The following is a 72,089-nucleotide window of genomic DNA, read 5'->3' as shown; positions in this document are numbered from 1 at the left end:
GCGGAGCAGGCTCGAGGAGCTGAACGGCCTACTCCTGCTCCTAATTCATATGTTCCTATGTTACCACCTACTGCAAGCCCAGTCTGGCAGTTACAGCTTTCTGTTGCTGAGTTATGGGACGACCAAACCATTCTTGGCAATGGGCATTGAGGCGTTCCACCCAGAATGCATTGCAGCTTACCCGCACAGCCAATAATGCTTTCTCCAAGTCGATGTTCAACATAGAGGAAAACTGATTCATCACCTGAGGGAGAGTGATAATCAGTAAATTTCCATTCCTGTGTTTGACCTGAAACCATGAGACGTCATGGGGTCCAGAGTTAATTTTAAGGACTCCCAGGCAGTCCTCAATTGTGTACGGCTGTGCCCCAACTTCTGGGGGTCTGTCCTACTGGAGGGACAGGATGTATTCAGGCATATTCAATCCCATACCTAACCACCATGCTATTGCATCTTTTATTTAAACAAGTTGCGACAAAAAAAATCAAATAGTAAAATTTTAAAAAGTAATAAAGGATGAATAATGGTGGCTGAATATTTTTTTGAATAATTCAAAACAATTTGCTCCTTGAGTAGTCTCCAATAGTAGATATACACAGATAATCGAAGAGTTTTCTAAATGCCCCATATCAAAGCTGAAGGAGAAACATCAGTGCAACTGTATTTTTTGCACTTTAAAAATGCAATCCTTTTTGCTTGCGTGAACTGCTGTTTTACCTCCTAGTGGGTGGGAGAAACATAGCCTTTTGACATCCCTGTGGTTGCAGATAAATGCTGTTATGTATTGATTGTAAACTTCAAACTTTGAGGGAAAGGAGAGGTCTCCATGGGGGTTCCTATCTGCTCACCTTTGAACTGGGCATACTCTCTTGTTCCTGGTCCTCCTGCTCGTTGCCCCCTATAAAGATGGCCGCCCTGCTGCATATTGCCCCCTATAAGGATGGCAGCCATAAACTTCAGCTTCTGAGCAAGTTAACTGGAGGTTTCTCAAATGTAAACAAAATTCTCCAAATCATTAGTTTTTTGGTAATTCTCGCCTTCACCTACCTCTCTTTGATGTGTTGTATTTTGCTCGGGTACAGTTACTTTTTTTAAATTAGTAATGGCATTTGCTTTCTTGATGTTGTCTCATCAGTGTCACTGAGTTCTCTGCATGTGCTGGGACACAGTGGCCCTTGCCATATTCGTGACAGTGCAACATTACATTGGGCAGTCTATAGGATCAGTTTAATCATTACTAATCGCTGGTGTATTTTTTCCTGGCGATTTACTGTTATTACACAATAGACCAGTTACCTACATTTTTTTAATACCTTGTAAGCCTCGAACTGCTGGATCCAAAGGCAGCCCAGCGGCCTGTTTAAAAATGGCCCCGGCAGCCCCAGAAAGGCGGCCAGGGAAGGGCGTCTGTCTGCCGCTGCAGGGCTGGAATTGGGTGTGTCAGCAAACATCAGGCAGGAAGGCAGGTCGGGGAGGGTACTCGGCCCTCTGTTTTTCCGACGAGTGCCTCGCTGCCCTCCTGGAGGAGGCGGCTGTCAGGAGGGACACCCTTGTCCCCAGAGATGGGACGAGGAGGCCACCGCACCTCACCTAGAGGGCATGGGAGGGGATAGCAGCCCGTGGTGCAGCACACCTGGGCGCAGTGCCAGAAGCGCTTCAATGATCTGATGCGCTCAGGAAGGGTGAGTACCGTGTTGGCGTGTGTCCGTTTGTTCAATTGTTTTGGGCTGGCCGTTCCCCTATGGAGCTCAGGGGTGTTAGAGTCTGAGTGCCAGCTGTCAATCACACCGGAGCTGGCTAAGGGGCTAAGCCCTGGCTGCCTTGATTATCTTGTGTCTCGAGGGCCACGACTCAGGTCTTTCCTGCAAGATGCTCTTCAGCTGGGGTTGACCAGGCTGCAATGGCCCTGCAGGTAGAGAGTGGACTAATCAATGCTCCTGTGCCCTTTCAGGAGAAGACATCCCATAACAATATTGAGAGGTCGCGGACTGGTGGAGGACCGCCCCAGCTCCTCAATCTCTCCTGCTATGAGCCTTGGAGTTCGAGAGGCGCTGTGCACCTAGGTCAAGCGGCCGTGGTGAGGCTGGGGGGTTAGACGAGGGTAGAAGTGCAGTGCGCTGAGGTGAGAATTTCAGCTTGTGTCACCATGCTAGTGCAGTCTCTGTATTCAGGTGAGCCTCAAACCTGGAGTCTCCATCAATCATTGAAAGATGATGGCACCATGACGCAGATCTCCATTGTCTCACCAGGGTGCCTGGCATGCACAGTGACAGTGTGGTGACTTTAACTAATGACATGTCCTTCTTCTCCCTTTTAGGTTCACCAGCAGGGTCCCATCTGCATTCAGTCTCCTGACACTGAAGGGCCACCTCTGACCCTGGAGGACCACCATGATCCCCAGCACCTGCGTCACAACCGCCCTCTGAACCAGGCACCAGCATAGATACGAGATCCTTGGTGGGCATTAGTTTGGTGGTTAGTATCTCGGTGCACATTGGTGAGGGTACTTCACACTCACTTGAGGTGCAGGCGGAGACAGAGAGTGCCCAGGGCGCCGGCAGTTGGAGGACTTCTGGGGACCAGGATGATGTTCAGTTAAAGGCTGATGATGGGCCCCTGGAGTCGTCCATTAGGCAGCAGATGCTGGTCATCCAGTGGGGTGTGCGGGAAGATCTGGCAGAGATCCATGAGTGTATGTGTGCCATGGTCTCCGTTGTGGAGGAGTCCCTGTGGAACATGAGCACTGTGTTGATCCTCATGGCCGAGCGCAATTCCTCCTCTGTGGAAAGAATTAGTGACTCTCATAGAGAGGCTCCTCCATGGACAGAATCTGGGATTCCTGGGGTTGCGCTCGTACCTGCAAGCCCTCACATAGCCACTAACCTCAACTGACTAGTGTCTGTGTGTGAGATGGATGAGGAACCCAGCACCGCTGCTAGATGCCCAGCCATCAATGATGAGTAGGGAGGTCCAGAGCGACCTCACGTTGGCGCACGAGCTGCTTGTCATCTCTGCAGGCTCCTCTCAGGGCGCTCTGGATGACAGCAGCAGCTCCTCCGCCCCTCTGCCAGTGACCGTGGCATCTGATGAGGTTGCGGTGACTGGAGAGATGCCAGCTGTGGAACTGGCCTCTCCCTCCAATGTGGGGCCAGCACAGGCTCCACTGGCCAGAGGACGACCGCCAAGATCATCAAGGCCAACAAGACAGCAGAGTGAGCAGGATGTCTCCAATGCCAGTGCCAGCGAGGGGGGAACACCACGATGTAGCACTCGTAAACCTAAGTTTAAAGCACCTTAAGCACAACAGGGACCGGTCACGGGTGATCTTTTGTCCTTCCATTTTGTTTTTTTTTTAATGGTGTGACCAACAACACTGGCTTTTTTCTGTTCAAGACTATGTGAGTTCCAACATAATTATTAAATTTGCTTTTGTGCTATTGGCCTGAGTAGGCTTCATTTGTTTTGTAGCCGCAGGGAACACCAGTATGTAATACCGTATGTGGGTGGCTCTAACCTTTATTGCACAGGCACTGAGTGTAACTTGGGGGTCAAGGGAAGGGTCATTTCTCCGGTCCATTATAGAGGTGGCAGCCCTGGCATAGGTGGTAGTTCTCATTTGACAACCTAGCTGAAGGACTGTTGGGTCAAAGTGCCCCTGGAGTCCCTGCCTCCCTGGAGATTACCGAGGTCTGCCTCCACACCCTCAGTGTGCTCCTCACAGTGCTCCTCTTCCGACTCACTACTGGACTCATCATCTGTGGCCTGTGCAGCTGCGTCAACATCCTCTTCCTCCAGTGGGTGCCCCCTTGCCAGTGCCAGATTGTGGAGAGTGCAGCATGTAACCACTATCAGTGACACCCGCTCTGGGGGTATTGTAGTGCTCCCCCTGAATGGTCCAGACATCGGAAGCGCAACTTGAGAAGACCAGTGGTTCTTTCTATCACCGCCCTTGTGGAGGCATAACTCCTGTTGTAACGCTGCTCCACCTCTGTTCTTGAGTGGCGGAGAGGCCTCATGAGCCTCCTTTTCAATGGATAGCCCTTGTCACCCAGCAGCCATCCATCCAGCTGGGCTGGAGCACTGAAGAGCCCCGACACCTGGGAGTGTCTGAGGATGTAGGTGTCGTGGGAGCTGCCTGGGTACCTTGCACAGACTTGTAGAATCAGCATCCTGTGATCACACACTATCTGCACGTTCATGGAGTGGAAGCCCTTCCTGTTGACAAAGGCACCGGGCTCAACTGCTGGCACCTTGATGGCCACATGTGTACAGTCTATAGCACCCTGGACATGGGGGAAGCCAGCAATGGCCGTGAAGCCTCTGGTTCGCTCAGCCTGGCTGGCCTCATCCAAATGGAAATGAAGGAAAGTCAATATCTGCCTGAACAGACCTTCTGTCACCAGCTTGATTCGACTGTGCACAGCTGATTGGGACACTCTACAAGGATCCCCCACTGAGCCCTGGAAAGAGCCGGAGGCATAGAAGTTGAGGGCCACTGTGATTTTCTGGCATGGTGTGTCCACCCACACAGTCGGAGCTGACCTCTGGCCCGATCATCTGACAAATGGAGGTCACTGTCTCCCTTGAGAGGCAGAGCCTCCTTCAGCATTGCACCTCAGACATATTGAGGTAGCTGCATCACCGCCTGTAAACCCTGGCAGCAGGACAGTGGCATCTCCTGCAGCCCCTTCCACCTTGGACTACCTGCTGGCCCTGCGCCCCTTGTGCCTGTGCCTCTCCCTCCGCAGGTCCCTCCCCTGGAGGCTGCATTGGGACACCTGGTCTCCTGCCCTTCTGCTCCTCTCTTCCTCCTCAGAGGTGGTGTCTCCAGTGGAGACCACAATCCTCATTACCAGGGTAAGGGAAGACTGTCTGATACCTGGAAGGGCCCACACGGTCTGAATCCTCAGGGTGCTTGAAAGACACCAACGAGTCCAGAACTAAAGCCTGGAAATGTTAAGAATGAAGCCCCGATCAGAGAATAAGCTGTCAAGTCTCAATAAGCCACCAGCAGCAAGTTAGCTTCAAAACTCTTCACTACTCACATTGACAATGCTGCTGACCCTTCTTAACGCTCCCGTGGATGAGGCTTTGCAAATTGTGGCCTGCTCGCCTGCCCGTTTTGCGGGCAAAGTTAAATTGCTGTCAGTTGGGTTGTCAAGGGCCTTAACTGGCCTGTTAATTAATGGTGGGTGTGGCTGTGACTCCTGCCAAACGAAATGTCACGCCAGTGCTCAATGATGTCGGGGGCGCTCACCCGAAATCATCGCTTGTTATTTTACGCTCAAGTGGGTCAGGCGCATCCCCGCCCACTCAGTGAAACATTCTGCCCATGGTTTCAGACCTCTGCACAAGTGGAAATGCCTCTACATTTACCCTATTCAACACCCTCATTATTTTAGGGATATTATTATATCCGGTCACCTCTCAGGCTTTGGTCTTCAAGGGTGAGTGGGGATGAAACAATCGAGATTCTCAATTAATCTGCTTCAGAGGCGAAGCAAAATGTCAGCCCTTAGTTGTCTGTCGATAAAAACAGTGAGCGTTACCATTCAACCATTGACTGCTTGGCTCTGTAAGGCTCTGCATCTAGCAGCATGGCTGAGGATTGTGCAGAAGTCAAGAGGCTGAATATCAATCGTGACAGTAATTTAAAATCAAGCTCCCTAGACTTGAGCTCAGTGTTGTATGCCTGCAGCCACATCCACAGGCTGATTGCTTCTGAATTTTTAATTAGTAATGGCTTTTGCTTTCTTAATGCTGTACCTGTTCATTTCAGAGTCGTCAGCTTCTCTGCATGTGCGGAGACAGAGTAGCCCTTGTAATATTCCTGACAGTGCAGCATTACATTGGACAGTGTATAGATAGCTGACTCAGTTTAATAATTACTACTCACTTGTGTAATGTCAGTGCATTTTGTAACAGTGATTTACTATTTCTGTGCACGGGGCATTGAACTGAAGATTAAAGTTGACACGCACTTCTGTCTTTACTGGTACTGGAAAGACACAGCCAATAAACTTCAGTACGCAAACTGGGCCGTGCAGCCAGTTACAATTTCCAGAGAGAAGACAGCATTTTGAGGCATTAATTGCCAAGATCTCGCGTCCCACCCACAATTTCCCACATTGTAATTTCCCACACTGATACCATGTGTTATCACAGCTGAGACCAGAGGCAACTGTGTCATCTAAATATAGTGCGGAGGCATCAAGACACCCTCCCCCTCCTGTTCCTTGGGAGAGCTCTCACCTGGTGCCTCCATTCTCTGCGTAACACCAAATGTGGGTCTGCCTGTGGTGTATACAGCCTTGCTTTGTGCAACTCCACGGAGAGGAATTGGAGGAGAATTGTTTTCACCCAGAGGGTAGTGGGGGTCTGGAACTCATTCCCTGAAAGGGTGAAATCCTCATCAATCCTTAATAAAAAAATACTTGGGCTTGCACTGAAGTGACTGCAGGGTTATGAACCAAGAGCTGGAAAATGGGATTAGGCCGAATAGCGCTTTTTCAGCCAGCACCAACACAATGGGCCAAATGGCCTCCTTCTGCCCCATAGATTTTCGATGCGTCCACATTCCTATGGTCGTGAACATTCCCCAGGGATGGATGTAGATCCTTTATGGTACATGTTCACCTATATGGTTCTAATTCCATCACCAAGATCCATTGCACCTGAAAGGTGGAGGACAAGCGGACCTACATAAAAAAAATTGTATGAGTCAAACAAGCGCAGTATCGAATACACAATACAGCAAATCTCTTGGAATATAATCAGAAAGAAACATTAGGCTCAGCTAAAAAAATGTTCAATGCCAAAGAAAGCCCTAAAGATCAGGATGTTTCTACAATAACTGACATATCAGCCTTTACACATAAACAAACATCTCAGTGTCACCCCTGGTCTGTGCTGATCTCCATCAGTGTGGCAACAAAAGGACTTAGATTGGTTTTAGACATTTGAGATTAGGATGGAGAATAATCAGTCAGCGTTCTGACTCGTGATTTTTATCTAGTGAACCATCCACAGCACGAATTGGCATCTTTAGAAGGCATGATAGAACATTGCAGGAGAGCTAAGAGAAAACCAAAAATAAATAAGGCAGCAGCAATCAGATAGATTACAATCCTACCACCCACCCACCCCCCCAACCCCCGCTACCACTACCACCCCCAACACATACATATACACACATATCACCATAAGCTCCTGAAAGGATAATAGTATTACTTAGAATGTACAGCACAGAAACAGCCCATGTAGTCCAACTGATTTATGTTTCACCTGAGTTTCATCCCAACCTTCTACATCACGCCCTATTAACATAATCATCCATTCCTTTTGCCCCCATGTGTCTTATCGAGCCTCCCTTTAAACGCATCAATAGGATAGCATTCACTCAATGCTCCCACCCTCCCTCTGTGGGACTCCCCACTGGGAGTGTGCCATTTCAAGATTAACATTAATTTCCAAACTTCTGGCCTCCTGGAACCGGAATAGAAACAGGAACAAGACTGCTCCGTTGAAAGATGCTGTCCTGCAGGCATTGGTCCGAGACAGTGAAGAGGGATTGCTTTATTTATCTGAAGCAGTGGATCACCTTTCTATAAGGAGCAAGTATAAAATGCCTGAATTGGGGTGGCAGAGTGAGATAACCTAGTTCCAGCACATCCATAGGTCATGAGGGCAAATGTGCAGAAGAAATTCAGAACTCTGGGGAATTTCCATGGTAGGATTGACCCAATTTGCCTGTTCTAAATGCATGGCCATCAACTGCATGGCTCAGAAAGTTTACTGTCGATTCAGTGATACCTCACCGAGGCTGTGTGTAAAACATTCAAACAACACTTCAGCTCTTCCACACACATGTCCATTTTTGCTGCAAGGGAGAATTTGCTCTTGTCAATTAAATATTCTTCTTAATGTTGCATATAAAGCCCACAAATCATGGTTATCAAGCATGCTACCAAAAGGAAGAAAGTCTTGCATTTATATGGTGTCTTTCACAACCTTGGGATGTTCCAAAGCACTCTACAGCTAACGGAGTACTTTTGAAGTGTAGTGACTGTTGTAATGTAGGAAATGAAGCCATTTACCTGCTCTACATTCATGAACTCCTATTAGGTGGCATTAGGCTGAGCATTTGGGTAACGCTGGATGTTCTTCCAAAGTCCAACATCTATATATTTTATATTTACTTTCAGCAAAGGCCACACACAACTTACTATTGCTTCTCAAAAACAGAAACAGAAATACCTGGAAAAACTCAGCAGGTCTGGCAGCATCGGCAGAGGAGAGCACAGTTGACGTTTTGAGTCTTCATGACCGTTCAACAGAACTAAGTAAAAAATAGGAAAGGGGTGAAATATAAGCTGGTTTAAGGGGGTGGTGGTGTTGTTGAGACAAGCAGCCAGTAATAGGTGGAGATAACCAAAAGATGTCACAGACAAAAAAAAGAGGTCTTGAAGGTGGCGATATTATCTAAAGGAATGTGCTAAGTAAGAGTGGAAGGCAGGACAGACAAGGTAGCTCTAGTGGTGGTGGGGAAATACTAAAAGGTAGAGATAAACAATGGGTGGAAATACATTTAAAAATAATGGAAATAGATGGGAAAAGAAAAATCTATATAAATTATTGGAAAAAAACAAAAAGGAGGGGGAAGAAACAGAAAGGGGGTGGGGATGGAGGAGAGACTTCAAGATCTAAAATTGTTGAACTCAATATTCAGTCCGGAAGGCTGTAAAGTGCCTAGTCAGAAGATGAGGTGCTGTTCCTCCAGTTTGCGTTGAGCTTCACTGGAACAATGCAGCAAGCCAAGGACGGACATGTGGGCAAGAGAGCAGGGTGGAGTGTTAAAATGGCAAGCGACAGGGAGTTCTGGGTAATGCTTGCGGACAGACCGAAGGTGTTCTGCAAAGCAGTCACCCAGTCTGCGTTTGGTCTCTCCAATGTAGAGGAAACCACATTGGGAGCAACGAATGCAGTAGATTAAGTTGAGGGAAGTGCAAGTGAAATGCTGCTTCTCTTGAAAGGAATGTTTGGGCCCTTGGATGTTGAGGAGAGGGGAAGTGAAGGGGCAGGTGTTGCATCTTCTGCAGTTGCATGGGAACTGTGAAACATCAACTGTGCTCTCCTCTGCCGATGCGGCCAGACCTGCTGAGTTTTTCCAGGTATTTCTGTTTCTGTTTTTGTTTTGGATTTCCAGCATCTGCAGTTTTTTGCTTTTATTACTATTGCTTGAAAAGGTCCAATAGTTCAAAGCCACTGGCAGCTCTGTCCCTACCCCAGAGCCTCAAGAGCTTGATCAAGGGGACAACTTAATTATCTAATCCCCAGCAAAGTGTAGGCAGATTTTGTGTTGGAGTGGTTGCACCTTGTTATGATACAACAGTTGGCAAAGGCTGAGTTATTTAAAATCCCAGAGGGAAACTTTAAACAACTGTCATAATCTATATTTTCAATTGGTATGTTTGAAATGCAACTCTGAATTCAGAAATGAAACCACCAAGCCTCCAGCGGTTTTTCATATAAACTAAATTAAATATTTATTAATTTTAATAAGAAATTAAACACATACACATCTACAAATTACTACCATAACTATTAAACAAATCCCCAAATTAATCACTCCCAGGTAATCGTCCCTAAGGCAACAATAACCCTTCTGTATATACCTAGCCTTCCCTTTGAACATAAATTCTCATTGTATCACCAGGTCCTTTGAGCTCCACCTCTTCTAACAATAAAACCCTTTTCATAGTACCAATTTTATTAGTAATACGAACATATTGCTTGGTGTCTCCTAACTAGGTGCAAGATTTCACCTCCAGCCTTTGAATGGTTTATTCAACAAAATGCAAAGGTCCCCTTTATGTTACTGTTTAAATTCTCAAAACTACTATACATCAAAGCACCCAGGCTAGCTGGCTTTAATCCAATTAAGACACACACTCACACCCACTGACGCAGATCCTACTACAAGTCCACTTTAAAAGAATTTCCATTAACATTATATACATTAACACATTCATGACAGATCTTTTATAAGTAAAAATGTGTGGTTGGGTAAAGCCAGCATAAATAGTCCAGTTCAGGTGTAAATACATCGCCCTCTCATCCCTCCCTGGTTCTCTTCTTTTTACAAGGAGAATATAAAAAGCAATATTCCCAAAGGATAGCCATCTTCTGCACCAAAACTGGAAAAATGCAAATAGTAGGTCAAAGAACAAACCAGAAGCCCATTTGGTGCTTTAAATCCAGTTAAAAATGAATTGAATGATTTAATTAATGCAGTTAATCTCTTTTGTGAAGGTATTCTAATACTCATCAAAATGGCTGATGCCTCTTTCTTTCCAGTGCACCTTTTAAACGGGTGCTCACCAACTTCAGTGCAATCTTCATAAAGAATCTGGGTAACGGCTCTCTCAAGTGCCCTGCATATATCTGAATTATTTTTGGGAGGCTTTAATTAGACACTTTTCTATCACTCTGCTATTGTACACAAAATGATGCCCAAGGCATAGAATTTTGCATTCAGTGAAAAAGTATGCCTCAGGCTCACTCTGGGACTCCTTAACTCTCTTACCTAATCTGTATTACTGCTGGCAGCATGAAGGTTTTCAGCCCTCCAGGATTGGCCTGGAGTCTGCAGGAATTGATCTGTAGAACATTGTGGCAAGAAAAAATAAAATCACCGGGGCATCAAAAAAAACTGTGTTTTCTTCATTTCCTTTGAGTAGTTTAGCTTCTTGGTGATGAAGACATTGGAGGCAGAGGCTGTTTGATTGGATGAGGCAGGAGGTCATGTTGTCAAACCTGCAAGAGTCCATCCAACCACAATTAGCAATGCTAACCAGCATGCCTGTTCAGGGAAATCAGACTCGTCTGTATAGGGTGTTTACCGCACTGAACAGCAGCATGTAGATTATTTAATGAGTTTATAGACAGATAACCTCACAATACTGCGGTGAAGCTAAATCTGCCATCATCAGACTTTGTTTCTTTGATGAGGAAGATATGATTTCTGCAGTGAAAAGCAGAATAATCGTAAAGTTCAATGATGTATTGCTTGATCTGTTATGCAACAACAAAGAATGATGGAAAACTGGGCCTGAAATATACCTTTGAACTGCATGGCCTGATCCAAAAATGAGCAGTTGAAGAGCTATTAAGCAAGGTGCTCATCTGTACTAGCTAGATTTGTGCCCTTAGTTCATTTAGCAGACAGCATCTAGGACACTGATTATGCTTCACTCCATTACAACAATCCCTGTACGCTGAAACGTTTCCAATGAGCTTGGGATAGCCTCAGGGGAGAGAGGAGTTTCGTAAACAAACTGTGATGATACTAGTTTCAACAGCAAAAACACAATAACACCAACAAATAAATTGAAGGAGTCTTAGCTGGAGCTGCATAAAATATATTGGCCCAAATTTTGTGGTCAGCAGTGAAAGGACAGTGCTCACCAGTCGCCTTTGGAAAAGCTGTCCATGTAGCTTTAGCCAACTGCAGAGGGTAGACTTCCTCTTTTCTGGTATGATCTTAAATTTGGCACCTACCACAGGGGTCTGTAGTGTCTAGAAACAAGGCATCCAACAGGGAGGCTGATCCGCCAATCAGATTGCAGAATTCTTCCAGACAGCAAAGCAGGAAGCAAAAAGTAGGAAATGTTTCACAGCTTTCAATCACTGTACAGAAAACAAAATTAAGATCAGGACATACACATGAGATAAAGGGACAAATATAAATGTCAAACTTACAAAGAATATGTTTTATTTTTGAAAATCTGTAACACTTTAATTTTCTACTGAGGGAATGATACTCTACACTTGTAAAATTACTTCTTCAGGGATGGGAAAGTTGTTCTGCAGTACTTACGATTTAGTGTGCCATTTAAAATTCAGTTACTCCTGATTAAATGAGGCTTAAGTTTTTCATTTATCTCTCCAGCAAGAGTGATGTTGATTTTATTGGTGAAGATTGCAACAGAGCAGGGCTTCTCCGACAGCAATTTCCTGATTTCCACACCACATTTCATTCCGCACCTGGGGACACCAGGGGCAAAATTTTGCCCTTTGGGTTAGGATCCTGATGTCAGATTCAAATGAGGAGTCGCAACCCCATTGTGTGGGAAACAATGACCTAGCAGTGAGTTTTGCTGAGCTGGTCAGAGGGCAGGCTCGTCACCTAATGAAGTACAGTGGATGAAGCTGGAGAGTCAGCAGGAGACCATTCCACCTGGAATGAGATGGAGCCTTGCAGTTCAAGTACAAGAGAGAGAGGGCACCTCCATGTTAAGGTACCCTGTCTGCATACTTTTAATGTTTTACATTTAAAAGTGGAATCAGCAGCTGTGCCACCATTGTGGGTGGGTTGGGTGCTCTTGTCGTGGCTGCAGCTGTGGCCTAGTAGATAGGGAGGGCCTCAAAGCCTCTCTGGAGTCCTGTCCCACCCGTCGCACCACCCCCCCCCCCACCCCTCCCCCCACCCCCAGCTGCCATCCGATGTTTCCTCCAAGCGGCTGGACTAGTTCCTGATCTCCCGTGGAGTCCGGCACACTGACGGGAAAAATTCCTGTTGGCCTCCTTTATGTTCTACTGTGGGATCACTTGGCTCGCGAACTGTTTGCGCACTTAACTGTCAGCGGGCGAGTCGATAACTATATACCGCAGACACAGACCAATACGAAATGGAGCACGTGCTATTTATTCACACAGACAACGGAGCACGAACATGATGTGTGCTTCTCCAACCAGACCCTACTCTAGACTAACATTAACGTTGTAGCCCGCGCTACACAGCTATTGAGTCAGACAGTCACGTGCTCAATCTGGGTCACATTCCCTGAAAGGTGTAATACACCTCAGATTACCACAGCCTCTGAGAGTAATAGGGCTTTAACTAGCTCAGCTGTCGATGGCTGTTTCCGGTGGGTAGTCCTGCCGGCCCTCTTCCCGCCTCTGGGAAATGATCCTGGGGTTGGATGGTGCAGGCATACCGGTTGGCAATGTGAATTTGCGCACCTGTGCTCGGCCCCATATAGGGCTAAAACTCCTGCCCCAGGAATTGCTGTTAGTTTATCCAGTAATAACTGTGAGTATTGACAGCCTCGCCATGATTACTGCTGCTGCAAATTGCAGGCCGCTGGGCAGAGTTTCCTGTGCCTGCTGGCATGAGGCGTGTTTGGTGGCTTGAGCAGACAATATAGTGAGAAGGCCAAAAATCAGTTCGACAATGTCGTGAAACCGGCTGGCGTTCACCCGCTCAGCCCGTCAATGTCAGGCCGCGTTTCCCACCATTGGACATCAGGAATCTCGTTGTAATACTCCTGCGTATCATTATAAGCCCAGACCGCCGGAATCGTCCACCACGCTGGATCATCCGAGTGTCACACCGACGTGATTCCCAACAGCGTACATCGTGCGTGCACCTGGAGAGCTGTACTTCAAGGGGAACTCGGGGGTGAGTGCAGCAGTAACGTTGCGCAGCACTGACCAGGGGTCGCCTTAAGGTTGGGGTGCCGCGCATTCTGGCGAGGGCACAGGCAAGTCGGTTTTGCCCAGCTGGCTGACAGTGCAGTGCCAGGGCAAGGGCCGCCCTGCGGTTGAAGGTAGTGCACGAGCATGTGCCAGATGCTCGAGGGCTGGGGGGAGGGAAGCGGCAACGCAGTAGGGAAATCTTGTATAAATTGACCATTCCTCTGCAGCGGGGACAGTTCAAACGCAGCCACATTGACGTGTGTGGAGTCGGGACTCTAGCTTATCTGCCCACTCAAGCAACGCTGAAGCATGAAAGTGCCAGCAAGTTCTCCAGAGCTTTTCACCATTCAGGCGCAGACTGCAAACTAATGAACATGTGAGTGGACTGCAGAACAGTTGGACAACTGGGCACCTTGTACTTGCTAAAGGTGACCATGGAGCACTCACTGGTGGAGGTGCTCACAGCTCCTTGCAATATCATCATTCAGGTCTGGACCAGCCTCGCCCATGGTTCAAGCTAACAGGCCAGCCTTGCAGTGCGGGTTAGGAGAATGACTGCACCTGAGCTGAGAGCACAGCCTGCAGTCCAGTGGACAAAGCTGCCGCCAATCGGTCGGGTGGATTGGGTCAGAGGTGGGTGGGGTTTCGGGCAGCCATACAGCGCACTAATCTCTGGCCATCCAAGTGGTGGTCAGCACTCTCTGGGATGCGCTAAGGGGCCTTCAGCCTTAACCAAGAGAGGTTCTTAGTACACCCATGCTAACCCACACATCTCTCTCTTTCATTCTACAGGAGGAGTATATCTGGAGCATGGAGCCTGGTGATCTAGCTGTATGTCAGGTGGCGAACAGAGAGCAGAGACAAAGGAGAAGTGAGTGATGGAGGTTCCTGGCTGCACAGAGGGAGGAGCAGCACCCCCATGCAGAAGAGACGGCTGGGGCTCCTGTGCATACCACTGAAAAGCCACAGCGAACCAAGCTAGACCTGAGGTCCATAGATGCAGCCTTTCATTCCCGCAGATGACTGCGAATCAGTGTCGCCAAAGACTGCGCAAGTATAGGGAACCGATTGGCCACATCTGCCAGCTACTGGAGGATTTGGCACTGCGGGGACATGGAAGACATCCACTGCCAGTGGCTGTGAAAGTCACCACGGTGCTTAATTTTTATGCTAGTGGCTCTTTTCAGGGCTCCATTGGTGACTTCTGTGGGATATCACAAGCCTCCACCCCCAAGTGCATCCATGAGGTCACAGATGCCATCTTCGCAAAGGTCCACATTTCACCCGGGACCAGGACAGCCAGGCTGCAAGAACATGGGATTTGCCCAGATCTCGGGTTTCCCACAGATGCAGAGTCTCATCGTCTGCACTCACATGGCGCTCAGATCTCTGTCACAATAAGTGGCCAACAATGCCAACCAGAAGGACTTCCATTCGCTGAATGTTCAGCTGGTGGGCGACCACCACAAATGCATCCTGCAGGTCTGTGTACAGTTCCCAGACACTGTCCCTGACTCCTACATTCTGGGTTAGTCTCAGATCCCTGACATCTCTCAGGGTCCACAGAAGCTGCAGGGTTGGCTCCTCGGGGTAACAGCTACCCACAGAGGATGAGGCTGATGACACCCATGTGGCAGCTGCAGACTGCAGCACAGTGAAGGTATAACAAGGTTCATGCTGCAACTTGAATCTTGGTGGAGCAGACCATCAGGATGCTGAAAATGAGGTTCCGGTGCCTGGACTGGTCTGGTGGAGCCCTGCAAAGCCCTGCAATACAGTCCGCAGAGGGTGTCACGCATCATCGTTGTCTGCCGCACCCTTTACAACCTGGCACTGCAATGGGTAGAGGAGCTGGCTGAGGAGGAGATGGAGGAGCTGGAGGTCTCCTCTGATGAGGAGGATGTTGATGGGGATGAGGGTAAGGAGGTCCTCGAAGGCGAAGATGACAGCAATGAGGCCCTCGCGCTGGCTAGATGAGGCAGGCATGCTCGGGAGACCCTCATAGCTGCCAGATTTGTGGAGGATGATGACAACATGCAGTGAGGAGGTGCTATAGATCCTCGCATTGCATCTGTGAATGTTTGATTTCAATCTGGCTGATGGCAGTGTGCATATGCTCAGTAAGAATGGTCCTGTTATGAAGACGCAGAGGAGGCAATAATAGTCACTTGATTCCAGAAGGACGATGAGAACATGCAGTGAGGACACTCCATAGATCTTCACACAGCCTCCGTGAATATCTGACCCCTGTCTGGCCGAGGGCAGCTCACTCGTGCTTTGTGATCAGGGTCATATCATGGAGACTCAGCCATGAAACTTTAAATACACCTGATCTTTTGTCAGCCTTCAGCACCTGTCCCTTTCAGGAGCACAACGTCACTGGTCACAGATGCTGAAGAGATGGGGGCCAACCCCACCTTAAAGGTGCTGAGAGCACACAGAGAGAATGACGGAACTCTGTGATACCTGCCCACGACATTTTGGCAGTAATGACCAGCACCATCGAGGTGCAGGCATCACTAATGTATCCAGGGAATGTGAGGCTGGACCATCACTTTGGTCTGAAAGCTGCACAAAGCACAGGGAAGAGGCTGTGGACTGAGACACCTGCCTTTATCTTGTGCAGGAACCTAGGTTTCATATCCGAGTGACATGAACACTGGTCATCATAACAAGGAGCCATAGGCAGGGAGACATTCTTGGGAGTTTATTGACAATAGTAACATTAACTACAAGTGATTAACACCCATCCCCAGGCTGTGCAATTGCATTTTCTTAACCTTCCTAACCCTGCCACTACGTCTTGGTGCTCCCCAGACAGTGACGGTGGAGGTGGATGCAGACTGCTGTCTGCTATGCCCTGCCTGTGATGACCTTGGCTGGCCTCTTCTGGAGGGCTGAGACCTGGAGGACCCTGGCCTGCTTTCGGGGTCCTGCTGTGTGGCAAAGGCACCCTCCTCGCCCTGTGGAGCTAGAGCTGCTAGGATCAAAGGAAAAGGGGATTCGGATGGGCTGGACACTCCCAGAATCACCCGGGTGGATGGCCCTGGTGTGTGTGCCTGCTGACCCTTCTCTCTATGGTTGCCCGAGGGGCCCCAGGCTGACTCCTTGAAGAGAAGGGGTAACTGGAGTGAGATTGAGGTGCCCTGCACGCCTCCAGCGAACATACTGTTCGAGGCCAGCCATAACATCAGCGATGGAGTTCAGCCCACACAGCAGGGCAGGACCAATGTCCTGGACCAAGGTCTCCATGGTGATTGCCTTCCTACCAGTGTTGACCTTGGAGCGTTGGCATGCTGGCGCTATCACCTCAGATTGAAAGTGGATGGACTCCTCCATTGTGCCTTGCAATCTGAGGAGTGCAGCGGACATCCCCAGCTTGCCTTTGCCTCTGTGACATGACCGAGTCCAGAGACTCGTCATCGGACTCGGACTCAGCAAATTTCAGTCCTCCAGCAGTCCTCCGAGTGCCGGAGACCTGGGAAGTCCCTGATGTGGATCAGACAGTGCGATGTGCTCACCAGATTGTGGTCCCAAGGCTACTCTAAAGCTAGGTCCCACCAGTGTCTCTGCGCTGATGGAGGGTGTGGGTGAGCACTATGACAGGTCTTCAGTGAAGGTGCCTTTAGATTCCTCTTCAGAAGTATCTTCAGGGTTTGGGGACCCTGGTTTGTGGACTCTATCGGCTGCTTCCCAGATGTGCCTGCGAAAGTAAGGAGAGATATTTAATGCATGGCCGGGGACCATGGAACAGGAAACATCATTCACGGCATGGTTGTCTGATGGATGTTGCACTGCTGCGTCCCCACTTGGTAGAGTATGGCCGACCTCACCGTCAGCACAGGACCGGTCCAGATCCTCGCCGCCCAGCTGGATGGCTCTATTTTCAAAGTTCATGAGGATCTTGATTTCAGGCATTTCTCTACCAGTTTGCAGCCTCCCCTTGTTGTTGTGTGCCAGCTTGCCCTGCATGAATACAGATGGGTAGAGTGTAAGCAGGACGCCCTCCAGGTCAGATGATAAGTATGCCTGGCATGTATGGGTGGTGAGTGGTCCCATGGACAAGATGAGGACGATGAAAGTGTGTGTGAGAGGGTGAATGGTGATGTCCCTTGAACTGGCAGTGAATGAAATCCCTGTGTTGTGTGATGGGTTTGTGAGTGTGTGAGTTGACAGTGCTTGGAAGAGTGACTTACCCTGGTGGAACCAAGGAGGCCATTCATCCTTTTTGAGCACTGAGTGGCTGTCCTCTTTTGGAGGGAACTGACCACCGCTACCACCACCTCCCATGCTGGACTGGTGCCGTTGCTGGCCCTCCTGCAACCAGAGCGGGAGTAGAGGACATCACGGTGGGCCTCCACTGCATCCAAAAGGCACTCAAGGGACAAGTCATTAAACCAGAGGCTGCTGTCGTCTTGCCTTTCGGGGCCATGTCTTCTTTGCAGCCGTCCTGGTCTGGAAGTGCTAAGGGGTCTTTGTGCGGCTGCACTTTAATTATGGTGCCTGGTGTAATGAAGTGTGGCACGGCAGGTGAATGACAGCCTGCCCCTCATCGAAATGGCTTGTTTCCTGGGAATGAATGATTAATGAGGCAGGATTTGGAAGGTAAGGCCTGAAAAGCCGCCATCACGGCCAATCAGTAAAATATCCTTTTTCCCGCCCATTCCCGCACTCAGTGCAAATCTGGGATGATTCTGCCCATTGTCTCAATCTCTAGATTGTTAATACAAAGGGTATGCAAGCACTGCCTAATACCCTTAATTTATCATATATGTGGTTTAAGCAAAGTGTTAAGGTGTTCAAAAGGTTAATGATCATGCCTTTTCATCACAATGCCACTCTAGATATGAACGTATTATACATATTCTGGCCTTTTGTGCATCCTGGATTTTCATTGCTCCACCGTTGGCAGCCACCTTCAACAGCTGAATCCCAAATTATTCCCACAGTAAACCTTGTTGTCTCTCTACCTCTCTCTCCTCTTTTACGGCACCCCTTGAAACCTACCTACGGTTTCCTGACCTAATACCTCCTCATATTAAATCTGATATCACTCCTACAAAGTACCTAGAGAAGAAGTTGACATTTTGCTATGTTAAGGGATTGGTATGAATGCAAGTTATTGTTGTTCATTAACATGGACTGAAAAGCTCTATAAAGTTGCATCTCCTGCCTTGTTCTCCCACTCACCGTCTTTGTTATCTTTCCAAAGGTGTTAGCATACACCAGCACCCCACTCCACCACTGCCCCCCCACCCCCCACCCCCCACTGCCACCTTTATCTCTGTGCCCTACCCCAGCCCTCTTAGAGGAGCATTTCTCTAATTTGGGCCTCTTGAGCGTGTCCAATTTTAATCCTTCCACCATTGGCAGCCATGTCTTCAGCTGTCTGGGCCCTAAACTCTGAAATTCCCTAAACCTCTCCACCATCTCCCTCTCCTCCTCGTTAAAACCAAGCTTTGATTACCTGTCCTTATACTTCCTTATGTGGCACAGTGATTTGGTTTGGTGTGAAGTATCTTGAGACAGCTCCTACTATGTTAAAGGTGCTGGATAAATTGCTGTTGAATTTTCACTTGTGAGTCAGAATGTCCTATGGGCCCCCACAGCATTGGGAGCACGGCAGTTACATGTCAGTGTTCGACACCATTTTTTATTTGATTTTTTAAAAAATTGCTCATTCAGCCAGCCCATCCCTAATTGCCCTTGTTCAGAATTCAAATGTCACCATCTGCCATGGTTTGATTCAAACCCCGGTCCCCAGAGTATTACCCTGGGTCTCCGGATTACTAATCAGTGACAATACCACGATGCCACCACCTCCTCCTATTTGTCAGCATTGCTCAAGATGGAGGCACCCTCTCTCTCCCTTACCTGAACAGCTCCTGCTGGTGGGGCCTCCTCTTGACCCTCCAGCTTCGAGAGCCCGCCCAAAGCACTTATTTGGCCACTAACTGGCCAGTCCAGGCAAAGTTGTTGTTGGGTGGCTGTTCCCGCCACAGTGTGGGTTTGAGACCTGCGTTTGACCCTGACTTCAGGGTCCCGACCCACAAGGCAAAACCCTACCCATTGTCCCAGTGCTGTTTGTGGGACTTTGCTGAATGCGAATGGGCTGCTGTATTTTCTACATTGCAAAAATGAGAACATTGGCAGTAATGCATTTAAGGTTGTCCTGAAGGAATGAAAAGTGTATTAAAAATGCAAAATCTTTCCCTGTTTAATGCTTCTAACTCATCTTGATTTTGAGGTTGTCATCCTGGTTTCTAAACAATCACCATTTAAAAAAAAAATGTAAGTATGTATCTCAATTATTTGATAATGTAATGGAGCAAATATAGGACATTAATACCAGTTGGCAGCTCAAAGCTTCTGTGGAACTAAAGCTACTCCTCAAACCCAGGAAAATTAGACTATGCTTCATACTTGGAGACTTCACCATTGTTCGATTTTCCTTAAGTCCGAAGGTCTGTGCTCATCATCCTGATGATGTTTATTATCATCGCCGTCTGCCAATTGTTTTCTCCTGTCCTCTCTTCCATGTAAAATTGCAATATCATGTAGAAAATAAACCACAAATACCTAATTGTTTTTTAGACTTAGAAAGCAATGTTATTTGACCAGAGCAGGAAATAAGGCTTGAATTTGCAAATGTTAGGCATTTTGTATGCTTTATTACACACCCAATGGACGTGTATACTGCATGGCATTTTTATTTTCTGCACTGTGCTGGCTTTGGTGCAAAAGCTCATTAAGTGTAGCAACAAACATACATATCTTGAAACACCTCGAGGATCACACATCACTAATAGACATGGACAAGATCTACCAGCATCAAACTTAATGTAGGGATTGAATGCATCATCCAAGAGCCACTTTTTCTGTGGCTCAACGTCCTAATATATTCCCACAAGATCAATTTACGACACAAAATAAATGTTTTTACCACCTCCCACCCCACTGCAACTCATTTTTCTCCTTTCTCAAACCTACTGACTGGTCCATTCTTGTGTGTGAGCCTGTCACAATGGGCATATTTGATGCTCAAATATTCATGTATACACACGATTTTCAACAGGGTCATCAAATAGCAATGCACCGGAGAGCCCAAGCTTATTTTTCTCTTCTGTGTCTCTCGATGATGAGATCAATTGTACTATCTGAATGTGTATCTCTGGGATTGGCTAGCTCAGCGCAGCAACAGAATCGAACCTGAAAGCATGTGGGCTGTATGACTGTACACCAGGTACCTCGACTACAGCTCCTCACATCCCGCTTCCTGTAAGGACTCCATCCCATTCTCTCAGTTCCTTCGTCTCCGTTGCATCTGTTCTGATGATGCTACCTTCAAAAACAGTTCCTCTGACATGTCCTCCTTCTTCCTTAACTAAGGTTTCCACCCACGGTCGTTGACAGGGCCCTCAACCGTGTCCGGCCCATCTCCCGCGCATCCGCCCTCACGCCTTCTCCTCCCTCCCAGAGACATGATAGGGTCCCCCTTGTCCTCACTTATCACCCCACCAGCCTCCGCGTTCAAAGGATCATCCTCCGCCATTTCCGCCAACTCCAGCATGATGCCACCGCCAAACACATCTTCCCTTCACCCCCCCCAGCAGCATTCCGTAGAGATCGTTCCCTCCAGGACACCCTGGTCCACTCCTCCATCAGCCCCTACTCCTCAACCCCCACCTATGGCACCTCCCCATGCCCACACAAAAGAAGTAACACCTGCCCCTTCACTTCCTCTCTCCTCACCGTCCAAGGGCCCCAACGCTCCTTTCAAGTGAAGCAGCATTTCACTTGCATTTCCCCCAACTTAGTCTACTGCATTCGTTGCTCCCAATGCGGTCTCCTCTACATTGGAGAGACCAAACGTAAACTGGGCGACCGCTTTGCAGAACACCTGCGTTCTGTCAGCAAGAATGACTCAAACCTCCCTGTCGCTTGCCGTTTTAACACTCCACCCTGCTCTCTTGCCCACATGTCTGTCCTTGGCTTGCATTGTTCCAGTGAAGCCCAACGCAAACTGCAAGAACAGCACCTCATCTTCCGAATAGGTACTTTACAGCCTTCCGGACTGAATATTGAATTCAACAACTTTAGGTCTTGACCTCCCTCCTCCATCCCCACCCCCTTTCTGTTTCTTCCCCCTTCCTTTTGTTTTCCAATAATTTATATAGATTTTTCTTTTCCCACCTATTTCCATTATTTTTAAATCTTTTATGCTCCCCCCACCCCCACTAGAGCTATACCTTGAGTGCCATACCATCCATTCTTAATTAGCACATTCGTTTAGATAATATCACCAACTTCAACACCTCTGTGTTCTTTTGTTCTTTTGTCTGTGACATCTTTTGATGATCTGCTCCTATCACTGCTTGCTTGTCCCTACAACCACACCACCCCTCCACTTCTCTCCCCCCACCCAACTCCCCCCCCCCGCCTCCCCCCCACCTTAAACCAGCTTATATTTCACCCCTCTCCTTGGATTCACCTAATTCTGTTGAAGGGTCATGAGGACTCGAAACATCAACTCTTTTCTTCTCCGCCGATGCTGCCAGACCTGCTGAGTTTTTCCAGGTAATTCTGTTTTTGTCCAGGAAGTGCCCCAACCTTTAATGCTGCCAATCAAGCCCTGGCATTTTCTTGGATAACTATTGAGTAAAACATCTGGGGAGGGACAATTCTAGTCTTCACGGTTATTTTTGGTGAGCTCCTTTAAGCCTCCTTGCAGGCTCTGATGGAGAATCCATGCTTCAAACAGCATTGCAAATATCAACCTGTGGCGTCCAATACTTTTACATGGTCACCAATTCCATAAAGGCCTATTTGATCTTCTATTGTTTTCTCATGAGTCTCAGGCTCGAGATATACTTGTTTGCATTGATACAAATGTGAGGTTTTATAAGATGGTTATGTTTTAAACTGTCTCCTTTAGTTCAAGGTAAAATAAATTAGCGGAGAGGGGCATGTGATGCCCTATTAGTTCCGCCCAGTGATAAGCCTAGGTGACCTATTGCCATGGACACAGGGGCCCAGGACCAACCCATTCAAAGTAATGTGCCAGATTTAACACCTAAACACAAAGGGAGAAGCAACTGTTCTTGTGTTTTCCAGACTTACTCAGAGAAAGAGAGGGTGAGAGAGAAAGGGAGAGAGAGATAGAAACAGGAGCAGCATGCCTGTTGGAAGCTGAGAGTAACTTTAGACTGGTTTCTGTTCTTTAAAGACTGTAATGTGTGGTGTGGCATGGGGGTTTCGGTTGTGTTAGGGAAATTAAGGGTTGTGGGGGGGGGATATCTTTTCTCCAGTTTAGTATATTAGTCGCCTACTAAGTAACGTTTAGTCAATGTTGGTTGTAGTTTGTTTGTTACAGTAAAAGTCTTAAAACATTAAATCTTGATATGTGATCCTTTGAGCCAGTCACTTGGAATTCAAATCTCTTTTAAAAAGTTATCAGTTTGTACAGGGATGGTAAAAGTTCATGTGAAAGTTCATTCTTTTAAAGATAAATAGAAATAAGAGTTTAAATGCAAAATAAATTGAAATAGGAACAGAAGATATTGAAAGTACACAGCACATCAGCATGATAAAGGGGACAATAAATTAACATTTCAGGCTTTGTGGAACATAGCTTTTTCACTTGTGCATGAGGAATAAAGGAAACTTAAGAATGCCACTTAAAGTTGTCTGAAAGGTCCTTCAATCATTGAAATGTCTTCACAATAGGGGTTTCCTGTTACCCAATAGTTAACCAATAAACATTATAAATGTAGCACAGAAGGTTAATGTGAGTCACTTTCATTGGAGCAGGATTGATAGCTGATTCTTTTTTTAATTACTTATATAATTCACATATTTGTTCTTCCAACTAGTTTTTGCCAGTTGCATTGATCTAGGAAGGTGACGCTAAGTCTAAAGTACCATGTCTCAAGGGATCCATTCCTCCTTGCTCTGTCTCTCTCTTTCTCTCCTTGGGTGCTCCAATTTATTATGAACCCATTAGCCTTTTGCAAGTGCATGTTCTGGTCACGGATCCTTACACAAGGTTTCTGCCTTGTTTATTCCACCTTACGTTTGGTGCATGATGTTTTGGGGAGCAATTTTCCAAGCGATTGTATATGCTCAAACCAAATAGATGGGGGGTGGAGAAAGGCCCCGCACACCACATTTGGCAGCATGTCCATGATTTGCAATACGATTTCTGGTGAGATTTCTTTCTGCCAGCTCATGCTCAAATGCCTTTTCCAGTTAAGAACGTTACGATACATTTTATGCCATGCAGCAGTTCAATTGCAGCTATTGTTACGAGGATGTGTGTTTTTTTTCCAAAGAAAAAGATACCATTTCTAATGCCTTCTTTTTCTGGCTGGATTTTAATAAACTGTAATCCCATTAAGACAATGGGAAGGCTGACAGCCAGCTGAATATACACCTCAGAACCCACTCGCAAGTGAGATGAAAAGGTTCAAATTCTCAAACTGCAACCTCCCACCCCTCCCACCCAGGGTGTGTGAAAGACCCCATCTCCTGTTGACTTTTACACTATTACTCTTCAGAGGTTTCTGAGATGAGGCATCAAAAATTTAATTACAAGGTCTACAACATAATGACTACTGCAGACTTGGTAATCAAATTCCTCTGGATTATACAGCCAGCAAGGCTTTTTAAGAATTGTTTATCAAGTCAGGGAGAAACTGAAAGGCTGCAAGAGCTGTCTCTCTCTCTCTCTCTCTCTCTCGGATGTATTGTGCATGGGTATTGCAGAGTAACCATCCTAAGAAGAGAAATCTACCTCAAACCAAGATTTTTCGAGGATAAAATGTGGAAATCTGCTGCATACAGCTACACCCAGGAAGATAACTGAACAAATAGCTGTAATGTCGAGTCGTCACATTGAGACCAGCCAAAGGACAATTCACTGTATAAGTCTTTGATTGTTTATTTTCTTCATCAACTGTAAAAAAATCTATGGCCAGTGATTTACAACCCTCACCACCGCCACCCCCCCCCCCCCCAACGCCGTCCCATCAGGGTATTACGATCCCGCCAAGCTGAATAGTGATTTAAGTGGCTCGCCGCATCCGCTGGGGGGAGACATTCTGCAGCAGGGCTGTAAAATTCTGGCCAATATGTCTACTCTTGTATTCCACCATCTGTGCTAGTGTGTGTGTGTGTGTGTGTGTGTGTGTGTGCATGTGTGTGTGTGCATGTGCTAGTGTGTGTGTGTGCATGTGTGTGTTTGTGTGCGTGTGCGTATGTGTGTGTGCGTGTGTGTGTGTGTGTGTGTGTGTGTATGCATATGCGTGTGTGTGTGTGCATGTGCTAGTCTGTTTGTGTGCGTGTGTGTGTGTGTGTGGTGGGGGTAGAGGGGGTCTGGGACAGGATTAGGGAATGGGGGCAAGGAATGTGTGTGATGTATGAATGAGGGTTATGATTTATTTTCATTCAGGAAGTAGGGTCAATAAACTTATCTCATTCCTTAAACTCAGGAAACCTGTCTGATTAATTCTTTTTACTCTGAAAGCGTACCTTGTGGGAGTCCTGCAGTTTTTAGCCTTGTTAAATTCACAAAAACCCTGTTGCAGGAAGACCTGGAGTGGTAAATTAGGGGAGTCAATTTTTACCCCTCCTCATGTGGTCATTACACATAACTCAGTTTACTTTGTGGCTGAATTAATGCAGTTTGATGTAACGTACAAATACTTAACATGTTGGCCCACAGTCACTCATCACTGAGTAAGTTGATCAGTCTCAATTTCCCAGGGCTGGGGTCTGTGTATCCCTCTGCTCCCTTCCTCTCAATCAGTAGCAGAGACTTCAGCTCATCTTCTGCACTCTTCAATTTTTTTCCTAATCTCTTCCAAATTTCTACTTCTCTTCGCATCTTGAAGATCCTCTCCTACAACTATCTCTTTGAGCATGGACATGTTTTCGTCACTTCTTCTCCCTACTGTTGCTCAGTTTTCAATTTCCCACACATGAAGCGCCCTTTGACATTTTGGTATATTCGAGGTGTAAGGGCAAATCGTCATGCAGCTTTAATAATGGACATTTATCAAAAGAAGGTTAACACTTTGTGAAAACAGTGGGCAAGAAAATGTTATACACCTCTCAAGGCTGAAATGACATTTGATGTCTCTGGATGCAGTCATTACTAATATCACAGCGTGATTCTAGAACAAATATGCGTTCCACTTCATGGCATCTCACGCACTTGTGAATGTACAAGGATCACTAGTCTGTGGGGATACCACAATTAGAACTACTTTACTATTTTTGCAGCTCTTCTCTGACCGAGCATTAAATTTGTTTTAAATTTGTGCTATTGTATTGCTTTACTGTAATAAGTTAGTCTGTGATTTTCAAACAGTAGACCTTGAACACGCCAAGAGGTTTTGACGATATCATAAACTGTTAGAATGAAATTCAAGTGACTTTCAATGTCACATCGACCTTGAGAAGCGTTGCAGCCCTGCAACACACCATTATATTGTCTCTTCTGTTTGTGTTTGAGCATATAGTGGTAAGGATTTGAGCTTAAAAGTGAACAAGTGCTGCTGTGATAGCTCAGTTGATAAATCCACTGTTCCAACTTTACTCCCTACTGGTTTCTGCTACTGGGCCAACTATTCCCAGCTATGGGGTGACAACAGTTGAGTTCAGTATTGCTGGACCAGGGAGGGAGAAAAATCAGATGGTATTCCTGCTGCTAATGAGAATCCAGAATTTCCTCCTGGAAAGCACACAGGTGTCAAGATCAGGTGAGGGTAGCATTTTTCATCACTCGCGCCACAGACTATAAGACCATAAGACATAGGAGCAGAAATTAGGCCATTCAGCCCATCGAGCCTGCTCTGCCATTCAATCATGGCTGATAAGTTTCTCAACCCTATTCTCCCGCCTTCTCCCCATAATTTGATCCCCTTACCAATCAAGAACCTATCTATCTCGGTCTTAAATACACTCAATGACCCGGCCTCCACAGCCGTCTATGGCAATGAATTCCATAGATTCACCACTTTCTGGCTAAAGAAGTTTCTCCTTATCTCTGTTCTAAAAGGTCTTCCCTTTACTCTGAGATTGTGCCCTCGGGTCCTAGTCTCTCCTACTAATGGAAACATCTTCTCTACATCCACTCTATCCAGGCCTTTCAGTTTTCTGTAAGTTTCAATCAGATCCTCCCTCATCCTTCTAAACTCCATCGATATAGACCCAGAGTCCTCAAACGTTCCTCCTATGTTAAGCCTTTCATTCCTGGGATCATTCTCGTGAACCTCCTCTGGACCCTCTCCATCCAGTAGACTGCTGACACTATCTAGACTCAGATGTGCTCAATGGTCTCTTGTGTGAGGTTTGTATCCATGGGTCAGGATTTTGCCCTCATCATGCAGACTCAGGCAGGGGTGAGTGGGAGCGGTCAGGAAGCTGACCGCTGCCTACGATCGAGGACTGACCGCGATTTCACGCTGGCGGGCCGATTAAGGACTGCCCCGTGTGAAACGCGCGCTGCAGTGCTCAGCGCCCCCTATGTGGGGGAGGGGAGGAGGACAAGCACGCAAGTGTGCGCAGGAAAAGCTCCCTGAGGCACAGAGCTGCCTCAGGGAGATGAAGATTTTTGAAAAAAATAAAAAAGAAAGGTTAATAACACATCCCCTCAGGTCAGTCTGTCATATGAGCAGGGACATGTTAGAAATTAGTTTGAAAATCTTTTGTTTTTTTAATGACAGACCGAAATCTCACCCTGCCCGTGGATGAGGTTTCGCAAAAAATCCAAAGGCCGCTTGGCCTTTTCACCCACCCGCCAACCATAAGGTCAGACGGGCAGCGAAAGATTTAATTCAGTTAGATCTTTGATACCCTTAACAGGCCTGTTAATTGTTGGCAGGCGCGCAGCCGACTCCCTCGCGCATCAGCTGACTGAAATATCGCCTGACTGCGCGATGACATTGGGACGCTCGCCTGACGCCATCGCGCATCATTTTACAGCTCATCTGGGTCGGGCACACGCCCTCCTGACCAGCAGAAAATTTTGCCCGTGCGATTATATCCCAGCAGAATGGAGAAGAAAGTGGTGTTAAAAAAGTTAAATAGCGTAGAATTTCCGCAGGGTTCCTGATCTCTTGCCGTAACATTGACAAGCTGAAGTGGTAGCCGAAAGGATCCCTAACTCTGTTTACCTGGGATTTTTGTCAATATTCTGCTAAAGCTACTTCCTGCTTTGCAACATGATTACACTTCAACGGCACCTCACAAGCTGTAAAGCATCTTTGTGACGTCCTAAGGTCTTGGAAGGTGCTATAGAAATGCAAATCTTTCTGTTCCCTTTTACTTTGGGAAATTGGATAATCTCTGCAGAAATCACAGATAAATAAATTAAACCTGACCAAAACACAAGTTACTGTCAGGCTCAATGTGATAGCATGGAGACAATTAGCTCTCATAATATGGTGACTCATTGAGAGCTATGATGCCAGTTATCTCATAATAGAGGATTACATACTTTTGTTTTGAAGTTTAATGCTGATGTGTACTGCAGCTTGTATATTTTATCTCTTACTATCTGCAGTTCACATGACACCTAAGATAAAATATTCACAGTTTTTACAACACTGGTTTGATGAGCAAATGATTGGTATTCTAATTGACAGATTTGTTTTTTAAATATGATTCATATTTTGATTCAGCAATTTTAATCACTTCCCAAATATATTCCGAGTGTGATTTGCATTTCTCCCAGGATTTATTTTTAAGATAGAGCACCATAGCCACATTGATATAACTGTGTGACGCATTACATCAGGCGTCTGTCCAGCCCCCAGCTCCCTTGGGTCTGGAAGATTGAGGGTCAATCTGATTGAACTGTTTAAAATGTTAAAAGGTGATGGTGATTTTGAAATGGTTTGGAATGTTCTTCCAGATATTTTATGAATAAAGTATATTTTTCCAAAAAACAAAATAGTTTAAAATGTTAAAAGGATTTTATAGGATTGATATGGCAAAACTATTTCCTCTAACGGGGTCATCCAAAGCTCTGCTGCTCGTGGCCAGGATTTAACGGCCCTGCCAGGCCCTGTCTCCTCGCAGCGGATGTGGTGAGCTATTTAAGACTCCATTCGGTTCACCGGACCATGATATCCCTCAGGGCAAGAATGGGCCCCAAACTCCTGGCCCATGTCTTAACTCACACCAAGTGTCATTCCCCTATCACCCCTGTGCTCGCTGACCTATGCTGGCTCCCGGTCAGGCAGCATCTTGATTTTTAAAATTTTCCATCCTAGTTTTCAAACCCCTCCACGGTTTTGCTCCTCCTGATTTCTGTCACCGCCTCCAGTCCCACCACCTTCTGAGATAGCTGCACCCTTCTAAGTCTGGCCTCCTAAGCAACCCTGATTTTAATGGCTTCACTTTTAGCAGCTGGGCTTCAGTTGCCTTGGGCTCAAGCTGTGGGATTCCTTCCTTACATTTCTCCGGCTCCCTACCTCTCTTTAAGACGTTCCTTAAACGTATCGCGTTGACCCAGTTTTTAGTCATCTAGCCCAATAGCTCCTTAACAAAAACAGAATTACCTGGAAAAACTCAGCAGGTCTGGCAGCATTGGCGGAGAAGAAAAGAGTTGACGTTTCGAGTCCTCATGACCCTTCGACAAAACTGAACAGCAGTTTTTTATTTTTTGTTTTTACCAATAGCTCCTTATATGGCTCAGGGTGGAATTTTCCGCTCTGACGACTAAGGCCGGAATTTTCTGGCCCCGTTGGAGTCAGGTGGACGGGCTGGGGATGGTGGGGATGGTGGGGTGGGGACAATATGGTGAGACGGCCAAAAATTGGTTCCACGCTGTTGTGAAAGCATAACAGGGTCATCCGATGGTGTCTGCCATTGCAGAACACCAATCCTGCTGGAGGCCAGCCTGAACCTGCTCTGCATCCCACTACTGGGGTACAAAGCAAGGCGCGACCAGGATCGTCCCCGCACACCAGGTTTACTATTCCACTGGCAGGAAAACTCGCCAGCCCAGAGCACCTCTGGATAAGTGTGATGTGCAGAAGTCAGGACTGAGTGTTAGGGCCTTGCTGGGATCGCGGGCATCTGAGGAGCAGTAGGTGCTGGAGCCCTGCAGCTACCGGACCCTGGAGGAACACACGCATTGCATGCTGGGTGGATTGTCACGGACATGGCTCCACCACAAGGCAGCTCATGGAAGGTGTCAGGCCTCTGTTGATGCCTGGGATCTGCTTCCGAACATCAGGGTCTTAGCCACGGGCTGCTACGGATGATCGTCGAAGAGGGTGGAGCGGAAGGTCCAGCTGTGAGTGGGAGAGGAGGATGTACTGGGGGAGTGTGAGGTTGGCAGGAGGGCGGGGGTGGGGGTGAAAGTGTCAGGGGGCGTGGGGTCGTGGGGGGGGGAGGGGGACAAGGGGTGTCGGGGATGAGGTTGAGAGGGGAGGGATGAAGGTATTAGGTGGGGGAGAGGTTGGAAGGGGGAGAAGGGAGTATGGGGGAGGAGGGTGTAATGGCGGAGAATCCAGCAAGTGGGGAGGTAGGTGTAAAGTGGGAGGAAGGTGTAAGGGCAGGAGTCCGGAGGGGGAAAGAAGTTCAAAAGGGGATAGAGTTTGGAGGCTGGAAGGAGTCCAGGGGGGAGGAGGGAGTTCATAGTGGGGAAGGAGTCCTGTGGGAGAGTAAAGTGTCCAGGAGGAGGAAACTATCTGGGGAGGAGGAAATTTGGAGGGGCAGAGAAGTTCGGAGGGGGGAAGGAGTCCAGGAGGAGGAAGGTGTCTGGGGGGAGGAAGGTATCCGGGCAGGGTAGGAGGGAGTGAGGGTGGAGGAGGGAGTAAATAGGGGGGGGTGGAGGGGGGAATGTCCAGGTGAACGTGCAAGGGAGGGGCCTGTGGAGTCAATGACTGCCTCCTGGGGAGTGAACTGAGGGTAGGTGTGGTAGGAGGGAATGGTGAGTACCAGAGGGAGCCAGAAGAGTGGGAGGGTGAGGGTGCATCAGTCGTGGTAAAAGGGACTGCGAGGGTGGTGGGGACTTGGAGGCAGACTCAGACCCTGGAGGCGGGGAGGAGGAGAGCAGGGAGGTCAGTGTGGATGGGGGGCTGGGATTCTCAGGAAGGCAAGGAATGTTCTCGTTTACCTGGACATCCTGGAAAGACAAGGGTTTGGGTGGGTAGGTGACAGTGAGGAGGTGGAAGGTGATGCCAGGGGGTGTTGGCAGTGATGGGGGAAAGGACATGGCGACCCACGGAGGGGAAAGGACAGGGGAGCTGAGCAAAAATCTGACTACGACCACGGTTGTCAAAATCGAAAGTGAGCGGAGCCTCGTGTTGGGAGTGTGGCCAATGGGTGGGTGGGGTGCGGGTCAGCTCAGATGGACAACTGAAAGAGAACCCCAGCAGGCAGCATTGAAAATGTTCAGGCCAATGAGATGAGTGTGATGGATGAAGGCTCTACAAATTGCTTACACAAGACTCCAAAAGCCCCTCCCAAACACACACTAATCCCTCCAGAATCACTCGTGGACCAGGGGCCGACTGCGTGCAGCATCTGCTGGGGGTGGGGCAGGACATGAAGCCTGTCAGTGGAGCTGAAAGATACCATTACACATTATTCAATGAAAGTGAATATATTTTCAGGTTATAAAATGATAAAACGTATTCACCCGTGTAACCATTGTTAGCAAAATTTCTTAACTTTTCTAGGCCTACCACTTCTTCTAGGTGCTGCCCTGACATCCGCAGCAGGGGTGGAGACAGCCTGTGCAATGGTTGACCCTGTTGCCTCTGATGACTTTGGCGTGTGTCCTCTGGAGAGCCGAGGCTTTGAGGGCCCCGGCTTACTTTGGCTGTCCTCCTATGGGCTAGCTGCTCCCTCTGCGGTGACAGAGGATGAAGTTGAGGGGCTCACAGGCAAAGGGGGCTCAGAGGGAGCGGACAGCCTCTGAGATTCCTGAGTGGATGACTCAGGGGTATCCAGCTGCCACTCCTCCTCCCTTCAGGTACCCGAGGCCCTGGCCAGAATGCTTGAGGAGAAGGAGCACCTGGACGGACATCGAGGTGCCCCATTTCCCTCTCGCATTGCCACTGCAGGAACTCACCCATGGCTACCGCGATGGACTCAGGCCCGTGTGCATCTCCACATTCTGCAGAACCAGGATCTCCATGGCGTTGCCATCCTTCCAGTGGGGACCTCCATATGCGCACATGTGGGCACCACTTTATCAGAGAGCAGGCGGATGCACTCTTTCGATTTACATGTCACTCTGTTGAGAGCTTCCAACAGCTCTGCATGATGTTCCCCCGCCTTCTGCTGGCTCTCCACGATGAGTTGGAAAGCCAAATCCAGAGGTTCATCATCTGAATCGGACCTCACAGATGCCTCTTCCCCAGCAGTCCTCCGAGTGCTGAGGAGCTCGGCTGAACCTGCCTCCTCCTGCTGCGGACACGTGTCCGTGTGGTGACCAGCAGATTGTGAACCCGAGCCTGCCCTAGATCTAGGTCCCACTGAGGTGTGTGTCTCTGTGTTGGTGGAAGGTGGTGGAAGCTGTGACGGGTCTTCCAGGCTGCTTATTTCCAGCTCTTCAATGGAGGAGGTGTCCTCTTGTCTGGACGTGGATGGAGCTGAGGGACTGGCTGGCTGAGGGGGTCGGTCACTTGGCAGAGATCCCTGTGAACTGAAGTAGGGATAATTAGTGCATGGCAGCAGAGTCAAAACAGGAGAGAGATCACTCACAGTTGTGTTGAAAGAGGGAATGATGTGGTGCACATCATGTGAGTGTTTGCTGCCAACCTCACCATTGCTGCATGCACGGTTCACATCCTCAGTAGTCAGTGCGATAGCACGCTCATCAAAGGGGCCTAATGTGAGTCACTCCACTCCCAGCCTGGGGCCTCTCCCTGCTGATGTGAGCCAGCTTCTCCTGCATGAAAACAGATGGAGAGAGTGTGAGCAGGACACATGGCGCTGTGTGGAATGTTTGTGTGGTGAGCGGAGACATGGACAGGATGAGGGCACGAGCTCCAGAGGGTATGAGCCTGATGGAGATGTGAGGGTGTGTGTGAGAGTTAGTGGTGTTGGCCCTTGAGGTGTGAGATCCCTGTGGGTGTGTGGTGGGTTTGTGAGTGTGTGAGTTGAGAGTGATGAGGTGGTTAGCTTACCCTGGTGGAACGGATGAGAGCATTCATCCTCTTCCTGCACTGGATGGTTGACAACCTCTGTGCTCTGATAGCACTGACTGCCGCTGCCACCACTTCCCAGGCTGGATTGGTGACTCTAGTTGACCTCCTGCGGCTAGGGCGGGGGTAGAGGACATTGTGGCGGCCTTCCACTACATCCAACAGGTGCCCCAGAGAGACATCACTAAATTTAGGGGCTGCTGCCTTCTCTGCTTTTGGGGCCACCTTTCTCCTGGAGCACTCCTGGTCTGGGGACATGAAGTAGACTACGCTCTGGTGCTCTTTAAATATGGCACCCGGAGCGCAGATGTACAGAGGAGACAGCAGGGTGGGAAAATTCAGGCCCGCCCGTCAGTGACCAGCGTGTTTCCCGTGAATGTATTATTAATGAGGCCGGACGCACTGGGAATGGAACATGACGTGAAAACTCACCACTGCTGCGGCGGGTCAAACGACTTTTTTCCCACCCGCTACCGCACTTTGTGCAAATCCAGGACGGTTCCGCCCTAAATGCGATGGTGGGCGGGAAAGGCGCGCGGCTTCTGCTGGTCGGCAGGGCGGGTAGCTGCGCCAGATCATCAGCTTTTCACCTGATACGTAAGCATAAGCGAACAGCTCATCGTATCTGGTGGCAGGGTGGGCCCTGTCCTCCCTCCTGAACCGTTTTCTGTTCCCTTGCCCCGTGTCGACTTCATCCCCGCACCCCCCCCCCAACCTCCTACCTGCCGTGTGACCATCGAATGCCCCCCTTTTACCTACCGGTTCCCCATTTACAGGCTGCAGGTGCCTCCCCTGACTGGTAATGTGTCATCTGCTGCCCACTACCAAACCACCAACCCCAGGAGCCAAAAGTGACAGGGACTGACCATGCCCTGCACACCATGCTGCACAGGACCAACACAACACAGAGAGGCCCTCTCCTCCTTGGACTGGGAGCAAGACATGGGTGCCAGGTATAACCTTGCAGCACAGTACACACTGCCCCAGGACTGCCTTTACTTTCTAGCCCCCACTACATGGTGGGCAGTGCCCCAGGGCTGTCTCAGACCTATTTCCTCCTTTTTTTTTTAACCGACAGTCACGTGCCTCTGTCTATCCCTTCCCTCCTGTGCTCTAGTCACCCGCACCCCACCCCCCCCGCCCCCAGTCAAATGTGTGCCTTCCACCCCTTCCCTTGCCTCTGTCCAGTCACCCACCCCGAGTCAAGTGTATGCTTTCCACACGCCCCCCCTTCCCCTTCCCGCTGGTCTTGTCTGAGCAGCCTTGGCACAGAGCCGGAGCAGCCACACGAAGAGCGCAGTGAAAGGTAGGTCAACACTGAAGTACAGTTCATCAGGAGCACACCAGTTATATCCGGTCGTGAATTAGACCAGTCCAATTACCTGCCTGCGAGGCGGTTAGATTGGGAGTGCGGACATGATTCTGGCGAGCTGGGTTTTTAATGAGCATTCGTGAGATGCAAAGACATGCAAATGTGGTTCCTGACAGGTCGTAGTGGGCAATGCGGCCAGTCATGAAAGTCCAGAGGGGAAAACTGCAACCTGTTTATCCATTGGCAGAAAACTGCCCTTCAGCCACACTCTGAATTTACCAGTCCCGCCTGCTACCATACATGGCCTGACCAGAAAACCCCACCCTTCATGTCGTACTTTGTTATTATAATACTCCTGTGGAAGGACCTTGGGGCGCTTTATTACATTAAAGGTGTTATATATGAATATAAGCTGTTCTTGTGTAATTAGAGCCAAACCGTTTTGGAGTGAAATCAGTAAGCACTTTTGCACACGTACAAGAACACAGGACACAAGAAATAGGAGCAGGAGTGGACCACATGGTCCACCCAGCCTGCTCTTCCAACTCAATACATCATGGCTAACCTGGAGCTTCAACTCCATGTTCCTGCCCGCTCCCCACATCCCTTAAGGTATTGCGTAACGGAAGTATGCAACGCCGAACTCATAAACGCTACGGGATTGCGGGAGCATTCAAAATTGAGGTTGAGCGATCTTTGTTTGGTCAGCGATATGGAACAAGGGAGCTGTGGCTCACATCAGCCATCATTTACTAGAATGGAGAAGCAGAGTCGAGGAGCTGAATGGCCAGCTCCTGTGGGTAAAGTTCCAATGACCCGAACTCCGGATCCCGTACCAATCTGGGCACCTCAGGCAAACCCCTGGTGAGCTTTTCTAGGGAATTCAAATACAAATAAGGAGCTTGCATTTGTAGAGCATTGTTCATGACCTCGGGTCATCCCAAAGTGCTTCTCAAAGCAATGAAGTACTCTAGCCACTGCTGTATTATAGAATCTACCACAGCTAATTAACACTCAGCAGCTCCCACAAGCAGCAATGAAATAACTAACCAGATCATCTACTTAGAAGATATTGAGGGAGAATTATTGGCCCAGGATATTGAAGAACTCCTCTGCTCTTCTTTAAATAATGCCTGTAGCTCCTATGCATCCAGCTCTGGGGGCAGACAGAGCCTCAGACTACTTTCCCGTGTGAGAAACCTCTTTAATGATAACACACTTTTAAAACAACCACCAAAGTCAGATATGAGGAAAGCCCATTCAAGGGCCAAAACCAACATGCTTATTAAATAAGGAGCGTGTTGTCTTTGACAAGTTAGGGCTTGAAATTACCTAGACCCTTGGCTTATGATGTAACACATTTTCTCTATTGTCATTTTTGCTGAGATATACGGGATAGGAACCACATTTAAATTTCACTTTGGTGCATCACATGCACACACTCTTATTCCTGATCCTACTGTGACCTCCAACAGCCCTACAACCCTCTGAGAACTCTGTTTGCTCCCAGCTACAGCCTTTTCTCTTTTCTCCACCATTGGAAGCAATGGTTGCAGCTATCCAGTTGCCTATTTCTTGTCTGTTCCCCTCTCAACCCACGTTTCTTTCTATAAAACCCTCTCTACAACTCACCTCTAATCACGATTTTAGTGTGCCCTTCTAAAACCTCCTGCAGCTCAGCGTCAATATTTGTTAGATAATGCTTCTGTGAAATGCTTTTGGATGTTCTTCTGGTAATAGGTGCCATACAAGTATACGTGGTTGTTGTTGATCTGGACAGTTTGAATTACACTGAATGGATTTGTAGGCTCTTTCTGGTTGGATGAGGTAAGAAGCTGAATGGGTTTCATAAGTTGCAGGCCTCATTCTATGGAGTTCCTGCCCACAGGCAGCTTGATTAACAGTTGGGAAGCTCACTTCACAAAGCCAAAGGATACAAGAGCAGGTAGGTGTATTGGGAGAGTGCCATAGATCACGGGACGAGGGTGTATGAATCACGGGGGGTTCCAGGTCATGGGGGATGCAGTTTATGGGGGGATGGATGTCGCAATTGCACAGGGGTCCTGAACATGGTAGAGGGGATGTGGGGTAGGCTGATGATGATATGTGGTCCAGTTTCCAAGATGGGGGTAGGGTGGGGGTTCCAACAGTGCAACATTGCTCCAATGCTATCAACATCCTGGGGGTTACCATTGACCACAAACTGAACTGGACTAGCCATGTAAGTACTGTGGCTACAAGAACAGGTCAGAGGCTGGGAATCCTGCAGTGAGTAACTCATTTCCTGATATCCCAAAGCCTGTCCATCATCTACAAGGCACAAGTCAGGAGTGTGATGGAATACTCTCCACTCAGCTGGATGGGTGCACAGCTCCCACAACACTCAAGAAGCTTCACACCATCCAGGACAAAGCAGCCCACTTGATTGGCACCACATCCACAAACATTCACTCCCTCCACCACCGATGCACAGTAGCAGCAGTGTGTACCATCTCCAAGATGCACTGCAGGAATCACAGAGCCTCCTTAGGCAGCATATTCCAAACCCATGACCACTACCACCTAGAAGGACAAGGGCAGCAGACACATGGGAACATCGCCACCCAGAGGTTCCCCTCCAAGCCACTCACCATTCTGACTTGGAAATATATCGCCGTTTATTTACTGTCACTGGGTTAAAATCCTGGAACTCCCTACTTAACAGCACTGTGGGTGTACCTACACCACATGGACTGCAGCGACTCAAGAAGGCAGCTCACCACCACCTTCCTTCTCAAGCACAATTAAGGATGGGCAATAAGTGTGGGCTTAGCCAATAAAGCCTACATCCCATTAACAAATTTTTAAAAAATTTAGTGTTACGATGTTGTTCGATGGGGGGGGGGGGTCCGATGATGTTCGAGGGAAGAGATGGATGTCAGGGAAACAGTTAGTGGTTGTGGGCACAGATGGTTGTCAGGGGCAGCTGGTGGTCAGGGGAGGGTGGGCATAACAGGCAGGTCACGGAGAAGAGGAGTGGGGTTACCAGCTAGCTTGTTGGGCCTACGGCAAACACTCCTACTCCTCCTGACCCACAAGCAGTGCTGCAAAAGCACTTACCTCATGGATTAATTCCTCCTCACCTTCTTCAAGCTGCCAAATTTCCTGAGGCCTGGTTAAAAATTGAACGGCTGTTAATTTTTAAAAGTTTATTCTTTCGTGCGTCGTGGCATCACTGGCAAGACCAGCATTTGTTACCCATTCTGAACTGAGAGGCTTGCTAGGCCATTTCAGAGAGCAGTTAAGAGTCAACCACATTGCTATAGTTCTGAAGGCATATGTAGACTGGACCTGGTAGGTATGACAGATTTCCTTCCCTAAAGGGCATTAAGACATTAATATTAAAATCAAGCTTCATTATAATGCTTGAATGACTAACTCACTTCACACAAGCAGATTGGTTGTCTGCCTCTTGCTTCACCAAGTTCAAAATGAATTTGGTTTCTTTTTTAAATCTTTTGGATTGTAACCTCTCTACGACCATACCCCCTCTCCCAATCTACAAATCTTTGAATGAGTTAATTCAGTCCTTTCTGCCTCTTTCTTTCTCAGTCTCTTAACCCAATCTTTCTTTCCTCCTCATTCCTTGTTCTCTGACTGATTTGACTCCAATTCATCCCATTAACATCTGTTTTGTTTATGCTTCCTCCTCGATTCTAAATTCTCATTGGTTAAGGTGATAGACTGTTGTTAGAACCATAGAACCATAGAGCGCTACAGCACAGAAAACAGGCCATTCTTCCCTTCTAGTCTGTGCCGAAATATTATTCCGCTAATCCCGTTGACCTGCACAGGTCACTGTTCACTAAGGTCCCAGATGCCCCGATACTCTCACTTCCAGCAGGTAGGAACCTCGAGCTGAAGAATGCGGGAAAAAGTCTAATGAATGACAATAAAGTGAGAGATGTCCCACTCCAGCAAGCTCTGATCCATCAACATTACTTGCAGACATGAACGATGGTAAGAGGAAACAATTTCCCTTCTGTTTTCTTGTAGTGTAGGCATTATCGGTTGCTGGAGGACTGTTCCATATGTTCCAGGTATATTTCGAAGAGGTGCCCATTTTTCACATGTGTGGTAGATATGGCACTGAGTGTTGCCAGGCAATTTTACTTCAGAGCATCAGAGCTAAGCCTTGCCCTGCATTATCCAACATGGATGCAGGAATGAGTATTCCCTTCCATAACTCAGGGATACTGAGGCTAGTTATAGCATGCCTCCCACTGCCCAAAGGTCAGATAAGGCACACAGGACCAAGATTTAACCATGGAACTTTTCTCAACTGTAGGGTTCATCAAATAATGGGACAAACTTGTTGAACTACCTGGGGAGCCCCATGCTAATTAATTATCACATGAAAGTGGGGTATCTCATACTCAGTCAGAAATGTTTTTCATCTCAATCTAAAACAGCGGCTTTGAAATCTGCAAGCACTGTTATTAACATTTTACATCAGTTGTCTCAGATCAGATCTATTGTATTTGGAGCCAAAATACGGTCTGAGGTAGAACAAGGCACATGTGCTTCTCTAACTAGCTTTCTCGCCCAACGCAGATGATCAAAACAGCAGTGTCTGATGGTATGTACCATTGCACTGTTTTGTTTGCACTGAAAAGCAATCTTTCAGAAATCAATCCATTTATGTAACTGCAAAGATAACAGGGTGAGGCCTCTGTATGGCAGAGACATCAAAGAACATGCTCCCTGCCTCCAAGAAGCAGGGGATGGGGAGGAAGGGAAAGAAAAACTAACAACATACAAATAAGAATCACCTCCCCCCTTTTATTGAAAGCAGCTATTGGAGGTCAGAAATGAGATAAAGCAGAAGTGTTTGGAAGAAAGAGGTTGTCTCTGTTGTTCCCCGTGAGAGAGCAGGCTGTCGTCGGTGGTTTCAAGCAAGGGTTTGGGTCGGGTAATCAGTATCTAGGCTCACAGCTGAATAAGCATGGGCCTACAGCCAACAAAGGAAAATAAACCACAAGCTCTCCAGTGACTGAGGGAAGTTAGACGCGATGACCATCTTAAGAAAATATCAAATATGATTACATGAAGGGATATCATTTTGAATATAAATAGTCGAAGGTTATGATTTTGATTAAGTGGCAGTACAAAATCACATAGCACAGTAGTACAGTCATTTCCTGTTAAGTGCATAAACGATTTGTTATGAAACGTACGTGGAAAAGGTACTCTGGTTCAGGGCAGCTTGAAATGAAACTATTAGCAAGATTCTTGACATGAAATCTTCAAAGCTTTGCTTTGTGACACTGGTTTCAGAAGTAATTTAGTTTAACCTCTTGGATTCCAATTTTAATGTCATTCTTACTTCCTGAAGAAGGTGTAAAAGAATGTCCTGCTGAAATATTTTTTTTGATAATGTAACCCATTCACCAGCGATAGCTCCAGATTCTGTCTTTGTCTGCAGTTTCATTGTTTCACCTTGGCAGGTAAAATACAGTTATTTTACAAGTGCATTAAGAGTAAGGGGATAACCAGGGAAAGGGTAGGGCCCATTGAGGACCATGGTGGTAATGTGTGTGTGGAGCCAGAAGACGTAGGTAAGGTTCTAAATGAATACTTTGTGTCGGTGTTCACAAGTGAGAGGGATGACGTGGGTATGGAAATCAGGCAGAAGGACTGTGATATAATTAAAGAAATTAGCATAGAAAGGGAGGAGGTTCTAAGTGGTCTGGCAGGCTTAAAAGTAGATAAATCTCCAGACCTGGATGAAATAAATCCCAGGCTGTTGAGTGATTGAATTTTTCGAAGAGGTGACCAGGTGTGTAGATGAGGGCAATGCATTTGATGTAGTCTACTTGGACTTCAGCAAGGCTTTCAATAAGGTCCCACATGGGAGAATGATAATGAAGGTAAGGGCCCATGGGATCCAAGGCAATTTGGCAAATTGGATCCAGAATTGGCTGAGTGGCAGGAAGCAGAGGGTGATGGTCAAGGGGTGTTTTTGTGACTGGATGCCTGTGTCCAGCGGGGTTCCACAGGGATCGGTGTTGGGTCCCTTGCTGTTTGTAGTATATATAAACGATTTAGACTTGAATGTAAGAGAATTGATCAGTAAGTTCGCGGATGACACACAAATTGGTGGTGTGGTAAATAGTGAAGACGATAGCCTTAGATGACAGGAGGATACAGACGAGCTGGTCAGATGGGCTGATCAGTGGCAAATGGAATTTAATTTGGATAAGTGTGAGATGATGCACTTGGGCAGGACAAACAAGGCACAGGAATACACGATGAATGGTAGGACCCTGGGAAGTACCGAGGATCAGAGGGACATTGGTGTGCATGACCACCGGTCCCTTAAGGTAGCGGGACAGGTAGATAAGGTGGTTAAGAAGGCATAAGGGATACTTGCCTTTATTTGCTGAGGCATAGAATAAAAGAGCAAGGGATGTTATGCTGGAACTGTATGAAACGCTGGTTAGGCCACAGCTAGAGTATTGCGTGCAGTTTGGGAATCCACATTATAGAAAGGATGTGATTGCACTAGAGAGAGCGCAGAGGAGATTGACCAGGATGTTGCCTGGGCTGGAGAGTTTTAGTTATGAGGAGATATTGGATAGAGGCTGGGGTTATATTCCCTGGAGCAGAGGAGATTGAGGGGGGACATGATTTAGGTATATAAAATTATGAGGGGCATAGATAGGATAGACAGGAAGGAACTTTTCCTCTCGGTGGAGGGATCAATAACCAGGAGCATAGATTTAAGTTTTAAGGGGCAGGAGGTTTAGAGGGGATATGAGAAAGAATTCTTTCACCCAGAGGGTGGTGGGAATCTGGAACTCACTGCCTGAAAGGGTGGTAGAAGCAAATACCCTCATAACATTTAAGAAGTATTTGGATGTGCACATCGCATACAAGGCTATGGGCCTAGTGCTGGAAAATGGGATTAGAATAGTTAGGTACTTGTCTGACCGGTGCAGACTTGATGGGCCGAAGGGCCTTCCTCTGTGCTGTAGATCTCTATGACTCTACGACTCTATGACCTTGGACTTGGTTTTACTTGGACCTTAACGATATAGCAAAGGAAAGTGAAACTGCATTAGTGTGAGAATACTGCATGTTTTCGTTTAACTTTATATACTTCAGCAGACATTCATACAATCGGTTGAAATAGATTAAATTGTGTTCACACAGCCCACTTGGTGTTAGGCTTGGCTGAATGGTAGCTAAGGTGTATCAGAGTCTGAAGATTTATGTTATCAGCCAAATCCCAGAAACTTGAACACATGATATAGACTGAACTTTAGTGCAATAGCCTGAGGGAGGCTTGCATGGTCAGAGGAGCTGTTGCTTGGATGAGATGTAGTCTGCCCTCTCAGACAGATATAAAAGATTCCGTGGATGTCATTCAACAAGATCAAGGAAATTCTCCTGATGTTTTATTCCTCAATCAAACGGATGATCCAGCCATCGATTTCATTACTGTTGCTGGGACCTTGCTGTGCGCAAATTGGCTGCTGTGTTTCCAACATTACAACAATGATAATGCTTCCTTGAAATACTGGGAACACCACCACCTGCAAGCTTTTCTCCAAGCCACAAGCATCCCTGAATTGAAACTTGTTGCAGGGTGGCCGAGTTGTGCTATTAATAATAGAGTTGATCCGCAGACACTTCTTGGGCGGAAACTTTAAATTTATTTACAATATACTCAACAGCAACTACACGTGTGCTTTCAACTCCAGCTCTATCCCTGCACTGACCCCTGAGGTAGCCCGCGCTACTCTCCTATTGGTTACTACAATCATGTGATCTTGCCTAACAAACATTACTCTTAAAGATACATTTCACACTAAATAAAACTATAATCACTACAGAACTATATTGCCGTTCCTTCACTGTTGCTGGGTCAAAATTCTGGAACTCCCTTCTTAACCACACCATGGGTGTACCCAAACCAGATGGGCTGCAGTGGTTCAAGAAGGCAGCTCACTAGCACCTTCTCAAGGGCAATTGGGGATAAGCAATAAATACTGGCCCACCCATTGATGCCCACATCCCTTGAGCGAATAAGTTAAAAAAAGACTTGGCTGTAAAGTGGTTTAGGGTGTTTTAAGGTCATTAAGGGAGCTATATAGATGAAAATTATTCCTTCTTTCAGTTTCATGCATTAGTGTCTTACAGATGCACACTCAAGGCCGAACATACTTCAGTGGCTCTGAGCAGGGGAGGCTCTGATGTGTTCACTGAATATGGCTCCACATGATGAGCTGTTTGGCTACCCCCACCACCCCCACTGTACAGTTGAGCAGTAGGCCATTGCAGTCTTTTGCCATTCCAGCTTTGTTACTTGTTAAATTGAGCACTTAAAAAGTCAGCCTGGACTGAAGCAAGTTGGTGGTTGCCAGTTTTTTGTTATGGGATATAGATTGGTTAGAGACTTGGGTGGAGAAATGGCAGATGGAGTTTAATCCGGACAAATGCGAGGTAATGAATTTTGGAAGGTCTAATACAGGCAGGAATTATACAGTAAATGGCAGAACCCTTAAGTGCATTGACGGGCAGAGGGATCTGGGTGTACAGGTCCACAGGTCACTGAAAGTGGCAACGCAGGTGGATAAGGTAGTTAGAAAGGCATGCTTGCCTTCATTGGCAGGGGTATTGAGTATAAAAGCTGGGAAGTCATGCTGCAGCTGTATAGAACCTTGATTAGGCCACTCTTGGAATATTGCGTGCAATTCTGGTCGCCACATTACCAGAAGGATATGGAGGCATTGGAGAGGGTACAGAGGAGGTCTACCAGGATCCTGCCTGGTCTGGAGGTTATTAGCTATGAGGAGAGGTTGGAGAAGCTCGGATTATTCTCACTAGAGTGATGGAGATTGAGGGGCGACTTAATAGAAGTTTACAAAATTATGAGTGGCATGGACAGAGTAGATAGAAGCTTTTTCCCAGAGTGGAAGAGTCAATTACTAGGGGGCATAGATTTAAGGTGAGAGGAGAAAACTATAGAGGAGATGTGCGGGGCAAGTTTTTTACGCAGAGGGTAGTGAGTGTCTGGAATTCGCCGCCAGAGGAGGTGGTGGAAGCAGGTACGATAGTGGTGTTTAAGAAGCAGCTTGACAAATACATGAATAGGATGGGAATACAGGGATATGGACCCCGAAAGCACAAAATGTTTTAGTTGACGGGCAATATGATTGGCACAGGCTTGGAGGGCCGAAGGGCCTGTTCCTGTGCTGTATCTCTCTTTGTTCTTTGTTCTCCTTTGTGTCTGTAAAACCTCTCTTCAGTTGTACCAGCTAGAGTTAATGCCTCTGAATGCTCAGATTCCAAATATGGCATTTGAAACAACAGGACTATTTTTATTGGTGTTCTCAGCCTTCAGACTTTTTTTTCCATGTTATCTGTTACATCATTGCCTATCAGTGACCTGTAGCCACAGAACAAGAATTTCTGAATGAGCCAATACCAGCGATGACCTCATCCCATTAGATAAGGAAGTCGTGTTATCTTCTTTCAATGAAGCAAACTGTTCAATATTCTCCCAGTCTTACATTGTCAGCTATCAGAAAGCTTTCTTTGATTTTTAAAAATGTGCTGTTGAATCCTGCTAGATGAAAAATTGTGTTTGCCAACAAGTGTTTGACTTGGCTAAGGATCCAAATGGCTGCTTATATAAAAATTCTGATTTGTCATATTTGTACATCAGCCCAGAATTTTGCAAGTTAGTGTGCAAATGACTTGTATGTGTTGGATAGCCTGTAAAATGTTAAGTGCGTCAAGCAATGGATTTACAAACAATTTTAAGTAAAACTAATAGTTGGAACAGGATCTTGAATGCTAAATGTTTTGCTTGAATAACGAATCACAGCCGTGGAACTGTAGTTGGAGAGATCACAAAATAACAAGTCTGTTACAGATGAGATAAAACATTCAGTTCAACTTGCTTCATCCATCCAATAATGTCTCCACATTGTAGCATCCATATGGTTCTTACATTATTTTAGGAATTTTGCCTTTGTTATTACACCCAAGTTCATTCCACGTTCAGATCATACTTTGTGTAAAGAACTCTGAAACTGGGTCCCTTTGCTCTACTGTTGCAATTTAGCTTGCAAAAATTTCCCAGCTTTACCTTGTCCAAAAGTAACCATAAGATTACCTCTGGATATCAGCTTTCCAAGCTGAAAAATTCAAGTTTTTCCATTCTTAAGCTCAGATCTCAGACTCTTACTCATGTCTCATGCCTCTTCCCTGCAGTTGCCCCCGGTACTTGAAAGTTCTGGTGATCAGAACTCAAGAAGTGGTCTGATCAGAGCGCTATTTTATTTCAAAATGATTGGGTTACCACCTCTGTAAAAAAAGCACAGAGGAATGGCATACAAATGTGTTCACTACAGCGTGAGTCAGAGGCTCAGTGGTAGCCTGAGTCAGAAGATTGTGGTTTCAACCTCCATTCGAGGATTTGAGTTACCTAATCTTGGCCATAAGTTTAGAACTAAAGAAGGGCTGCATTGTGGGAGAACTCATCATCTGATTAAGATTATCACACCGCCCTTGTTTAGGTAGATGTAAAAAATCTCATGTAAACTTTCTAAGAGAATGCAGCTCTTCCAATCTATTGGCCAACATTCCTTCTTTAACTAACAGCCCAAAAAGAGATTATAATTTCAATCTTTGGTCCAATAAGGCCCTTGTTCTTCTGTTTTTTCATGTTGCCTAATAAGGGTCGATAGAATTTCAGTGCTACTATTATCTGGTCTAATTTAGGAATGCAATGTTGGAATGAGCAATCATATAGATTTTGCAATGGAATTGTTGACATGAAAGAGAGCCAGATGAGGGCTTTCACTGAATCTCTGCTTTTTCTCAAATCCATACTGCCGCTTTCCTTCGACAAATTATTGCCAGGAACGACAAGTGAAGAAGCAATGGAAACCACGATTTTACCTGTAATGCAAAGTACCTCTGGGGGCACTGTTAAACCTTAACCACATTGGCAAACCAATGAGCTTTCCTGATCAGGAAGTTATTTCTCCGACTGAGAAGTGAAAACATTTGCACTGTTACTAAATGGAATTTAAATCACTTTTTAAGCATGTGACAGTATTCTCTTAATTCCCTTATGCACATTAAAAAAGTAATTATTCTTGTCATATTTACTCAACATTGCCCCCCTTATGGTAGCAGATAAAGTAATATTAGATAAATACAACCATTGTATACTATCAGATAACATCTTTCCAGGTTATTCTCTCAAACATTGAATTAACTTTAAATAATTATGAAGCAAAAAAAAAATGTTAAGCAAGCCGATAATCATATGAATAATTGCTACTCCTCCACAGTGGCATCACCAGAAGCCAACATCTGGATTCTTTCATTCAGCCAACTTTGATCCATCAATTATCTGAGCATCTACCTCTCTGACAACTTAGCCCGCCTGTTCCGTCGTTAAAGAAGTCAGTGTGACTGTTCATCAAAAAAAGGTCTGTACAAACTCTTTGCCAGAGAGCTATACCAAAATGAGGCACAAGAAATAGAGTTTGAGTTTCAATGGGTTCCTCAATATGGGAGGAACTGCAAAACCACTTCCTTGAAAAGCTGCATATGAATTAAGTGAATTTATTTCTTGGTTATCTATTTATATAAAAGTTCTGAGACACCATCCAGACACCACAATACCAAAATGAACCTTCATAGCATCGTCAATGTGATAGAAGGAGAAAATAAAATGTGTACGAGAGGAGTCATAGGGATGGTAACCAAGGACTGGCTCTCAAGAAATACCTCAGCTGAGGTGAGGATAAAGAACAGGAAACCATCAGGATAGGTACAAGTGATAAAAGCAAAGTACTGCGGATGCTGGAAATCTGAGACAAAAACAAAAATTGTTGAAAAAATTCAGCAGGTCTGACAGCATCTGTGGAGATAAAGACAGAGTTAATGTTTCGAGTCCATATGGCTCTCCTTCAGAACTAAACAGAAGTAGAAATGTGGTGAAATATATACTGTTTAAGGGGTGTGGGACAAGTGAAGCTGGATAGCAGGCCAGTGATAGGTGGAGGCAAAGGAGAGATTGCAAAAGATGTCATAAACAAAAGGTTGAAGGGGTGTTGATGGTGGTGATACCGGCTAAAGGAGGTGCTAATGGTGACATTAAGAGTAGAAAGCAGGATGAGCAAGTGACAGATGGCCCTAGTGGGGGTGGGGACAGGGGATGGTGTAGGAGAAAAGATCAAAATAGGCTAAAAGGTGGGGATAAGACAATGAATGGAAATAAATTTTAAAAATAATAATAGAAATAAGTGGGAAAAAATATGTATATGTAAAAATTAAAAAATAAATATTTGAGAAAAGGGGATCAAAAAGGGGTGAATATAAAGGAGAGAGTTCATGAGCAGAAGTTGTTGAACTCAATATTTAGTCTAGAAGGCTGTAAAGTGTCTAGTCGGAAGATGAGGTGCTGTTCCTCCAGTTTGCGCTGAGCTTCACTGGAACATTGCAGCAGGCCAAGGATGGACATGTGAGCATGACAGCAGGGTGGTGTGTTGAAATGGTAAGTGACAGGGAGGTCTGGGTCATGCTTGCAGACAGACCAAAGGTGTTCCATTTCCTCCAGGGTTTCTGCAGTTCTTCTCCCGAAGTTACAGTGGACAGAGAGGAGAACCCCTGCAGAAATTCATCTCTTGTTCCTCCCCGCCATGGGTCTTTCACGGGTTAGACCCTCCATTCTTTTTAGAAGTGGAATGAGAAACATTTGATGAGTTGAGGCAAGATACAAATAGTTAAGCGGCTATATTGCTCAGATAGCAAGTGAACAACAGTAACGGTCAAAACAAATCTCACTCACTTTGTTCAAGATGATTTCTCATTGATGAAGCTGAGGGGTGGGGGGAAGGCGTGAAACCTTAACCTCTCTGCTCCTGTAAGGAGAGGCAGGTGGCATTGCAATGTTAAGGTCGATCCTCCCTTTCACAGTAAGAATGTTTTGACTGTCACACCCATCATACAAAAGTTATTTTCCCCATGGCTCCAGCCACACCTCTGTCAGTTAAAGTGTTCAAAGGTTTTGCTAATGGAGCAACTTTGGATTCAGTCACATTGATCAGAGGGAAGTGCTGGTGGTATGTGGCAGTTAATGAGCTGTGAAGACTCGCGTGCAGATGTTCTGCGGCAGCAATTGCCAGGAATCTCCCTCCACCTGTCTGTTACTCATTCTTTGTCTTAAAAAGATCGCTCGCTTGACAAGTGACAACATGGCTCACAAAATTGCAGAACAAAAAGCACAGGGAGATCTCTTTCTGAACAGGCTGCTGATCGGCAATCCCACTAATGGGTGCTCTCTTCTCATTGTGAGTCATAGGAACAAAATGATTAATCATTCTGGCCACAACACCATTTTTCTAAACCCCTTCATCATCATCAAAGAAAACCCTTTTTATCAATATTTCGATTGCCGCAAGAATGCTTAGTACTAAATAAATTTATATTTGTGTGTCAGGGTGTTTTCTGAAAGAAACAATTGTGTACTTTTCTTCCCAAATCATCTCACTACCTCTCAGGAAGGTATTAATACCCCCAGTGTGACATTGCCTTTGGGTTCCTCAAGCAGCTGGCCTTTTTTCAGCGGGGAGCCTAGAGAGTAATTAGGCTATTCCTCTGCAGGTGGCATCACAGCTAGGCCTGATCCTGTCCACAAGACACCAGGGAGAAGTGCTGTTCTTCAAAATATTGCAATTGGGCTCTTTTACGTCCAGCTGAGAGCACAGACACAGCCTTTGTTAACATCTCATCTGAGTGGCTGCACCTCTGGCAGTGCAGAGCCAAGGGGCAGGATTTATCTGCAGCATTGGAAACAGATGTTGGGACGGTTTTGTGGCCCTGAACCCGTTCCTGGGAAGGAAACAGCCGCTCATTCCGATTTTCATGGGCGAATTCCTTAATTGGCCTGGAGACGGGGTTGCCGTTCGGTTAGGGTCACTTGCGGGCTTTCAAAAGCTGGAGGGCCAATCAGCTTCCAGCTTGAAAGGAGCAGCAGACGTGCGATGGAAGGTAAGTGAGAGAGCAGATGCTCCAAGGAGGAGACACCCTCTCTCCAACTCCTGTAAAACCTAAATTAAAGAATTGCTTTTGTGGCCAGTCCACCGCTGTGAGGGAGGTGCCCCTCTGCAGGGTGGGGTGTTGCAGCATCTGCATCCAGGCAGGCAGGGAGGGCTTACCTGGAGCCCTGGTCCCTGGGTCTATCGCCAATGGGGCACCTCTGGGCAGCTAAACTGGTCCCCCCCACCGCCTGTGGGAACAAGGAGGCGGCTGGAAAATCCCAATCTGCTGCCTTTAATTGGCCTTAAGCGGCTCTTAATGAACCACGTTGGCTACTCATTGCATGCCCTCTCCTAATCCTGACTCCGCAAAAGTGACCCGGATACTGTGCGGAGTTGGGGGAACCAGCGTGCAGGCTGGCGAAGCTATTTTTAAGCTCCTGCCTGCCTCTGATCCTGGTGCTGTTTGGGGGGGGGGGGGGGGGTGGTTGGTGGCGTGAGCGGGGGGGTTGAAAATCCAGCCCAAGGAGTTAAACAGAATCAGCTAAAGGAGGTCATGTTACGCCACATGTCCAAGATTTTTAACAGCTACAAAAAAGGGCTAAAGCAATTTTTTATTTTGCACACTGCAATTAATCTGCCCAGTGGGTCTGACAAGCTTCTACTAACAGCTTCTTGCAAAATGTACCGGCCATGAGTGAGACGCAAAGCAGCGCCGTACGAGAAAAAAAGCTTCAGACTCTGGCTTAGGGCCAAGAGAAGTCAGAGGCAGTAGCACCCTACAAGCACTGTTCAAAAGAAATCCATGCCCTCTGGGTCACCCACATCTGATCGTCAAATTAATTACCTTGAAGCTTGTTTGGGGATTAATTCCCTTCAGCAAGGTGAAAGTGGGCTGGATTTTCTTTTCTTCCTGCGCAACTTGGGCTGGTATCACCAAGGAGACGTTTGCAAAATAAGGCACCGCCAGAAACCTTCTATCTACATAGCCCTGTTGTAGATAGATTCAGCCCTCCTGACATCACTGGCTGATGGATTGGGTGCCTGTTGAAACCTGTCCACTCAGATGGTGCAATGGAGATGAAACAAACTGCGTCAATCATCTAATTACTAACACTAAACAGAATCCATGGTATCGATTCAAAACATTGTGAGCTTCGATCTGTGGCAATATCTTGGTTTCTATCTAAATTAATGAAAAAAACAACAAATTCCCTATTAATTGTTTACATTGTAATTTTTGTATCCGATTTTTAAGAAGCTGTTCAGATTTAACTTCATTGCTCTGGATTTCTCAATTCCACCCACCGGGTGAATAGGAGGGGACTTCAAATGGTCGTCTTGCCCTAAGCCTAACTTGAGCACTGGAACCAGCACCGTGTAATGTGGCAGTGCCATCGAACTGGGAAGAAGGAAGATCCCAATTAAAGGCCGTAAAGGTTAAATTGTCAGATTTTCATTTTAAGGCTTGGAACGAAACCTGGGCTGGAATTTTATGGCAGCAGGATTTTACCTTCCCGCCAAAGTCCATGGAGTTTAAAAATAGCTTGCCACATTTTACAGCCCCACTCCCCACCCCGCCGGCGACAGGGCCATAAAATTCCGGCCCTTAAAACACTAAGCGGATGGTTCCTGAGGATAGAGAGCAGTGACCGTTAATGAGAGGGAGATGGAGGGAGAGAGAGAGAGAGAGAGAGAGAGAGAGAGAGAGAGGGAGGGAGGGAGGGAGGGAGGGAGGGAGAGAGAGAGACAGAGAGAGAGAGAGAGAGAGAGAGGGAGGGAGGGAGGGAGAGAGAGAGACAGAGAGAGGGAGGGAGAGAGAGCAAAGGCTGTGGGTTCAAGTCCCACTCCAGTGACACAAGCACATAATCTGGGCTGGTAGCTCAGTGCAATGCTGCAGCAATGCCTCACTGTCAGAGTTACTGTGTCTCAGATGAGATGGTAAATCGAGACCCCACCTGCTCTTTCGGGTGAAGATAAAAGATCCCCTGGCATTATTCAAAGAGTGGGCAGTTTTCCCAGTGTCCTGGTCAATGTTCATCCCTCAACCGACATCACTAATGGATTATTGGTTTGCTGTTTGTGGAATCTTGCTGTGCGCAAATTGGCTCCCATGTTCCCTATATTACTACAGTAATTACACTACAAACATACTTAATTGGCTTTCAGTCACTTTGGAAGCTCCAGGGATCATTAAGGACAGTATATCAATGAAAGATTTTCCTTCTTCTCTCCAAAAATAGCCATCATTGGGCCTCCCCACTGCTTGTCCCAGAGATCACCATCACCTTTCCCCTGGCAGAACTTGGGGTGAAGGCAAAGAACGTAACCAGGTAGCTAAGCCCAGCATCCTTTGCATGGGGGCAGGTAATAGCCTTTTCCTGCAGGAAAGTAGAGGATGGGGCATGAACACACAGACAGGCCTCCCCACACAGTTTTCACCTCGTCCCTGCTGCTATATGTCAGGTTTTGGAACTGAGTGTTGGGTCCTGGGTTGACGAGTGACTGAAACTTAAAATTCTTAAGCTTTCTCTTTCCATCCCTCTGTGGCTTCTCCACGCACACCCCTGCCCCCCAGGTCTGTAAGCTTCTACAATCCTATAACCCACTTGCCCCAATGCGCCATCACTTTAATACCAGCTTCTACACCCAACACCCCCACCACCCCCCCCACCACCCGCTCCCCAAGCCCCATCTTATTTTATTATTGACTGCCATGTCTTCAGCCATCTAGACTTCATTCACTGGAGCTCCCTCTCTAGGTCCCTCTGCCTTCCCCCTTTAAGGACCAATTTAAAAGCTATTCTCATTACACCTAAAACAAAGAAAGACTTGCATTTATATGGCGCCTTCCATTACAGCCAGTGAAGTACCTTTTAGGTGTAGTCACTGTTGTAATGTAGGAAACGAAGCAGCCAATTTGTGCACAGCAAGCTCCCACAAACAGCAATGTGATAATGACAAGATAATCTGTTTTTGTGATCTTGCTTGAGGGATAAATATTGGCCAGGACATTGTCCCTGCTCCTCTCTGAAATTGTGTCACCGGGTTTTTCACCTCCACCTAAGAAGGCAGGCGGGGCCTTAGTTTAACACCTCATCGAAAAGACGGCACCTCTAGCTGTGCAGCCCACCCTCAGTGCTGCATTGGGGTGTCAGCCTTGAATTTTGTGCTGGTGTGATATTTAATGCAGACAATGGGAGAGCCAGTGAGGTCCCTGCTTTGGGGAAGGCCTGTTGGTATTGTCATGAAAATGCCGACTAATTTTCGAAAAATTATTTAAAAAAAAACTTGAATTTTAATCAACAGTAAAGGTAATGGGAACTGCTAACCAGCCAGATGGACCCAACATACACTCAAAACTTCCCATGTGGAGGATGACATAACCACTCCTCTCCTGTTGGTTTATACTATCTTGAAATGTGTTAAAAGTTTCTGAGATGAAAGATCAAAATGTGATTACTTGTTTACAACAATGACTGCAAGAAAAAATAACTGTCCATCGGAAAGAACCTCAGGAGAAATCCATTGATTTCTGGGAGATGGGTTACAGAAGTAAAAGGAAGGAAATTGTCTCCAGCAAAGTGCAGTTACCTGGGCTTTAAATCAACTCCAGGATCTTAAAGGGAACCAGTTAACTTCAAATGAAAGCACCTCAAGGACAAGCAAAGGACGTCATTGTCTATTCTTTTAACTTTCATTCGGACTATTTTTATTTCTGATACGTGTGTATGTGTGTTTGTGTGTGTGTGTCTGTGTGTGTGTATGTGTTCCTGTGTGTGTGTTTGTGTGTGTGTCTCTGTGTAAGTGTGTGTGTCTGTGCGTGTGTGTGTGTGTGTGTGCGTGTCTGTGTGTGTGTGTCTGTGTGTGTATGTCTGTGTGTGTGTGTGTGTGTGTGTCTGTGTGTGTGTGTCTGTGTGTGTGCGTGTGTCTGTGTGTGTGTCTGTGTTTTTGTGTGTGTCTGTGTGTGTTTGTGTGTGTGTGTGTCTGTGTGTCTGTGTGTGTGTGTGTGTGTGTGTCTGTCTGTGTGTGTGTGTGTGTGTGTGTCTCTGTGTGTGTGTCTGTGTGTGTGTGTGTCTGTGTGTGTCTCTGTGTGTGTGCCTGTGTGTGTGTGTGTCTGTGTGTGTGTGTGTGTGTGTGTGTGTCTGTGTGTGTGCCTGTTTGTGTGTGTGTGTATGTGTGTGTCTGTGTGTCTGTGTGTATGTATGTGTCTGTGTGTGTGTGTGTGTGTGTGTCTGTGTGTGTGTGTGTCTGTGTGTGTGTATCTGTGTGTCTGTGTGTGTGTGTGTGTGTGTCTGTGTGTGTGTGTATCTGTGTGTGTGTGTCTGTGTGTGTGTGTGTGTCTGTGTCTGTGTGTGTGTGTGTCTGTGTGTGTGTGTCTGTGTGTGTGTGTGTCTGTGTGTATCTGTGTGTGTGTGTGTGTGTGTGTGTGTCTGTGTGTGTGTGTCTGTGTCGTCACATCTTTTATTATTTTTATTTTCCACCAGTAACTAATAAACTTACTCTTTCTTTGACTCAAGCTAGCCTGGTTTGATTGGTTCCTTATTAAAAAAGTAACTACATTTGGATTAGATACAGGGAAAGGAAATTTAAAACCCTTTTTTGCAACCAAACAAAGATGCTAACTAAAGGGGAGCCAGTTCGTCCCTCCTCTCCTGGTCGGAACAGTATTAAGTGCCTCTCAAGTGGCCAGTGCCGCACCTTCCCTGAGATCAAGAACCCCTGGGCAGAAATCCTGCCGCTCAGCGTTGCCGGCCTCTGATTGGCCGACAGCTGCCCATTGCTGGCAGTGCTAGTGGGAGCAGTGAAAGCCGCCAGCCATGCACCTACCAGAGGCCTAGGATCAGCGATGGACCCAGGCTGCAGATGAGTGGGGGCAGGATCGGGCTGGTGGGATGGGGATCACAGGAGAGGGTGAGACATGGGTCAGCAGCAAGGGGGTGGGGGTGGCTCTCAGCTGCCCGGTCCCTCGATCAGGCACTGACCGCGTGCCTGACCACGAACATCCCCATCCCTCCCCTTGGGAGCCCACAAGCAACCTCAACAGGGTTTGTTTCTCATGCCCATGGCAACTGCCTCACCCACCGTTGGTTAAATACCAGCAGTGGTGGGATTAGGCCCTTAAGTGGGCATCGATTGGGTACTTAAGTGCCTCAATTGGCAACAGGAAGGGAAGGCCACCCACAAGCCTTCCCACCCCAGATTTAACCGGAGTGGAGATGAGAAAGCAGTGGGGGCCCCCACTGGCAACTTCCTGCTTGATTAAATGCAGCCCCGGTCTCCATACCCACCTTGTGGGATGCCTTAAATTCCACCTCAGATGTGGAACTTGAACCCACAACCTCCCAACTCAGAGGCAAGAGTACTATGAACTGAACCATCGCAGACACACTAAGATAGCCGAGTCTGGTGAGATATTTAAAAGCCCGCTCAATGTGATGGCTGAAATAAATTAATTATATGGTTAAATTAATGCTTTTGTGTTTTGTGGAGTGACTTTATTTCATACAATTATGGGAGAATAATTCTCTGACAGCTTCAGTTCAGTCTAGCCTGCAGCAATTGTAAGTTCTGGGTATTGAATACTTGGCAGGGAATGAGAGTAACTGGCTATCATTGGAGAGATAAGTCCAACACTGTGGACTTGTCCATACCTGCTTGGAGCAAAGGCAAATCCAGCAGTTTTGTTAGTGGATAAAATAATTCTGTTTTATCAGCTGAAGTGAAATGTGTCTTCCCTCAGGCACCCTGAACAGCCGGAGACATCACTTCATCCACAGAACAGGCTTTCTGACTAACTATATGACAAGTCTGTGCATGAACATTATAAACTGGGCTCCCTGAGACACGAGGAAGGTTATCAGTAGGTAGCTGAGTGTTTATAGAGCAGAAAGGGCAATAGGTTCAATCACTGGACTGTGCTGAGTTTGTTGGGATGCTACAAATGATTGTCAACATCCCAAGATTGGAAGACAACATCAGTTAGTAACCACAAAGGCTCCTGGAATGCCTTAGAAGGTGATGCCAAAGTTGCACAGAGCTTTGGTCAAATCCCATCTGCAACTATGGGTTCAGTTTGGCCATTGAACTTTTGGAAAGTTGTAATGTTCTGAAGGGGTATAGCGTAGATATATGCTCCCCGGCCTTAAATGGTTAAATCATAAGGTGACATTGTATTAACTTAGTTTGTATTCCCTTGAGTCACCTTGAGGATGGATTTCATTGCAGTGTTTAAAATGATTAAGGGATAGGTAGGGGTTATGGAAACATTGCAGAACAAGATGGCATCATCTTAAACTTAGAACTAGGTCCTTTTGAAGACATGAAATCAGGAAACACTTATTCACAAAAAAAGTAATGGGAATCTAACTCGTTCTCCCAAAAGGCTGTGAATGCTGGGTCAATTGAAATTTTCAAGACTGAGATCGATTGTTATGTATGGCTATAAAGGAATGTATAGAACAAAGACGGGTAAATGTAGTTGAGATGCAAATCAGCTATTACCTAATAGAATGGCAGAAATATGCTCGAACATGCATACATGCATACATACAACCACACAAACTAGGAGCAGGAGTAGTCCATTTGGCCCTTCAAGCCTGCTCTACCATTCAATAAGATCACGGCTGATCTGATTGTAGCTTCCGGTCTACCCCCGATAGCCTTTCATCCCCTTTTTAATCAAGAATCTACCTAGCTCTGCCTTAAAAATATTCAACGACCCTGCTGTCACTGCCTTTTGAGGAAGAGAATTCCAAAGACTCACGATCCTCTGAGAGAAAAAAAATTCTCCTCATCTCCATCTTAAATGAATGAGCATTTATTTTTAAACTGTGACCCCCCCCTAGTTCTAGACTATCCCACAAGAGGAAGCATCCTCTCCACATCCAATCACTCAAGATCTTAAAGGTTTCGATCAAGTCACCTCTTACTCTTCTAAACCCCAGCAAGCCTAACCTGTCTAGCCTTTCCTTATAAGGCAACCCACCCATTCCTGGTATTAGCCTAGTACACCAAAGAGCTATATATCCTATTCTTATTGTTACCCTTCCTAAATACAGGTGACACTGCTTTATTCCCTCAACATATATGGACATTGCTTGTGTTTGTAGCTGAGAATTAAACTCACATGTCCACAGAATTTCAGAAGTGATTGCTATATAACAATTTAAATATTGCTATTTATATTACACAGTGCTGGTGGATACTGGACTGTGACTGTATTACACCACAGTGCAGATGCTGCTAGGATGGGACCAATTTGATGGGGATGAATTTCAAAACAGAGAAGCAGGACTGAGTAGTGATTTTTACTGTCGCTGGTGCGTGTTGAAGCTTCTAATCTCCATGTCACTTAACCAGTTGGGTTTAAGGGTCATGAGGTCAACCTCAGTAGATTGAGGGAGGTGATATACAGGACAGAAATGCTTCATTAGAAAAATTAGCTGAACAGTAGAAAGTTAGAGAAACTTAGAGGGCATTAACTGTTTATACTTGGCAAATTTCAGCCCTTTATATATAACATTCAGTGGATGTATATAATCCTGAGATGAGCTTCGGGCTACTTATCTATGCCATTGCTAAAACTGCCTATTTCCGACTCAACATCACCCGACTCTACACCTGCCTCAGTTCATCCATTGCTGAAACTTCACCCATGCCTTTGGTACCTGTAGACCTGACTATCCTAAGGCATCCCCGGCCAGCCTATCTTATTTTACGCATCATAAATCTGAGGTCATTCAAAAAGATATTGCCTGTGTCGGAACTTGCACCAAGTCCTGTAACTTGTTTTTAATTTAACCCATTACCCTGGACCTCTCTGGCCCACATTGTCTCCAGGTTAAGCAATGCCTCTATTTTAAAATTCTCATCCTTGTTTCAAATCCCTCATTGCCTTCTCGCTCTCTATCTTTGTCATTTCCTCCAGCCCCACAACCCTCCAAGATCCCTGCGCCCCTCTAATTCTGGCCCCGATTTTAATCGATGCACCGTTGGTGGCCTTGCCTTCAGAGGCCCAGACCCTAAACCCTGGAATTTCCTCCCTGAACCTCTTCACTTCTCTACTTCTCCATCCTCCTTCAAGACGCTCTGTTAAACCTATTTCTTTGACCAAGCTATTTGTCATCTGCCTGAGTGTCTCCTGGTTTTGTGTCACATTTAGTTTTATAATGCCCTGTGGAGCACCTCACAACATTTTGTTACATTAATGGGGCTATATTAATATAAGTTGTTGTTGTTGTTCTCCTCCTAGTCTCCTGGTCAATATTCATCCCTCCATCAACATCTCTAAAATGGATTGTCTGGCCATTCACTTATTGCTGTTCATGTGACCTTGCCGTGTGCAAATTGGCTACATTACAACAGTGGCTGCATTTCTGTAGTGCTACTTGTGCCCTAGAGCCCATTGGGAACATCCTGACATCATGAAAGTCTTTCCATCGCTTTCTTTATATATCATAGTTGTGAAGATGGATGTTATTATTTTAATATTTTTTGGGAATAGAGTGGTATTCTGTAAGGAAGGCTCTCTGTGTTGCGTGTGTGTGTCCATGATTAATTAAACTGGGGGAAGATTCATTGAGACAGCTTGTTTGTAGGAACTGAGAGATGAGAGGTGAAGGTGTTAGATGCATGCATTTGCAATGAGAGGCCCTGGTGGAGTGGATTCACAAATAAATTGATTGGGTTTTAAAATTTGCATTAGGTGATAGGTAAAAATTTGACCTTCCAGCTGCTAAATTTCAAAGGGAGCTTAAGGGAGCCTTACAACTTACAAAGGTTTCATAAGTAAGCAAGAGAAGGTCATTAAATTGTATCTGACCCGGAAGTGGAGGTAATAGGAAGACGTGAAAGATTTTTATATTTTGGAAAAGTTGAGCCTGAAGAGGTGCTTAGGACAATGGAGTCCAGGATGAAAGGGGAAAAAAAGATATTTAAGAAAAGATGTTTCATTGAGTTGGATTGGCTGTGTGGGGGAGACATCCTGGGACCTGCTCCGTGCTGAGAAAAGTTATTAATTTGAAGCAGCCACCCAGTTTCAAGCCAGGAAAGTCTTTGTCGAGATTTTCCGGTCCCGTCGCAGGTGGGACCCACCGCAGGCGAGGTAGCGCCCCAGCCAGAAGCCCATTGACTTGCGGCAGGACCAGAAGATCCCTGCAGTGGGCAGGTGTGGAAAGTCCCTCCCTTTGTGTTCAGAAAGCAGTGTGTTTCTGAACTTCCTTTGGATTTCCACAGCAGAGAGTAGGAGAGTGAGAAATCGTGTGGTTATACTTTATTAAACTAACAGCAGTTGTAATATTACTGGATTTTTATGGTTTAAAAAATCTTATCAGGGAGCTGTTGCCAAGTAGTTTACTGGTGTGTTCTGACCAAGTTGGTTTTTTGGGAGCTGTCTTGTGAGGCTGTTTCAGCTGTGTAATTTTACTCTTGTGTGTTAAATATTTTTTATCTTCCTGTTAATAATTTTTAAATTTTAAAATCCCATAGGTGTTACTGGGGTTCTATTCTTCTGGGATCAGCAGTTTCCCCCTTGTTTTCAAAATACGAAAAAAAAGTTATGATCAGTAAGACAATCCCTCTGGGATTTAAAAACAAAAAACTGCGGACGCTGGAAATCCAAAACAGAAACAGAATTACCTGGAAAAACTCAGCAGGTCCGGCAGCATCGGCGGAGAAGAAAAGAGTTGATGTTTCGAGTCCTCATGACCCTTCAACAGAACTGGCAGTTCTGTTGAAGGGTCATGAGGACTCGAAACGTCAACTCTTTTCTTTTCCGCCGATGCTGCCGGACCTGCTGAGTTTTTCCAGGTAATTCTGTTTTTGTTTTCCCTCTGGGATTTGGCTTGCTCAGTGAGTAACGTCAGCTGCGGTTGTAACATAGTGACTTCATTGCAAAGTAAAACTACATCACCCCACGTTGAAAGCCGATTACTGTCACTTCCCACTTACTGTCACTTTCCCTGCTGGCAAGCTGAAAGTGACAATGAGGAACTTCACTTGACATCCACTGGTGGGATTTGTAACTGAAACTGACTTTGACATTGTTCTTCAATGTATGTTTGTGATCATTTTTTTTTAGCCTGTCTCCCTAGTGACGGGGTGACAAAAGGAATCGAATTGTTGAACAATGCCTTTACAACAAGGCTTGTTTTCAAGATCACATTGTTCTATCTGCTGGGTAGAACCGAGACTTGTTACATTCTACAATGTGCTTGAAATTCAGAACATTTGTTATATGGTGTGCAGTTCTGGGAAATGCTCCTGGAAGTTTCCAGAATTTTAACACGATTGTAAGTTGCAAATGGATAATTGGAAAGGATTGGGAGAGCGGCTGAAAAGCTCCATGAATGCATCGTTATCCGCCTCTGACCACTGATAAGGCTTAAATAAACCAAAAGCACTTAAAATTGGCAAAATAATATTGTAATAAATATCATAGATTGGTATTATCTTTTTTTCTGAAACTTATGCCCAGTTTTTAAGTCTTCTCATTGGACGGCGTACTTGTGTTCCATTTTCATCTCTGAGTTTACAAGTTGTGGGTTCAGGCCTTACTCCAGGACTTGACTACATAATGGTTGACTTAAGCCAGTCTCTACTATAAATGTAAGTTGGAGCCCGTTTGAGACAGAACTTGAAGATATTGCATGATAGCTGAGGGTTCGCTGTGGGAACTGGAATCACATCGGCCTCCTTACTGCTGAGGGAGCCAGTATGCCAGGATAGGCCAGCTGCAGCTCCGAGTATTGCCAGAACCCAGGCCAAGATCAAGGCCCGGGCCTCCCAAAATTTGCCTCCATCATAGTTAAATGGTTACGCGGATACGTTGGCTGGGCTGGGAACGAGATCACCGGTGGCCTCACCGCTGCATTTACACCATCGGAGCAATTCTGTGGATTTTCAAGTGCTCTCGCTTACAAAAGGCTACATTCAGCGATCTGAACAGCTGATTACTGCCTGCTGCTACTCAGTGCAATTCATTATCAATTAACATAGGCCGGGGTTTTCCGGCTCCCCCCACCGTCGGGATTGTCCGGTCCCGCTGAAGCTCAATGGGCTATTGGCTGGACCGCCGAATCTCCTGCAGCGGGTCCCTCCCCGACAGGACCGGAAAATCCCAGTCATGGGGCTGAATTTTGCCATCGGCGAGTGGTGGGGGGGTGATGGGGGGAGGGGGGGGAGTGCCCAGCTTGCTGACGCATAAAATGACGCAGGATATTGTCAGGCGGGACCCCCAACATCATCCCGCCCCATTTAAATTTTCAGGAAGGCGGGGGCACAGCGAGATCAGCTGTGCACCCGCCGACCTGTCAATGGCCAATTGAGGCCACTGACAGGTTCAATTAAACAATTAAAGGACCTGCCCGTCCAACCTTAAGGTTGGCAGGTCGGCCAGGACCCCCGGCGGGTAATAGAAAAAACATGTAACCTCATCCACTGGCAGGATGAAGTTTAATGCAGGGTTTTAAAAAGTTTATTAAAGTTAAAGTGTAAATTATGAACATGTCCCATCTCATCTCATGCAACATTGTCACATGAGGGGGGCATGTTAGCGAATTTTATTTTCTATTTTTAATCTTTTTCAAAGTGGAAGTGATCTCCCTGAGGCTGCACTTAGCCTCAGGGAGGTTTGTGCTCTTTCGTGCGCTTGCGTGAAAGGGCGCACTCTCGCTTTTGGGGAAATCCTCCCCCGCCCACACAGGGAGCGCTTGGCGCTTCCTGGTGGACGTCACGCTGGGAGGGCCTTAATTGGCCCACGTAAGATGGCGGCGGGGCCCGCTTCGCTGGCAGGGATTGGCTCTCCGCCTGCTGGGGATTGGGTTGGACCCGCCCACCTGGCAGGCAGAAAACTCTGCCCATAGTCTTTGAGATGGAGCCAAACATTCTGTGCCTGAAGGAAATAAGGCGCATTGCCCAGGTTTGTCTGTAACATCTCATCAATGGAACGTACCAAGCATCATGAAAGCAGAGCGAACAAAACAACAAAAAAAAAACTTCCCATTTATGGATAAGGCACAAATCCAGTTTTCCACAGCAGATACCTGCTTCCTGTGGGTGGCAGGAAGTCAGTAACCAGAGGGCACATTTAAAATAATTGGCAAAAAAGCCAGGGTCTCAGGGTGCAAAAAATGTTTTTTTCTTTAAATATAACAAGTTGTTTCAAGTTGGAAAGCACTGCCTAGAAGGTGCAGTGGAACAAAATTCAATAGGCACCTTCAAAAGTGAGTTGAATATATACCTAAAGAGAAGAAACATTCTTCGTTATGGCAAAAGAGCAGGGGAGTGGGACCAATGGGCAGTTCTTTTGAAGAAAGGTGCAATGGTCAAATGACCTCCTTCTGTGCTGTGCAGTGTGATTCTTAGCCCCACTTCCAAGGGCTGGATCTTACATCCCCCTGTCGGCAGGCTTGAAGGTGGGTGGGGCACATAAATCCAGTGGGTGACCTTCCAGCCGCCTACCCATCCACCCCCTGTCTGAAATTTATGAGAGGGTGGGGGAGACATCAGGTTGCCCACTCATCCCTGGGTCTATTGAGGCCTTTAAGTGAGCAGCTAATGGCCACTTATGTGCCTCACCCTGCCACCGCTGCCTGGATTATAGCCGTGGTAGAGGTAGGCCCATGCTGTGCAGGGAGCCCAGCAGCTTTAGCTGCGCTGGCCATGTTGGGCTGAGGAGGCAACCTCTTTTGTGGGCCTACTGGAGCCATCAGAGGGGCTCCCAGGTTGTCCCCCTCTTTAACCCTCCACCCTGACCTCTTGAACCTAGTCCTTGACCCACACACCCTCCTCACCGGGGGTCAGGTTGGCAGGTCCTGGTGAGATCCCCGATCCTGGATTTATCTGAGCTCCTCATCACTGGGGACGGCCTGTAGTCCCAGCAGTGATCACTGCTCCCCATGGCGCTGCTGGGACTACAGAGCTACTGGGCTACTGAGATAGAGTGGAAGTTTCACCTTAAAGCAATTAATGCTGTGGGGTAGCTGTTGGAATCACGGCGGGGCTCATCGCTGACTTTTTAACCAGCATTGGGGATGGGCAGGGGGGTAGCTGTTGGAATCACGGCTGGGTTCATCGCTGACTTTTTAACCAGCGTTGGGGATGGGCAGGGTGGGTAGCTGTTGGAATCACGGCTGGGTTCATCGCTGACTTTTTAACCAGCGTTGGGGATGGGCAGGGGGTTTAGCGGGGGCATGATGGGTGCAGGGGATTAGGGACCATCCAGTCCCATGATTTTACACTGCATGCTTTTTACACTTCTTAATACTAATAGGGGAGTGGGATCTGAACAAAATGCTTTGTAAGCGTCGCTAACAGTTAAAGGCTTCGAGCAACCACAATACACTAGAAGCCTGTTCCATAGAAATAAAACTGAATTATTTCACCGTCCCCACACCCCGACCCTTACCCCATCCCCCCTCTCCCCACTCCCATCGTCCTTCAGGGTGCTAAATTCTCCTTGGATACTTCCTTAAGTGACCATTGTTCATGTGTGATCTTTATCTTAGCCTGACCTTTCCTCATTTGACATCTGCACATATAGACTTACAGTTGTGTTTGATAGATAGCAATCAGGATTTGCTGGCCTATTTCTTTCCACTTTTTTACCCCAGGGATGGTAAGACCAATTGTGGCAATCCTTCCATTGCTAACTGGGAACACCTATTGATAGCGATTTCACTAAACTCAGGTTAGACTTTGAAATTAGGATAACAAAAACAGAATTACCTGGAAAAACTCAGCAGGTCTGGCAGCATCGGCGGAGAAGAAAAGAGTTGACGTTTCGAGTCCTCATGATCCTTTGAGTTCTGTCGAAGGGTCGTGAGGACTCGAAACGTCAACTCTTTTCTTCTCCGCCGATGCTGCCAGACCTGCTGAGTTTTTCCAGGTAATTCTGTTTTTGTTTTGGATTTCCAGCATCCGCAGTTTTTTGTTTTTATCTTTGAAATTAGGATGTTCATTCTCTGTATGGCTCAGCACCTTTATTGAGCCACAAGTAGATCCCTGGTAGTTATTTAACGAGGGAAGGGTCGCCAAGGAACAACATACGGCTGAGATGTAGCTTCAGAGGCATTGCTATTGGGCAAGACAGAAAGATCACCAAGCCAGACGGAAATTCCAACAAAGGATAAATTTCACTGGAGTGGTATAGCAATAGACTCAGAAAAACATTAGGGGCAGAATCTTGCCCTTGTAGGGTGGGCACGGTGAGGGGCAGTCAGGAAGCTGCCCAGTGCCTGCGATCGAGGCTGGAAGGTGATTTCACGTTCGCGGGCCGACTAAGTCCCGCCCAGCGTGAAACACGAGTGCCAGCGCTGCAGGGAGGAGGACGAGCAGGGTGAGCGCGAACTTGAGGAGCTCCCTGAGGCACAGGGCTGCCCCAGGGAGATGAAGAGTTATATATAAAAAAAAATAAAGAACTTAAAAACGTAATAAATCATGTCCCCTCATGGGACTCCACCCCGACATCGAAGCGCCCATATTTCGACCGACTCTGTCGCACGACATGTTATAAATTAAGTTTTAAAAATTTCATTTCATTTTTATTTGCTTTAGGAAACCTCATCCCGCCTGTGGATGAGGTTTCCCAAAAAAGCGCAAAGGTTGCTTGGCCTTCTCACCCGCCCACCAACCGTTAGGTTGGACTGGCAGCGAAAAATTTAACTTAGTTGATGATTTTATGGCCTTTACAGGCTTTTTACAGCCGGGCGGCCGTCTCCAGCGCACGCCTGCCAAGCTTTCCTGTCGGGTTGCTCGCCCAGTGACAACGCACGACATTTCACGCTCAAGCAGATCGGGCACTCCCCTGCCCCTTGCCCGCCGAGCTAAAGATTTTGCCCTAGGTATTACTGTTTTATGCAGAATCTCCCAGATCTATGTGGGTCACGACTTCACTTAGGTTATCCTGGTCAGTTGCAGTGGGCTCAATAGCATCAGTGAACACAATGTTTGTTTTGCTATTCATTCATGGGAAGTGGGTGTCGCTGGCTGGGCCAGCATTTTTTTGCCCATTACTCATTGCCCTTGGGAAGGTGGTGGTGAGCTGCCATCTTGAACCGCTGTAGTCCATGTGGCGTAGGTACACCCACAGTGCTGCTAGGGAGGGTGTTCCAGGACTTTGACCCAATGACAGTGAAGGAGCAGTGATATATTTCCAAGTCAGGATCGTAAGTGACTTGCAGAGCAACTTCCAAGTGGTGGTGTTCCCATGCATCTGCTGCCCTTGTCCTTCTAGATGGTAATGGTCATGGGTTTGGAAGGTGTTGTCTTAGGAGCCTTAGTGAGATCCTGCTGTGCATCTTGTAGATTGTACACACTGCTGCCATTGTAGGTTGGCAATGGAGGGTGTGAATGTTTGTGGATGGGGTGCCAATCAAGCAAGTTGCTTTGTTCTGGATGTTGTCAAGCTTCTTGAGTGTTGTTCGAGCTGCACTCATCCAGGCAAGTGTAGAGTATCCCCTCACACTCCTGACTTTGCCTTGTAGATGGTGGACAGGCTTTGGGGAGTTAGGAGGTGAGTTATTTGCCACAGGACTCCTAGCCTCTGACCTGCTCTTGTAGTCACAGTATTTATATGGCTAGTCCAGTTCAATTTCTGGTCAATGGTAACCCCCAGGGTGTTGATAGTGGGGGATTCAACGATGGTAATGCCATTGAATGTCAAGGGGCAATGTTTACTATAGATTACAGTGGTGATATTATGTGTACACTGTGCTTGAGTTAATTATTAATTTGGCATTATCCTTGCACTGGTATCATGGGTGTGTGCCCATACTTTGTTTGGTACCCATCATATCTTTTCACCAGCTGGATCCAATCTAGCTTTGGTGTGTCTAAGATATTGAGAGCATTTTAATGCTGAGCGCAGGTTTAGCATTCAAGTGCTGATTAAACATAATTTTCATGGGCCCCTGGCAATCACTTCCACTGAAAGTGTGGAGTGCTTTGGTTGGCACACAGCAGCATCTACTCAGAGACAAAGAGAGAGGTCACACTGGTTCTTGAATCTGCCACTGGTGGAGGGTCTCTACAGGAGCTAGGAAAGATGTCCTATATTCACTGGGGATGCCACTTCACCCTCTGCCCTCCAGCCTCTCTCTCTCTCTCTCCCTTTCTCTTTATTTCTCTCCTACAGTAGCCGGTGCTGTTCTCCTAGGCCCCAGGCCTTCCTCTCATTCCTCAGCTCCCTGGAACACTCTACCTTCCAACACTCCCCCTCTTCCCAGAGGAGGTACACTGCCTCTCCTCAATGTCCTACTCAAGGTCAAAGCGCTCTTAGCTCATCCCTCCCTCTTACATTTACAGAGACTTTTCTTTCACCAGTACCCACTGCCAAGCTTGTGTTGGCATTTTCTGTTTCTTTTCCCAAAATTCAAGATGGCACTGGTTAAACGTGAGAGCAAGAATTTTAAATTTGAGGCATATGCAACAGCTTGTTTATGTGCACCACCAGCCTAGGCCATTTCTATGATGCTAACCCCCATTCTTGGGAGTCAGGAAACATGTGGCTCTAGCTTCTTGGAAATGCAGAGTTCATCTTCAATCACAGTGTTTCATAAGCACCTAGAGTGCCACATGTTCAACAGCACTGGCTGTTGCCATCAATATAAAACCAGCAAGATGCCTTTTGACCCTACTCTAAATACTGAATACATAGCACCTGAATACTGCATTGCAATGATTGAGCCAAGAACTGACAAAACCTTATTCAATCAGTATTGGAATGGCGAGTAACTCGTAATTAATGTTTCTGAAGGGATTCAAACCTTAAACAATGATAGTATGTTCTATTGCAACCTACTGGGTTGGAGTTCTTCAAAACAGCAAAAAAAACCTTGAACTTAGGTAGCATCTTTAGCATAGTAAAATGTCCCAAGGTGCTTCAGGAATGCTACCAAACAAAATTTGACACCGACATGCATAAGGAGATATTTGGGCAACTGAAGAGTTAAGTTTTAAAGAGCATCTTAATGGAGGAGAGAGCGCGGTCGAGAGTTGAACACAAGAACACAAGAATTAGGAGCAGGAGTGGGCCATTCGGCCCCTCAAGCCCACACCATCATTTGATAAGACCACGGCCGATCTGATTCTGGCCTGAACCCCTTCCCGTCTGCCCCCATAATGCTTGACTCCCTTGTCGATCAAAAATCTATCGAACTCAGCCTTGAATGTATTCAATGACCCAACCTCCACTACTCTCTGGGGAAGAGAATTCCATAGGCTAATGACCTTCTGAGGGAAAAAGAAATCTCATCTCAGTCTTAAATGGGAAACCAATTATTTTTAAACTTTGTCCCCAACTTCTAGATTCCACCATAAGGCGAAACATCCTCTCAGCATCCATCCTATCAAGTCCCCTCAGTATCTTATATGTTTCAATAAGATCACCCCTCATTCTTCTAAACTCCAAAAGATACAGACCTAACCTGCTCAACCTTTCCTCAGAAGATAACACCTTCAGCCCAGAAATCAGTCGAGTTCACCTTCTCTGAACTGCTTCTAATGCATTTATATCCTTTCTTAAGTAAGGAGACTAAATCCAGTTGAGGTCTAACTAAGGCTCTGTATATCTGCAGTAACTCTTTACTACTTTTATGCTCAATTCCTCTTGCAATAAGTGCGAACATCCCATTTGCCCTCCTAATCACTTGCTGTACCTGCAGACTAACTTTTTGATTCATGTAGCAAGACGTCCAGATCCCTCTGTACCTCAGAGTTCGGCAATCTCTCCTCATTTAGATGATACGCTGCTTTTCTATTCTTCCGGTCAAAGTGGGCAAGGTCACATTCTCCCACATTGTGCTCCATCTGCTAGATTTTTGCTCACTCACTTAATCTACCTAAATCCCTTTGGAGACTCTTGACAATTTACTTTGCTACCAATCTTTGTGTCATCAAGTACACCACATCTACAGATTCCCCTTTATCCATCTTGCTTGCTACTTCCTCAGAGAACTCTAATAAACTAATCAGATAAGATTTCCCTTTCACAAAACCAGGTTGACTCGCCTGATTGTATTATGATTTTCGAAATGTTCTTCTATAACGTTAATAATGGATTCTAGCATTTTTCCTAAGACAGAGGTTATGCTCACTTAACTATAGTTTCCTGCTTTCTGTCTCCATCCTTTCTGGAATTGATGCGCTACATTTGCGAGGAGTCAGGAAAGCCAGAGCGAGGGGGTTGGGGGCCGTGATCAGGGGGGTGGGGAGGAGCAAGCAGGGGTGGGGCCTCCATTGGGTGCCTTTTAGGTTAGGATCTACCTCCTCCCCAGCCCACAAGCACCCTTGCGGCTCACCACGTGGGGTGAGCACCGTTGTGGCTGGTAAAATTTCAACGGAGGTGGGCAGACAATGGACAAGGCCCCTGCCATACCAACCCATTTTATGCCCACACCAGCACCTCAAGCTCTCAAGCTCTCAAGCCGTCCTACCACGCCATTCCTGCGGGGGCAGCCAATCCCAGCCCCCTGTTTTTCTCGGTGCAACATGACCAAGCTTTCAGGAACACTGTGGGCAAAAAAATCCTTTGAGCTGAAGAGCTGAAGGGTGCAGGGACACATCTAACTGATGGCAGGTGCCATTAGACCAACAAGCACTGACCCTGCAGAACGTTCACCAAAAGGAAGTCCTTTGACGCAGAGAGATAAAAGGATTGTAAATTTTGGTCACAGATGCTGCAGTAGGTTTGGCTTCCACTTTCGTTAAAATCTTTACAGCTTCAACCCCTGAGCGCGGTGACTAAGCTGCAAACACTCACCTCCTCACAGGGAGGTGAAGCAAGGCATACCTAATTATTTCATCGCACGACTGGGGACACTCTTTCAAGCCTCCCCCGCACCAAGTCTCCCACAGCAGGGCCACTATCCTCATCTCTTTTAGCCGGGAAAGCTTACTGACTAAGCAGTAAGCAGTCCTCCCACTCAGCACGCTAGATAACTGAGGAGTGACACTCACCTATTCGAGAATTAAATGTCAACTGGCCACAAAGGGCTAATGGCTACAGCAGAAAATTCTAAGAATTTAACCCTGGACAGTCACACCCCCATTTACTTTGTTAATCGGACATAAACAGCATTAAGTCCACTAAAACAACTGAAACAGTATGATTGTTCTATGTGAAGTCTTCCACCCTGTGCCCCCCCCCCCTCCCCGAATCCCATATATTATGATGTGGTGAAATACTATAGCTTTGTAATAAATACAGTTGGCTGGATTTTCTTTTTATTTCTAAAGTTCAGCTGTGGTTTACGTAGGTGACAATCAGTATTTGTAGCCAGTAATGCTTTGCCGATATCTGCAATACTCACACGATGCGAGACCACAGGATCACAGTCGAAGGCGAGAACATAACCTGTAATTTGCAGAAAGTACACCAGACTGAACTTTTACATTAATTGCCATCTCACTACCTCCTCTCACCTACTGACCATATCATTTGCATTAGGATAGATCTGTTTTCCAATATTGACCGTAATACGTTGTTTAAAGTGTTAGTTATATGGCTCAGTGGTAGCACACTTGCCTATGAGTCAGAAGGCTGTGGGTTTGAGCCTCACTCCAGAGATTTAGGCTTAACAGGCTTCCCACGACTAGAGATTCACGAGGCAGATGAAGCACAAGCTTACATCTGTTTTCTGTAGCTTGTTTTGTCTGGAGCAGGTCGGTAGCCTGAAACCAGGGGCCATAGCTTGAGGAGCGCCATTCCGCTTCAAGTTTGGCTACCCAGGAGTTTCTCCCATTCTTACTGCTGCCATAGACATGTTGGAAGGATTTGAAGGGTGACGATCAATCTGTTTGGCCACATTATGAACGCACCTACCATTGCCACCAAGTCCTGGAGTGGGACTTGAGTCCGGAGCCTCTGGCTGAGAGGAAAGGACTCTACCCATTGCATCACAAGACCTTCTTTCCACACCAGGGACTTGAGCATAAAATCTAGACTGACAACTAGCATTGAACAGGTGAAGAGTTGCATGGTTGGAGTGGGCATCTTGGATGAGATGTAAGCCGAGGCCTCTCTGTTTGCTCTCTCAGGTAGATGTAAAGATCCCATGGCTCTATTTCAAAGAGGACCAGGGGCTTTCCCCGCAGTGGCCTGCCAATATTTAAACATGACCCAACATTACCAAAACAGATTATCTGCTCAATATCACGTTGCTGTTATTGGGACCTTGCTGGGCTCAAATATGGCTTCTGTTCTTACTTTACAATAGTGACTACACCTCAGAAGCGTTTAATAAAATTCTTTCAGACATCCTGAGGTCATGAAAGATGCTGGAGAAATGCAAGCCCTCTATTTTCTTTCTATCTCTGTGCAAGGCAAGAACATCTTCTAACACCTCATCCCAGAATTCGCTTTCTCTGCCCAGAAGCTTAAAAGTGTACATTACAAATCAAGGGGTTCTTGACGAACAAAAGTCAAGATAGGTTAATTACCTCTGTGTTGAACCAATGGAATTAGAAGAAAACAAACTGAACTCAGAATGAAAATGAAACAGAAAGATTTGCAATTCTATAACACCTTCTCCCTGATGGAGACTTCTCAACGTGTTCAGGTGCACTGAATTACTTTCAATTTCACTGACTGTTATGTAGATAAATGTAGCAGCATAAGACCAAAGACCAGCTTTTCGGGTGAAGAGGACACCAGGAAAACAACTATCTGCTCTCCTTTGAATCGAGTCACAGGACCTTTAACATCAAACTGAACCCAATGGAGAAGTGGAAGGGATACTCACCACATGCCTCGATGAATGCAACCATAAGAAGTTTGACACCATTCAGGCCAGTGCTTCATTGGTTCCCCTATCACTAGGCTCAATAGGCCTTCCCTCTACCATTGATACCCTGAGGCTGCTGTATTGAGGCACTTCAGGAAGTCCTGAGGGGGTGAAATATGCTGTGTTAATGCAAGTTGTTTCTTACTATGGGAATTAACTAGTGATTCATTATTTTTTTAGGATTGGCTATTCAGAAGACCTTTAATTGTATCGTGCCACAGCTCCAAATTTGCACAGAGCAGATTCAGGATGAGGCTGGGTGATTCGGCATAGTGTAACATCCTGAAAAATATCTTTGATTTCTGCATTCCTTGCCTATAGCACTAGTGACTGCCCTAGTACCTCAATTTTGTATCAAAAGGCCCAGGGGCAGCGCAAACAGAATAAATCATATAGCCTAATCGTGATATAATTACTGAGTTGGTGAGACAACCTTTGGGAGGAACTGGCTATGGGAAGTTGGCTGCTCAGTTTCCTGGGAACAAAAGATGCCAGTGGCTAATTGTCAGGCTGAAAAGAGTTAAGCAGCTGCAAACCTTTCACATACTTTGCACAGTGGCAGTTACAATAAATGTTATTACAACGGTGCTTATTTCTAACAAAGCTTTTAGCATATTTCCCCTGCTTGACCTTTATCACTGATAGCCATCAGACACCAACCTCCTTTGCTTGATTTAGTTGGTACAAGGCAAGGCTGCGTACACCATTTCCCTGTGTGTAGGTAGCTGTGCTGCTCTGTAAACTCACTGTAGTCCACTTTTGAAGGATGTCAATGCGTCATCTAGATAGCATATGCCGAGAACTGCAAAAAAACAGTCAAACCATTGAGGTACAGAGATGAAATGATCTAGAATCTAAACTAAAATCAACAGGCACATCGAGTAAATAATACCCTTCTCCTCTGTAAAATATACCTGCGTATAATGCAGCTAACCAAACATTTGACATTTGCGTCGTTGTGTTTCCCCCATACCACATGATTGCCCCTACATAGCCTTGTTCTCCTGTACTAAAGCATTAGATGACTGTGTTGCAGATATGCCATTTTAGTACATTCAGGGAGAAATGAAGCTCAATTCACAAGATTGCAATGTGACTATGAAGTTGACTATAGCCACTCACTGATTCTACTTGCTGCCAACATTTTGTCCCACGCTCAAGTTACATTTATACTGGAGCAAGTGTACCAGCAAATATTCCAGTTCTGTTGGGATGATCCAAGATAAACGTGTTCTTTCTGCTTTTATAGCAACATGTTCCAATTCAGTTAATCCAGAGAGAGTAGTCATCACTAGCTCACCATATTTTATGATGCTTTTCCCCGGTGTTATGATGCAGCAGATGAGGTGTGCCAGGGTAGATTAAATCCACGAGGGAAACTTGATCATGCTATCACATCAGTTTTGCAATTTGTATTTATTATGAGATGCGTGCCCTGAATTCAGAAGTAATAAGTGCACCAAGACTTCAGAGATTTTTTTCAGAAAACTAAATGAAACATGTATTAACAAAAGAAAAGATTTCAAACATATACATAGGTCTCCAAATTACTATTATAATAACTTCTAAAACCTCTAATTAATCTGGCTTCTAGTTACACACCCATTAAGGCAACAGTAACAAAAAATAGATTTTAGACAAATACAGGCAAGTCAACACAATACCCTGGACAGCAGAATTCAAAGTGGCTTTTCCCAGCTTTGGTTCAAGACAGCAGCTTAATGCACAAATACTGGGAGCTTCTCACATTTCTGGCAGATCTTACAGTGCCTTCCCTGACATATAGCCATTCTCCTTTATACATGTTTCTCCATTTTAATGGAAATTCCATTGTTCCCATACATCTTTGGAACTTTACCTTTCTCATAATATAAATCTTTTCATGGTGCTATTGTTATCAGTAGCCTTTGGGAAAAATAAACACACTGCTTGGCATAGCTTCTCTGGCTAGGTGTAAACATCCTCCCATCTCTTTGAAATTCAAACTGCTCTGATTTATCTACAAATGCAAATTCTCCTCGCCTTACTTCAGCCATGTTTACATATTTAGCATTCCAAACCTAGCTTCTTTTGATGAGTTAAAGCCTTCAGACCAGCTGTCTCCAATTCAATTAAATCCCACACACAGAAACTATCCAAACCTCACTATTAACCTACATTTGCAATAAATCACAATAGTATTATAAGAATTATTATACTTTTGTGAAAGCTCTGTGGAAAACAAGAGATATTGAATTCTGCAATTTCAGGATGCCAGTATGATTAGCCCGATGTTCAGTGTTCTAGTTTTTCAGATCTGTGAATTTGCTTCCTCATTCCCCCAACTCCCAAATATTTTTTTAGTAATTTTCCTCCCATTTAGTGAGGAACTAAGAAAAATGGGTGGTATTGAATGGGTCACCCATAATTCTCCCTAACTATTAAATTCAAAAGATTCTTAACCCTAAATGTTTTGCAATCCAAAACTGAAGCGTAATTGAATTTTCTAACTGGGAACTCTGGCCCAATCAGGTAGCTCAAGTGTCATGTCAATTTATATGCCATAGTAACCCCGACAACAAATTAGATCAACTATCCATGATTCCTCAATCTAGCTCCTGGATTTCATAAGGTGAAGGATATCAGAGATCGTCCTTTGCTTTTCAATCCAAAAATCAGATATGCAAGATCATCTCATGTTCACAGATATCAAAAGGGCTTGGAAAAGATTTCTGTCTGATTCTATGGAGTTGCAAAGGCATGGGGAATAGAGTTTTAAAATTGTTTTCGATAAATAAATGCCCTATAATTACATAGCGCTACCCACTGTTGCAATTTACATTTTGAATTTGGTAATGTAATGGGCTACTCATTATCCTGGTCTACAATACAGCTTGGAACAACATTGATATAAATGGACTAAGGGCCCAACATCATTCCAATGATTCCATCAAGGCTATCATATACATCCACATGGAATTGCATGAAATCTCAGATTATACTTGTATAGATTATGTAAAATGCCTAGCACAGAAACAGGCCATTTGGCTCAACTAGTCTATTTTGGTGTTTTATGTGTACTCTCCACATGTGACCTCTTTCCACCAAGGATTTATTTCAGTTATGTATTAGGAGACCGTGAGTAGATGTTTGACTAAATGTTATTCTGCTTCTCCTAAAATGCAGAAAGGCTGAGCAAGGATTCAAGTTACGGAAGTTAGACATTAACATTTAAACTCCTGACTATAGCTTTGGGAATGGAAATCTTTTGTTAAATAGTTTGAGTACAGCAAATTATCAGCTGAACTGCAGACCATGAACT

The 72,089-nt window shown here is 46.2% G+C and overlaps 1 long non-coding RNA gene across 1 annotated transcript; it reads right to left on the bottom strand.

The window, feature by feature from the left end:
- Nucleotides 1-43,304: 43,304 nt before the first annotated feature.
- On the bottom strand, nucleotides 43,305-48,994 carry LOC121287342. Its single transcript, XR_005945176.1, has 2 exons — nucleotides 48,853-48,994; nucleotides 43,305-43,842 (listed from the first exon to the last, which is right to left on the bottom strand). It is a non-coding gene; the product is annotated as an uncharacterized LOC121287342 (long non-coding RNA).
- Between the last annotated feature and the right edge of the window lie 23,095 nt (nucleotides 48,995-72,089).

This window comes from Carcharodon carcharias, chromosome 14, assembly GCF_017639515.1.
Source record: "Carcharodon carcharias isolate sCarCar2 chromosome 14, sCarCar2.pri, whole genome shotgun sequence".
Taxonomy (NCBI): Eukaryota; Metazoa; Chordata; class Chondrichthyes; order Lamniformes; family Lamnidae; genus Carcharodon; species Carcharodon carcharias.
Note: the sequence above shows the minus strand (reverse complement) of the source record. Positions and strands in the feature narration are given on the sequence as shown.